General features: G+C 48.8%; 1 protein-coding gene across 1 annotated transcript; it reads left to right on the forward strand.

Moving 5' to 3' along the window:
• The first annotated feature begins 4,943 nt into the window (after positions 1 to 4,943).
• Positions 4,944 to 38,543, forward strand: LOC146205119 (transmembrane protein 64). Its single transcript, XM_084589814.1, has 3 exons — positions 4,944 to 5,737; positions 36,697 to 36,858; positions 36,914 to 38,543. The coding sequence occupies exons 1-3, from the start codon at positions 5,171 to 5,173 to the stop codon at positions 37,094 to 37,096; spliced, it is 912 nt and encodes a 303-aa protein (XP_084445940.1). The 5' UTR covers positions 4,944 to 5,170; the 3' UTR covers positions 37,097 to 38,543.
• Positions 38,544 to 72,089: the final 33,546 nt, after the last annotated feature.

The following is a 72,089-nucleotide window of genomic DNA, read 5'->3' on the forward strand; positions in this document are numbered from 1 at the left end:
AGTCTGTGCCTTAAACATATGTTGTTGCTTTCAGAGCGCTCTACTTCTGCCATTCGTGAAGGTCATCTGAAGTCAAGTCCTTGACCTCAAATGTAGTGCGAGGAGCCGGCGCCGCTCGCTTCTCCTACTGCTTCGCTTCTTCTACTTGGCACATCTGCTGTGTCTCCTTCACACACCTACCAAACTTTATTCGTACCGGCATACACATTGCCAACACAATGCCACACAGCCTTCCAGTCTCCTGCCTACCCTTTACTTCCACCGCCACCACTGCCCATCTGGCTCGCTTCCAGAGACCTCCTTCGTCCAAATGCCCTCGACACTTCCGTGTCGTCTAACCCCGCTGTGGTGTCCTTGAAGTTCGCAGACAGCCATGCAGGAGTCGCGCTCTAGAAGCGATGCTTTGACTGCGTTTCCTTTACGTTCGCAGACAGTCATGGAGGAGTTCAACCACAGCAAACTGTGTCTGGCCATGCTTAATCGAGCTTCCGTTCTGTAAACATAGGTTCAGCTGGGTTGAACACAGCAGTCGACCACCTCAAACTCGCCGTAAGACAGACAGGTACCGCCCGCTTCCTCCAAGACTTCACAGACAATTTGTCCAGATACGTATGGCATGCCTACGACCGCCTGTTGGTTCCAGTGCGATTTAAACCAGGGGAGTGGTCTCATAATTCCCACACTCTCATTATTTGAACTAACCCTCGACATTCGATTCAGCTACGTCAAATGGTTGAACCCCCTCTCTTTTTACACTCTTGTTGTCTTTTACGACTGATTATATAGACGACTCGAACAATCTGCTGGGGAATCAAGGCGCCATATCAACCAGGCACGACTGTGATAGCGACAACCAATCACTCAGTGCTGTAATGCGACAAGTGTTCAGAATTCTGACTCAAATTTACTGGTGTAAGCTTCGGCTGTCATTCCGGAAAGCTGTGCGTTAACAAGATAGGCAGTCAGTCAGATTAAGGACCTTAAGCATTAGCGACCTTTTAGAACGGCCACTTCATTTTCTGCAGCCGCGTGATTTGCGACAGAAGCGTAGAGAAGATTCCCCGTCAAATAAGTTTGCAGCAGGCTCTACACTTCCCGACCAAGGACGTGGGAAAAGCCGCGTCCCAGGTTCATTGAGAGATGTGAACCACTTTAGTGCATCACGAAAGGGCTGCCGTGGGTTATGCTCGATTTTGAGAGCCGTGTAGTGGCTCAGGCCAGCCTGAAAGCCTGTTAGGTGGTTCCGAAAAAACTTCCTGGACACGTTGGTGCATTCATGGCAGCGTTAAAGAACGAGTGGCGCACGCATGAAAAATCAAAACGTGGAAAGTATGAAGACAGAAAGAGCGCACTTTGCGCAGAAAAGTGTGCTCTTTTTGTCTTCATCGTTTTCCTGCAGTACGTTCGTCTTTTATGTGTGTGCAGCTTGTTCTTAACCTGAACGTGAAAACCTTTAACCTACCGGGCCCACAGACTGGGCTCGAGCCATGTGGTATAGTTCTCTGGCTCGGACCGGGCGTGGGACAGGCTTTATTTGGCGTGGTTGGACTAGTCGAGCTCCCCAATCCCGAGCACACGAAATGTTTGGGAAAGTATACAAATATGGCAGCGTTGCTCTCGGTGTCTCACATTTGTTGTGGCTTGCCCCTTGGCTTCACATAGCCGACGTGGAAGCAGACGTTGCGCCTAGTCAAATCACCCACGGGGTGCGCAGCCGCCTCTTGTTTCGCGGCCTTCGGCAGCACCTTTACGATGCCGCGAAGGAACACAGCGGCTAGCCAATACATTTGCATTGCATTTCATTTCAAAAAGAAAAAAAAAAAAACATCGCCGAAGACCGCGGTCATACACCGCAGTCGCCTCTTCTATTCGTTCCCTTCCGGCAGGACAGGCCAGGCCCGGGCCTTCACTCTTTAGGAGCCCTGAACAGACTGGCGATTCAGAGAAGTCTTCAATGAAAAACGGAAAAACGCTACTAAATGAAGTATTTAAGCAGCCCAAGTGTAACATATATATATGCCAAAATGCATCTATTCGAGGGCTCTTTCATGCACGTAAATATTATTTCACATTTTAAGATGGGGGTTTAGTGGAAGGCACTGGGACCAAAGGAGCAGTGGCGACAGCGGTCCGTGGTCAGACAGGTCGGACCCCGAGAACACACGAAGCGATGGCAAGGCCGCTGAATGGGACACTCAGAAGTTCTTCGTCTTCGCAATATTGTTCTTCATCGTTATACACACATAGAAAAAATATGTAACATGAAAAAAAAAAACTTCGTTCACTGTGAACTTTCTTAGATAAAACAAAGTAGATAATACGTTGAAACAGGCGTGATTATAAAGACAAAACTATAATGAAAATGTCGGAACATACAAAATATGGCACAGTGCTTATTTCCTTTTGAAAATAGGGCTTACGTAGCAGAGTTTCTCTGTATGGCGCTCACTTTTTCGGCACCGTGTAATAAACGAGCCGACTCCGAAACGCTTTGGAAGATTTTCTTTTAAAGAATGCAATATCTGGGTAACAAATATTAAAACGCATAGTATAGATATAACTTTAAAAAATAGCATAACCAACTATGGGCATGCGGTGCGTGGTGTGTGTGTATTACTTCGCTGAACGGTAAACAGGATCTGTTTATATATATACATATATATATATATATATATATATATATATATATATATATATATATATATATCTTTAGTATACCAGACAACCCAGAAGCATCGAAAATTTTGAGCTTATAATTTGGTATTATGGTTAGCTCTTTATTTAGGTAACCAGAAAGACCTTAACAACACACTACTTTCTTCCATGAAGGAATTGTGTATGATGGTTACTGCAGACCTGAGTTCCATGCGACTATACTTACTTGAACGGCCTTCCATGCGCCTCGCGCACATCAAATGTTTAGCTTAATACACATAACACGAAGAAAAAATTATCTCTGCAAGGCTTGCTGAAAAAAAACAACACAGAGAGACGAAAAAGGCATATGTATGTATAACTTTATTAGGGAGCCGGCAAACGACGGGTTAAAGCGTCGTGACGCTGGCCAAGCGTCTACCCGGGGTTAAGCCCTACTCTGCACTACCTCATTTGGCTCGTTTGTGGTGGGTTGTGTGGCTTGTGCTTTTCGAGCGCACCCCGGGCCTGCTGGACGGCCCATAGTTGCATGTCCTTGTCTGTATTTTGCACAGCACTTTGAAGTTCCGGCGGGTATGTCCTGGATGCAGCTTCGGTCGGGAACCTGGCACAGTCCCACATGATGTGCCATCAAAAAAGGCATAAAAATGATAATAAAACCTAAAAGTGATTCACAACAGACAAATGTGTTACACTGCCGTTGCCTCTCATCACCGTTGTGATTTTTTTTTTTTTGTTTTGTTTAAGTGTTCGGAAGCAGTGGCCATCTTGCAGTTCCCGGGGCGTTTGTTGCGAATTTGACGTACTCATTTTTTTTTAACTGCACAAAAAAAAGAATACAATGAAGCCTAAATTCCATGAAACTAATATACCATGTTGTGAGACCCATTTTTAATGCGCGCAAGTCTTGATAACGATACCGTTAAATCGCAAGAAACGCTTGTTTTGTGCTAGACCATCTGTTCATAGCACAGTCAGGTTACGTCTTTCAAATTATTATGGTTTATGGTCGTCATGTTTTGCGGAGGATGACTGGATGTTATCTTCATGGTCTACCATCAGAATTGAAAATGTGCTCAGGGTCTCTCTTTTGAGAGCTAAGTGGCCCAACCCGACCCGTGGCTGTGTTGTGGAAAAGCCACCACAAGTACCGGAGCTTTCTTTGTTGTTAAGCCCTAGCATATTTTGTTCGTGTCGACTCATGCGTATAAAATTAGAACAGTGACATGACACAGTGAGCAGGCGTTACTACTCAAGGCCTCATAAGAACCCCATGAAAGGATATTGCAGCCTAAAATTACACAAATAAATATTTCACTGAAATATTATGGCGCTTAAATTTCACGAACGGTACTATATCCTTGTTCTATTATATACGTGTGTTACTTATTGTCAGCGCTAGCGAAGTCTCAGTAGTTCGTTGATAACATATCATGGCATAATGGTCCTCGTTTAGTCACGTTCTAGACCTGATTGTCTAAACTCCTTGCCTTAGGACCACTAGTTGAATTTTCAGACTGGACGTCGCCTGGATCACCACCGCACCGGTAGCCAGAGCTCATGAAGTCGTCTTCGCATTCTTCACTACCGTTGTCGCACTCAAAAAGAAAAAAATACACGCAGTAGAAAGGACGAAATGACGCCGAATCGTAGCGCGTCCTCACGCGAGCTTGGCGCCACTTTCTTGGCATCTGAGACGGCTCCGCTACGAATATTTATTTCTCCTACGCCGCCGCCTGCAAGAATATTTATTCGCCCCCCCCCCCCTCCCACACACACGCACAAAAGAAGTTCTCAGAAATATTCCTGTGCTATAGCAACCATTTCCTATGTATTGCTCAGAAACCGCGGCATTTGCATTAATTGAAAGCGTTTTAGATAACACGACCCAAGGGTATTCGCGAGATGTGCTAAACTCCGAATTTTCCGCGCGAGAGCATGAGACCACAAGTATTCTTTTCATAACATAGTACTCTTTGTTCGGCAGTATTTCGGCTGCATTAGGTAGCGTATGTCTGAGCGCACCACTCGGCTGATTGGTTTACAAGGAGAGTGTAAAGTTAAATACACATTTTAACGACATTCACTCTTTTTGTCGTTTTGTAGTATGCTGCAAACGTCTATTACGCGCCGCGCACTTTTCTTGCAGCAGGCGCTTTGCTTTCGACGTCGTTCACGGAGCACCTCTCTCCAGTTTTAAATATCTCACTGCGCCGAGCGGTGGCGCTGAGACCGCCAGCGATGGAAGAAGAAAGAGAGGGACAAGCAGGAGGCCAGGGCGGGGAGTAACGGGGAAGGAGAAACGGTGAGTGGAGCGGAGTAGGCGGAGCAGGTCAGGTCGCTGTTGTGTTTTGGCGCCGTCGGAGCTAGGTTGTTGTCGACAGCCGTGCACGACGAGGCACGGCATGCGGTAAGTCGCGCGAGAGGACTCAGCTGAACACCGCGGTTGCGAGAGGCTGCTCGTGCAAGCCGGACCAGCACCAGCGGGCGGCCCGCACATGGGACAGTCGAGCCGATGGTTTCCTCCGCTCACGGTCGTCTGCTATCTCTCCGCGGCTGGGCGCCTGACGGAGAGGCCGATGTCCCGCTCATCGCCGAGCATCGGCCGCCACCTCCGGCCGGAGAGAAGCCGGCGTACGATCGGCTGCTCAAGGCCCTGACCACGGTTGTCGTGCTGGCGGCTCTTGTGGTCACCTTGCTTTGGGGCAAGCATTACGTTCGCGAATGCCTCGTTTGGCTCGACAGCCAGGACCGCGAAACAGTGTGCCTATTCTTCGTGCTCATGTACACGCTGGTGGCGTTCCCGCTCACCTGGGGTTATATCCTGCTCAACTTCGCCTGCGGCTACCACTTCGGCCTCGTGCTGGGTGTCGCGGTCACGGCCGGCGCCGCGTCCGTCGGCATCTCGGTGGCGCACACGGTCATGAAGCGCTTCTTCCTCGGCTTCATCATGGCCCGTCTGCTGTCCAGTGAGGTGGTTCGCTCCACTCTGGCACTGCTAGACACCGGCCACGCCTTCAAGGTGGTCATCATCTCTAGGCTCACACCCATCCCGTTCGGCCTGCAGAACGCGATATTCGCGGTGAGTGCCCCCTGTCGTTCGAAACCTGGGCGTGCCTATAGCAAATGACTCCTCACCGGTGCAGGCACACTACTGCGCACAGCAGACCTCGAGAGCAGTAGTATGCTTGCACCAAATGCATGCATTATGTGTATAGGTCCTGTTATTTTAAAAATGCCCGACTTGCGTAAGGTAGCATTTTAAAGAGCTCGAAACCAACGCTCGTGTAATAATATGCACGGTCTCATTTATGAGCTTCTTTTTGATCAATCAATATACAATATCAGTGAAAACTGTGTCGAGGTCTTGCTCGAGCAACCTCTCTCCCGGACGTGACACGCACATTGTTCCCTCTTCCAGCCAAATTTCGTCCCATACTGATATTCCCTCCCTCTTCTTTCCTACTGTACGCGCCATCTGAAAGTTACGACAACGGGTGCGAAACAATGAATACAAAGATCTGGTTAAACGCTCGGCACTTTCATTGCGCTCAAAGCATAAACGAGCAGCAAACCAGCGCCTTACTGCTTGCCCGGAGTTGCCTCTATTATTGAAGGTTGCAGCCCGTGAGGCAGGTTATTTATTGGTCCGGTAATCTCGGGCATCAGCCTCGGCAGCTTGCGCTTGGTGATGTTCACGCCATGGGCATTCCCACTTATCTCCCCTCGCGCCGTGATGATGAGCGTATGATTGAAAAAAAAATGCACTGTGCTAAAAAAAGACGACGACGACGAAGCACTTAAACAATTGGACAAGCGCAGACTCACAACTAAGTTTATTCGAACAAACAGACGATATTCCGCGCAGGTGCATCTGTTTGTTCGAATAAAATTAGTTGTGAGTCTGCGCTTGTCCAGTTCTTTAAGTGTTTCGTCGTCGTCGTCTTTTATTAGCGCAGTGCATTTTTTCAATCATATCTAATTTCGCCCTACTTTCTACCTTACTGCATGATGAACGTAACCAAGCGCCAGTGTGCACTTAGCCGATGTAACTTAGAGAGCACCACTACGTCTCATTGGTAGTTTTGAATTCAGTCATGCACTGCGTACCTTCCCCTTCGACGGCCCATTGGATCTCTCGGCGCCTTACATCTTGCTGCTTGGGGAATGGTCGCAACTCGTGCACTTCTGCCTAGCCATTGTTAGTTATACCTCTCTACGGGGGACTCTTAGACGCCCAGTCTACGCAATACTACCTCTTTTGGCCGGTCATTTACGCTGAGCGTGCTTGCCATGTATACGTAGGGCCACCACTGTTGCATGGCAGTATTGCTTTGTATGCATAACTGCTATACAAAAACCAGTGGTGCAGTTTAGTAAAAGCAGTTTCGAAAGGAATTAATTACTTTAGCTGCAAAATTACTGCATTAGTGTAATTGATTATATTACGAAATTGCCAGACCGGACAAGTAATTAATTGTATTAGATTACCAGAAAAATCAATTACAATTATTCTATTACAGTAATTCGATTACTGCGATGTCTAGCTGAACCATTCTTAACAGGAACACTGTTCAGCGCAAGCATTCTTTCAAAAAGCATAGCCCAAACGCTTTAAGAGCTCTTTAGTTGCCATTTCGGACACGAAACGTAGCCGCGCATTCTCCACTGTGATGTTGGCGCCTCAAGAAAATCATCTGCGCGCGCCAAGTGCCTGCTCTCCCTGACGCTGTGCGCGTGGCCTTTGTAAAGAAAAAAAAATAACATAAGAAGCAGAAACCTGCCCTACCACAAGCAAGTGACGGTTGTACTCATACTAACAAGCGGCTATTTCTCGTGAATGAATTCACGAAGCCGCATCTGCATGCAATACGGGGCCACGCTCTCACTGGCTTCAAAATCTGCGGGTAACATAACTGTCGCTTTATATTTGCCTTTCAAGAATATTGCCGCGAACCATCCAAATCTCGATTTGTTTTCTGCTTTGTGCATCACCAACTACCAAGGCGGACACTGACGTATAAAAACCTTTTCTGACCCATACTGAAATGGAACTACGCTTATAGGAGTTCAGAAATCAACTGCGGACTTGCGCTTATATATACCATCCGCCTGTCCCTCTTAATCGCATCTAAGGAATTTCCTACAGGGATCCCAGCTCACACAGGTATATCCGCTCTTCGCTGAAACAGTATGTCGGCGCACATAACGCAAGCAGCTGGAAGCGGCTTTTTCGGAATGAGGCACCTCTGTAAGGTGCGCCCGAATTAATCCGCCTGTCCCGCACCAGGTAGCATATAGCGGCCCACGATTCTTAGCACGTTTATGGCGGCTCATGCGCAACGTCGCCAGCTTGCACTGTGGGTAATGTCAAGAAGCACTAGGTTTGAGCATAGCGCGTTACCGCTGCCGCCAACAGCGCAGGCAGCGCCGAGGTAGCATGTGCGCATGCGTTGTTTGTGGCTAATGGTATACTTTGGTAACGCTGTGCCAAGACTGTGATGGCGCATTTTACTGGACGTGCGCAAACACACCTCACAGCGTCGCGAAGCGCAGGAAACGCCGAACACCGTTCCTCGGCCTGCCACGTGCCGGTGGCTGTCAGGGCGAACCCATGCGCCCAGCGCAAACGGTCCAGAATGCGGCCGCTGCGAAATTTCCTCTGACGATTTTCCATGCACGACGTCGGCCGCCGCACGAGTATAATATACGCGTGGCCCTTTCTGAGCTGGGCGCGCTTTTTTGTGAGTACCTACATAAAGCGACGTCCCCGTTTTCCTACGTTAACGTCAAAGGCTCGTATCATGTGCTCTTTTCCGATTCTTTAACGCGCGTGACCCAATTCATATTCTGGAAACGAGCACGCGAGGACACCGCTGCCTTCGCTGTGCGCTGTGCCCTTCTGGTTGAGATAGCAAGCCAGCTAGTTGTCTTTGCTGTCTCTAAGCAAAAGCAAGGCGGAAAAAACAAGGCGCATGCTGTAAAGTTGAGTTAAGAATGAATGAAGTTACGACGACACAGTGTAACAAACTTGTGGCGCTTCAATCGGTGCTGTACGAGCGCGACTCAACTCAAGCCCGCGCACGCTTGCATACTGACGTACTGGTATGACACCTGCCTGCTCATGTGGTTGTCCTCGAATGCAACCTTCGCCCTGGTGGACGACGAGCCACGAGTACCGACTTGAGCAGCGGTGGTTGGAATTCTCATATAGGTCAATCTTGTCTTAAATCGTCCATTTAGTCTCAATTCTATCGCTTGGACAAACAAAGCCCCTTTGGGCTTTCGGAGTCCTCCGTTTACAGGCTCCATGCTCGACCGAACCGCGTGCAAGCGGAGAAGTCATGAGTCGAGAAAGCCGCGCAACTACTGTGGGCACGACACTCGCACGTACGGAGGTGGTCCTTTTTGCCCTGTGATGAGGTTCGTCCTCTGCGTCTCCAGTACATTTTCCAGGAGCTCAGGTAAACCTTTAGAAGCATGATTTTCTGTCCCATAGGTATTGACAGATGGCTGAAAAAAAAAAAAGAGAGAAAAAAAAAACAAGATGGTTTGGTTTGGTTTGTGGGGTTTAACATACCAAAGCAACTCAGGCTATGAGAGACGCGGTAGTGGATGACTCCGGAAATTTGGACCACCTGGGGTTCTTCAACGTGCACTGACATCGCACAGCACACGGACGCCTTGCTGGAAGCAAAATGTATTTGTAACGTTCCAAACGAGAGTGCTCGATGTGTCCGGAGCCTCATGCGGCGCACGGAAGAAACACATTTGTTCATTATCCGAAGAAAACAGCTGTTCACCGTTGCACGATGGTCGGTTGCGTCGGCTGACGTTGCCTCAAGGTAACGTCAGGCGACACGTGAAAAGAAAAATACGTGTCACTATCGCGGGTGCAAACAGAAAATCCTCATAATAATGTATGCATACCGAATGAGCGAAGAAGCTCAGCGCATATCGCGTGCATTGCAAGCAGATTATTATTATTTGAAACTTTATTACCGCCGATACAGGAGGCTCCCCTACTCCGCCACCCAGGTACGCAGACCCGAATAGGGGGCTGGGACTCCGCGACTAGAAGCGCGCAAGGATACATTGATTCTTCGCGGCCTCAGCCGCCAGGCGGACGACTTCTTTTTGGGTCTCAAGGGTTTCGCTTTGGAGAAGGGATTCCCAAGCTTCCGTGTCATGAATGTTGGCCACTGCCCCAGGCGAAAAGGGGCATTGTCAGATTATGTGATCTTCCACAGTGTTTACAGTTTTCGTGTTGTCTGTCACCTACTTTTAAATGGTGCCGCCATACCAGGTTGGGGTAATTTCCGGCCTGTAGTCTGCGAAGACTGTTGGCCTCTTCGTTGTTTAGCTCTTTATGTGGAGTGGAGAATGTTTTTCTGTTTAGTTTCTAGTATTCACAGATCTGGTGGTAGGTGTTTAACCTCTCCTCGGGTTCTGGGTTGTCGACCTGCTCGACGTTCGCAATAGAATTCTGTCTGCGGATTTTTTTTTTTTTTTTCTCGCGAACCTCCAGTACGCGCCGCACGTCGCGTGCCACGCATGTGCGTATATGATTACATACACACGCGCGCATCGCACGCCGGCGTGGCGGCGGCCCGGTGCGTCAGTTCAGATAACAAGTGCGCGAAACCGTAGCACGCCACTGAGCGTTGTTCGTCCAAATGTGGGCAGAAGAAGAGCCCACAATGGCGCCAGTTCGCGGATGAACGCAGTCCGACCTTCTGCCGCTGCCCAGCGATCCTGCGAAACAGAAATAGCACCGGGGCACTAATTGACTGCCGCCGACTGCGGGAGTTGTAGTGTTCATTTCGTGTTGCAGTCGGACGAGCCTGCCCCGACTTTGACGGACACATGTAGCGGTTGAGCGCAAAAAGAAATATGACGCTTGTCGAACGAGGGCACGAGGACGGCTTCTTTTTTTTCTCTGCCGTGCTGGCCCACGCGGTGTGCGGAATTTCCGTCCACTTGGCTCTACCGCGGAGCGCCGCAACCTGTTTTCCAGCAAGATCAATCCTCGACCACCTAATCACCAGTGCCTAGTTATTGGGTTTAAATAAATGTCTTTTCCTCCTCCTGGCGCGTTCACGCGTTCATGCAGCCAAGAAGCGTAGCCAAGCTGCAGTCCTAACGGGAACAAGTGCAATGCCTTCTGGTCATTAGTTAGCGCCTACTTGTCTGTTCAGCTGCGGAAGCATTAGTTCTTCGAAACGCGGTTCGTTGCTGTACGACCCGAAAGGTATACACTGCCGGACTCGCTGTTTTGGGAAATGCTATTCCGTATTGGCATCCTATCTCTGCGACTTCTGGGCGCTATCTGCCTTACAAACAATAAACGGCTTTAGATCTGTGCGACACAAATAGCAAACTGGTAAAAGAATACGCATACGGAAAGTACAAGCAATCAGAGCGTTCAGTGTTTTTTTTTTTTTCGCGCTTACCTATTTTGATATGAAGATGCACACCATGGCCGACACAAGTTCTGCTGTCACTCACTCACTCACTCACTCACTCACTCACTCACTCACTCACTCACTCACTCACTCACTCACTCACTCACTCACTCACTCACTCACTCACACACACATACACCCCCAACGTTACAAATTCATTATTGTGAAAACCAATGTTTAGTTATTTGGCTAAATGACATTAATGAGCTAATTAATTAGTTCCGTAACCGAAATAAATTACCTGTTGTGCGCAAAGCGGTTGGCAGCAATATTCAACTAGTTTCTGTATCGACTGGCTGCTTTGACCGACGAGACAAGCATGAGCGAGGTGCCGCAGCACTATTCTCACAAGCTTTATTGGGCGCTCGATTTCGCACAAAGCTGTGGGGCCCATCCTCAAATCGCACACAACTAGGCGTGATACGATACAGTTTTCTTCGCCTGCCTGAATTATTTTACAGTTTAGTGCTCGGCTCGCGACATTGCGGAAGCTGTGAGGAAGAACTAGCCTTCTTAGACTGATTTCTGATTTTAGCCGGTTTTCATTTTATCCAATTGCCCTCACCGTAATTGTCTCGAATAATTACAATCAATATACTGCTGAGATCTGATTATTCGCCCATTACACACACGAACACTATAAGTTATTGCTTTGTTTATTATTATCACGATTATTCCATGAGAATACGCTGTAAGCTGTTGCGATTGTTGCGTAAGCAACTTAGCTGAGTTGGCGGTAAATCCTGCGCTTTCGGAGGTTTGCACCCTCGTCTGCGCGTCGCCAGTATGTGCATGCCGCCAGCAAATGAGTGGCGAAGGCAGCTAGTCTCGCCTCGGCAGCAGCCAAGCGGCCGCTTACGCAACCTGTGCCAACGAACTGCCTCAAGGAAATGGCGTCGCCGCAGAGTGGTTCCGCGCTCTGCACAACTTGATCCGGACTTTTCCGTGCACATGTTTCGCCGCGGCGACCCCGTTTCCGTAGCCGGCTGCATGCATGGTGCCTCCGGCGCGGCTGTGTTCTGGCGCGGCCGCCGGCTGGCTTGTTTTCCTTTCCTCCCAGCGCTAAACACGCGGCGGTTGATTTCGCCAACATCTGAGCGAGGCCCTGCCTGTGCTACCCTTGCCTCTGCGCAACGAGGAGAAAATACCGCTTCTCTACACTCGAACATAGCTGCCTCACTCCGCCGCAATGAAACTTTTGAATTTGTGCTGCCTGCCTGCGTAATCGCAGCGTACGTTGATGGGGCGGAAATTTCCTCCAGTCGGGAATAAAGGTTTCATGGTATATATATATATATATATATATATATATATATATATATATATATATATATATATATATATATATATATATATATATATATTGTGAAGATTTCGATAACAACGTGCGCTGAACGCTTTTGGCGACATTGTTTCTTCATGGCTTACTGTGTCGGTGTCCACGCTATACGTTCCCGACTCTACCGATATTAGTTGGATGGCTGTGTTTATTATTCTAAAAACGCTTCCCAAGTAAAAGCGAGCCAGAGCTCCTTATAACGCAGTGACATCAGAAACACGGGCAACATTGTTGTACAGCCTTCGAATGTACCGATATGGCGGCAGAGAGCCTGAGGCAACGCCTATCGCTCTTCCTGTTTTGACTCGTTCACGAAAAATAGTAGTGTTATGTACCAGGTGCGACGTATGGCTCCCGCTTATATAGCATTTCATTCCAGCCTTGACAAAACACCAGACGCGTGCCTGCTGGCCTCCGCCCCCCCCCCCCCCTTTTTTTTTTTCTTCTACGTACTTTGGCGGGTCGAGTTGCCGCCATTTGCGACGAGGAAGATACCAATCGAACTGAGGCCAAGTGCGATCTTCCAGCGCAACACCGATGCAACGAGCACCCGCGCTGCACCACTCTCGAGAGGACGCCGTCTATCGCCGCAAGCAACGAAATCGTGCTGCGGTTGCACTTCCCGTCCCACACTGCAGACATAAGTTGACCTCAGGCTTTTTTTTATTATTATTATTATTTTGTTCGCACACAGCTCCTCTTCGCTCGTCGGGGCCGGCCTCTTCCGGGTGTCCTCGGGTAGTTCATAGGGTCACCGGAGACCGGTTCCCCGTCGGATCGACCCTCCAAGGCCGCTCCAGTAACCTTTGCGTGTGCCGAGAGGAAGCCGCTTTTTGGGCAAGGTCAATGCTATGCACTGCGTTGCCATCGTTACGCGTCTGCTGGCCCGCCACGGCGTCGGTCGGGCCAGACTCGAGGCGTCGCTGCTAGCACCGGGATGTCATCTGCTCGAGAACATTGTTAAAATGATTGGGTCGTGCAGCTGCCGCGCGACGGCTGAGCGGCCGAGTTTTGGGGTTCGTATATGGTTATGTTACCGGTCTGAAGAGATAACGCTGCCCCGACTAAAAACACGGAAGGCTCCACTTCAGCGACCCTCGGCGCCAGCTTCTTTGACGACGAAAACAAGTTTTTTTCGGCTCACAGTTTGGAGCCTGGGTGTCCGACGAGTCTGAAGCGAGAACAAATTCCCTATGCACTGCGCGCTAACAGGACACAAGATCCGAGTGGACGTGTGTTATTTCACTGAGTCAACATCCAACGCGACGAAAAACCCAGCCGTGTGAGAATGCCGAACGGGTCTGAGTACCCTACAAGACAGAAGAAGCCTCGGCCCGGCGCGGTGATGCAGTCGTTAAGGGCGCTCGTCTGCTGGGTCCAAGGATGCGGGATCGAATCCCGGCCGCCGCGGCCGTTTTCCGATAGATGCGAAAAGCAAAACGCAGGTGTGCTGTGCGATGTCACTGCACCATTAAGAATCCCCGGTGGTAGAAATTTCCGGAGCCTTCCACTACGGCATCTCTTATATAGCGTCAGTCGCTTTGAGACGCTAAACCCTATAAACCAAACCAGAAAAAGCCTAGCCTTCTTTAAAGAAGAAAATGTTTGTGCATATCACAAAAAATACACCCGCTCGTTTCTTGGCCGATGTATAAAATAAAAGCTCGGCTGAGTATATTCTGCATATGATATTTTTTTGCAAATAGTCGTTTCAGATGCCTTTTGAAAACCCCGGCCACTGATAGTTTTTCACATATTGCCGCGAACCACTGTAATCTTTATTCGTTGCTTTTAACGGCGGCCAACACTTTTTATTTTGTTTTATTTTTCACGCTCGATCTCACAGAGAACAGGCTTTATCAATTTCTTTGCCGCGCAAGGTGCGCCGAGAGGTGTCTGGAATGATGACCACTGCGTGTGCTTCTGTTTCCACATTGTTCCATGTTGTTCACCTCACCTTTGACCAGGTTATCGTTTCTTCCCCGTATTTAAATTGTGAGCTGCCGTCATTCGTAGTTCTACCACCATTGCCGCCATCGCCGCAGCCGAGTGACTTAGTTATTTTGCGGGCGCAAGTCAGCCCAATAAAGAGTTGATTTCAGTGCCGCACCTGCGAGTTCGTTTGTCGCCTACGGCATTGTCACCACCACGTGACAATGCCATGGGAGTCGTGACTGGTCGGATTCCATCGGTGTCGCCAAAATCCGGTTTCAGAATGAGAGCACTCTGCATTGCTACTAACCGCGGCCCTGCAGCTGTTCTCGTTAGAGCGGTCTAGCCGAGCAGAGAAGAGCGTAAACGTATGCCGGTTTACCGGAACTCTCCTACGCAGGCCGCGATTTCCCCCACTCCTGTCAATCCGCGTGCGCAGGAGGGGTTCTGCTAATCACACGATTCCATCCTTAACACGAGTTCCGTTTCTCCACTTGAGCATCTAAATTTGTCTTCAGTTATGAAACGAGCGAGACAGAGTTCTGCAAAGGGTAGCTTCCTTATGTGTTACCGGGCACAGCACTGAGACAGTCCAACGCAATGGCGAGAGGAGACAGCCCCGCAGGCGTGCTGACGGGCAGCTTTCTGTCATTCGCAAGTACCGCTTATACGAAAGAAATACTGATGTGGAGGATATCTCTTACCAGTCGACAGATGTTGCAATTTTGATAAAAGGTGACTTCGGTTCCCTTTGAGTAAGACGAAATTTCCACCCGCGTTTAAAGTCGAACGACATTTTTTTTTTTTTTTTTTTGGCCACGTCAACAGTCGATTGGCTATGAATCCGACACGCTTCCACGCGTCTTATACCGCGCTAGGACGCGGTAAGGATGCGCGGAAAAGTTTGAGATAGAAATGAACCCGTATGCTTTCTCGCTTTACCCCACCAAATCGGGGACAGGTGCGCGCTTTTATGACCACGGATACTCGTGCCACTTTTCGTGCTGACCAACAGTTATTCTAACTCGTAGCGCAAACGAAAATCCACAAAAACAGTGTTCAGTTCAACTTCCAGCCATTGAGATCACCAGCGCCGCGCAGAGAGCACGTTTATTGGCACAGGCCGCCATTTTTCTTTTTTTTTTTCGGCCGCTCTTACGAACTTGCGAAGTTCAAAAAGCGTGGCGGATCGGGCTAGTCGGCGCAAGAATGAGATTTTTCTGAGCGTTAAAGCAAGACGGACGAAGAAAGGACAGACGCCAGTTAGCGCTCGTCCTTGTCTGTTCTTTCTTCGTCCGTCTTGCTTTAGCTCTTGGAAAGAAATATCAAGCTGCGAAGTACATCTCAGCTAGAACACCGCTTTCGACCCTGTGCAGGACAGCGAGTAAACGTAAACGCACATTTCGCATTTCACGAACACATTAAAAACGTTTGCACCGTGTTTCCTTTTTTTCACGCACACACACACACGCGCGCGCACGCACGCACGCACGCACGCACATGCGCTTAGTGTTATATTTATTTTTGTTTTGATATTTTTAAACTGTGGATATAGAAATACTGTTTAGTGCATGCTGTTTATGAAGTACTGAGAATTGCTTACGGGCAATGTTAATAAAAATCGACGATTCTGTTTATTTTTAAATTCAAATCCCTCTGAATTTTGGCCGATTTTGAAACGATGTGAAGGAAGAACATACCAATCTAGAGCTACAGACTTTCCCTGAAATTCAAAGAACAGAACCTGCATAATACAGAGAAAAAAGTTTAAATGGTAATGCCTCAATGCATCGTGTTAGAATGCAGGCCCGAAAATTGACTTTTCTGCAGGATGTGCGCCCAGTTTTACATAATTTTAAACAATATAATGCAATACTTCTTGTGTGCGATGTTTACAAAGTACTGAGGATTGTTGATGGAGATTTTAACAAAAATCGAACATGATATGTTTCCTTTTTTTTTTAATTGGAATCAATGTGGTCGACTTAATGTTTCCAAATTTTTTCCAACTTTGAAGCGGCGTGCAGAAAAAGTCTACTGATCTAGAGTTACTAATTTTGCCTGAAATAAAGCACATGACGTGCATAATTAAGAGAGAAGTTTCAATCACAACACACGACGCTCTCCTGGAGCAATCTTGCGATCTTTCCCATAAAAAACTGAGGCAAAAAAAAAAAAAGAACAGTTCCTTATAGCTCTTCTAAACGTAGAAGTTTCGTAAGTTTAATTAATGAAAAACGATGTACAACAACAGTACAGTGTGCAAGCAAAAAATGGCAAAAAAAAAAAAGGGGGGGGGGGCGTTTTTTGCCTCTTCTGAAATACGATTTTCTTTTTCGGTAAAACTACAACATATCTTGCAAAACTAAGGTTCATTTATTTCCTTCTTTGCGTAGACACATCTGCCCATCACATGGAGACTTCGGTTCCCGATAAAAACTGTCCGTAAAGTAAGCCGTGCATAATAACTAATCTTGAAGAAAAATGTTTAAAGCGCACTATTGGGTGAGGTGTACTTTTGTGCGTAGTGGTGGTCAGTGATGTTGAAATTAATAATAATTTGGGAGACTACAAGCCCATTATCCCTGTCGCCACTGTGATTGAAATAATTTGTTGCAACTTGACGCTTTTAGTGGTCTAAACACGCTTTAATGAAGCCTCACATATAAATGGCGGTATACTTATACTAACAACCATTGCTATTTCACCGCACTTCTGCTAAGCAGTAGCGCACTCGCTCGCCAGAAGGCTGCTGAATCTCACTTTGTGATTTGCACAAGTTGCAGAAAGCATTTCATTCCAAAGCCATCAACACTTCTTTAATCCTAACGCCCGCAAAATATTTTCCGCTTTTGTTGGGGGCATTGCGCGCACCGATTAGGGATTCGTCGGGCACTGCATACAAAGCAGTTCATCCGAACCAAAATCGCCCTTTTGAGTCGCGCGGTATTATGAATCCTCCTTGTCCCCATCACACGTGCAAGAGGAAATTGTGCGCACTTGTGAACCAATAGGCAGGACGCATTTCAAGCTTGATGACGGAACAATAAGACAACAACGTCAAGTCCACTGACAGCCGAGAGATTGACTGAAGGCTCTTCCGCCTTGGCCGCCAGCCACTGAAGACAGACGCTGAGCAATACAACGGAGGCAAACAAAGTGAGCCAACGAGCGAAATAAAACATTTAAATGAACGCAGGCACGCACATACTGTAACGAAATCGACCTTGCGACAGCTGCTGTGAGGTTCGTTGGCAGCTGTTTCGCGTGTGTTCGCTCAGCCGATAGTGTGCGCGTACCCGCACTTTACAATGAGTGAAACAAACCACAGACATTGAGCGGCGGAAACAATAAGGAGCATCAGTCCTCGTCCGATGCGTGATCAATAGCTTCGACCTCGCGTCAGCAACTTGCTTTCTCTGCGGCGCCCGTTATATGTAGTGCGTGGCCAACCAAGCAGTTGCTGGAGCTAATCTCGCTATCTCGACGCGTCTATTATCTAAAGCCGTAGTGCGCTTGATTCTCTCTGTGGTTGATAAATGTTAGGTGTCCTTTGCCCCATGCCGCAATTTCACAAGATCGGCTGTTTCCTTCCAATGCCTTCGCAGTCGCGGATGCGCGCGGCAATGGGAGTTTGATTGCGCTTAACGTGTTAAGTTCGCTTGGGGAAGCAGTAGCCCATTCTCGACTCCGATCACATGGTGGTGCTGCGTCGCCAACGAAACTATGGGAGCCGACATGCAGGCTCCCTGTACGAAACAAGTCGGCAATGTTTGTACGGACAGCTTGTTCTGAGCGTTGCTTCGGGCCCTCTCATCGCGGAAGCCACGAGCGCACCTTTGCCAGCAAAGAAAACGGGCTCACGCTTCCTCGCTTCTACCGGTGAGCTCCATCGGAGCCTCCCTCCTGTTGCTCCTGTTATATATCCTCGCTTGAAGCGTGACATCCGTTCTTTTCCATTCGAATGCCTCGAGCAACCGTGATCACCGTAAAGCAAGAACAGATTATGTGCGACGCTGGACGACGCTGGACGACGCTGCGTATTCAAAGCCTCTTTCAACGACCCCCTCCTTCTCATTCTGTCTATCTGCGCATCAGGTTGGCAGGTGACCTTGACAAGGTCGGGGTCGCACTGCTTGCCCTGACCGTGACCGTCGCACCAGCCTCGAAACGAGCCGAGGTCGGGACAGGCAGACGCAGCCTGGCTTTACCAGGAGGCAGAGAGCTCCGCAGGGCGGCGACAAGTGCGTCACGCACGAATGAACAACCGCCGGCTGGCGGCTTGGAATGCGCGACGCGCGAAGAGGAGCCGCGTTAACCGTTAGCTCGCGTATGCTGATGAGTTAGATGGCGGAGCCGCGGCGCACTGCGTCATGAAGCGGCGAAACGCCGGGCGGATGCGACGAAGCGCAGCTGGCTGACATGTGCATTTCAATTCGCGACTGCATTAAAGCCGCCTTTTTGTTTCTAAGTGCACTGTCGCTGGGTCCCTTGAATCCATGTTTGTTCTGATAAAGTCACGGCGTGAGGAATAGCTGTGCGTACACTGCATGCTGCGATCCCTGGTGAGGAGATTTTCAGAAGGCACGATGAGATAGCCAGACAGGGAAGGAGGAAATCACTTTTGCTGGCAGTCAAACATCGACGGCAGAACATGGCTAACTGTAGGTTCTCGCTGGGATCTGCCTATATCAGGTAGTGGGGCTATGCAAATGAAGGGAGGTATATTGTGCTTAGAAGCGACCGGCACATAGTTGGTTGTAAACGCTCCAGAAATATTAGAATCTAGCTGCCTCGGTACCGTGAGAGGGGTTCACGCTTGCTCACTCGCGAATAGTTGTCACCTCTCACCCGCGCGTTCAAAGATTTCTCACTCAGGATTCGAATATGCGAGTGCGAGACGCACTCACGGGTAAGCTTCCTGGCCATTTTACCTAAAGAGTGCAGCGTCCACAAGTATTTGGGTTGCCTATATGTTGTTAAACTTCTTTGGTGCAAGGATGTACTGAACGAAATAAGGGTCATTACAAGTAACAGTACGAAGGAGTTATCAGCGGCGATTTTAAGGGAGGGAGGTCACCCCTTCCCTCAAGTGAGAGGTTTCATATGCTGAACACATTTTTTTTTTTTTTGCAAGACAAAAGAGACCAGAAAAGGGTTAGAGGATGGTTAAGTATCCTTAAGAGTTGATGCAATAGTTTTTTTGTTTTTTTTTGTATGCTAAGTGCTGGACTTATTGAGTTGCTAATTACTAGTACTGAGTACAGTAGGGGCTACGTCGTACTGCTTCTTATATTTTCTAAGTAGTATAGTGCTGCTTAGGAGACTTTGGCGGCCTTACTGTAATAATACCCCCGTCATAAGGGCAAAATTAGTGGCACTTTGACGCAGTTCAGTTGAGAGGTGTGCACGGGCTCGGGCTGCTCTGAAGCCTTGTGCCTCGAGTTCGGGCCAAGCCCGGACCAGGGAATATTTGTCCTGGGGAGTCGGACAGGACGCACCGATCCCAAGTACACGCAATTTTTGCGAAAGCGCGAATATGACCATGATACGCTAGACGTCTCGAATGCACAAAATTGAATGTTTTCCTGCGTCCGACGCGAGAGTTCTCACCCGAAGTCGATCCACATCCAGGCGCACCGCCGTTGTTTCGTTATCCGTTTCGAGATTCGCGCCATGCTGTCGCCTCTAGCGTCTCTGTTGTGGCTGGCTCGTCGCCTCGACACATGCAGCCTCGGTGGAAGCGAGGCATAGCACCAAAGCATCCGCGGTGCTAAAGTTGCCTCGCGATTGCTCAACCCAAGCAGTGTAGTTGCGACGCGCCATGCTGACACGGTGAAAGGCACACGGTGGGCAAGACGAGCTCACCGAGTACTCGGCCACAGTATTGACCCTTTGCTCATAAAAAGCAAGGAAGCTGTGCACACAAAACTTGCTTTTTCAGCTAAGAAGTCATCCCAGCCACAAGTTATCCAGCGCTGCCGGGTTCACGGTCCAGATTCAGATCTAACCGGGCCTTAAGTCTGAGCACAGGGCCGGGCTAGGGCCCCCTCAGTGTCGGGTCGGGCTCGGGTTTAGAATTTCGGCCCGTCAGTTTCCCTGGGAGAATGACACTTTCAGTTATTTTCAGTGCGCGTTGTCACACGGCAAAAAGAAGTGTTAATTTCATAGAGTTAATATACTGACTCTAGAGCGAAAGCTGTGCATTCAGCCCATGGATTGGAGTAGGGAACGCAACAAGGTCTCCGTAATCAAACGATTTTGTGGTTTCAGATGATTTGCACTTGCTAAACATGGCTGATGAACGAGGTTTCAACCTTGAAACGTAGATAGATGGCGGCGTGTAGTGTAGCTGTCGGCTGCTGTAAACAGCGGTAAAATCGTCGCTTCTGGAGCATTCCTGACGGTATGTTGCGTGGCGTACTACTGCAACCTGACAGATGTTGCGCTTTTTCTGTGTTCCATCTGAAGGCCAGCTAGCGCCCCGCGATCATTATCAGCTTCGCGTCTCTTTCGTGCGTCAAGCACACCTAAAAGCAGTCGGAAATCTCCTTTGGCACTAGACGACGAACACAATATATAAAATAAACAGTGACGAGTTCCACGGCAGCTGTGGCCCTGCCTGGCTTATTCTGGATTGTCGGCTCTGCTTACAGCAAATGTCAAAGGGTGCTCGCGTGTCTTCCTACTTTTCACTTTATTTGCCCTGTGTTCTTTCTTAACTGACTGTTCAGAATGTTTCGAGCAGGTGGCGGTGATAAAGCCGTGGCGCTGATCCACTTATCCGGCTATTCCTGTAAGGATACCTGATAATAAAAATGCTCAGTTCGCTTAGCCTCATTTGCCTTGACAGGTTTTCGTTCACAAGGCTTGCATGTTCATAGTTCACGCATAGCTCTCGTTGTGGAAAGTAAAACCTGTCATGAAATTTGCAAATGTAAGTGCAATATGGCGTGTTTACTCACACGTGCGTGAGGTGACATGCCGGATCCTGTAGAAACTTTAGCCTTGCATACAACACACAAGTGTTCCATCGCAATGACTGAGAGCGCCAGCGGCTGTTACAAACGGCTTCGTATTTCAAGTGCTTTGACATTGTATTCCATAGCGCAGCAAGAAGACAAAGGACAGGTGCCTGTTTCTTGTATCCACTAGCCCTCACCCTCGTCCTGTTCAGCTTTGGCCTTACGACTGCATGCTGAAGCCACACTCGAAAAAGGGTCTGCTCGCGAACATGGTTCACAATCGTCCTGCATCCACTCATTATGCCCAAAACAGTGTCTGAAAGGTCACACAAACATATGCTTGAAACGAAAAAAAAATGCATCAAAATTTCGTAAATTTGTTATCGACCGCAGTTTTTAAAACTCCAGCACAAACCTTGGTCGTTTTTTACTTCGATTTTCCCATGCCTAACGACGAGTCAGTATTTGATTACATTGAAATAGCCTTATCAATATACAGCTGCAAATGGCGTAAATAATCTATCTAATAAATTTGGATTTGCTTGCCATTTCCGTATTGAACCTTTGTAAAATTAAAGATGTGCGCCATACAAACCTCTGGGTTAAACGTGCAATAATTCATTTATTACGCAAAACAATCCTTCTAAACTTAAGACGTATGCTTGCAGAAAAGCTTCGCACTACTCAGACGTTTTGGTATTCTTATGCTCCACGCGATAAGCAATGCCAGCCTCTGCTGGCAGAAAGCCATGACCAGGTGGCATGTGAGCTGGCCGAGACGTTCTTTATGAATAAATAAGGGTGAAGATTGTGTAAGCGACCCATCGATGAATATGTATCTGAATGAAGACATGTTTTCAGACTGCACATAGTCTATGATATGACTGTTTGAGGATATGAAAGGTGCGCCGTCTAATTGAGGATGCAGGAACCCTGGAAAGTTGATTCCGATCTCACCATTCTCAGTGAAACGAGAGACCCGAGTTGCCAGCTCCCGTCAAATCGGCCATGTCATGTGGTCACTTAACGTCAGGGAACCCTACGACTATAGTGCCTAGAATATATTCTAGGCACTGTACCTACGACAAATTAAGTACCCGGTCCTGCCATCTATAGCCACCATACCACCATCTGCCAGGGGCATGTCCGTGATTTTCTGTTCACAACAACGACGCCGGGTTTTGTGTTGATGCTATCGCGTTAGGACAACAAAACAGGCAATCACGCGCACTCAAACACACAATTAAGGGTCGTAACGATGCAGCGGACAACAGAACACGTGAAATTAGCAAAAAACATCAAGTCAAATCAAACCTTTATTTCCACCATGTACATTACACAGACCGAGGACAAAGGAAAAAAAAAAAAAAAAAGCTGCCAACAGGCGGCTTGACGAGCCCGTAGCCCCACGTAAGGAGTGGCATTTGGGCAACAGCAATGAAATACACAGTCAAACAACTGAAAACACTTGATTGGTGCAGAACGCTTCGCTCGAACCGCAAATGACGCGAAAACCACGCAACAACGACAGTCTTTCATAAGGAGCCGAATAGTCGCTCCTCGATGGTGTGAAAGTAGCGCGCTCGCCTCGGTTACAGTGTGTTTGGCCACCATTTTTAATTTTTAATTTTTCAGGGGCACCTTGAAATGCTGTTGTGATCCAGCGGATGCGACCCAAACCATTCCGTCACGAGTCACCCTGGAGAACCCTAACCCTGCCCTGACAATTGAAGATCTATACCAGATCCTCTACCTGAACCACCCCTCCCCCCCTCCCCCCCTCCCCCCACACACACTTCTAACTGGTGTACAAAATTGGTCGAGGTCACAAGGTCACGTGGCCTATAGCCGAGCGCTGATTGGTCGACGAAGTGTGTGACGACACGAGACTACGTAGCCTCTCTCGAACAGTCAGGAAATTTAGTGCGACGACAGTTCTAATGTAATTTCATCGATGCATGGTTCAAGTTAAAACTTTTTCCCCAAAACATTCCAGCTTCCTTGGATACCGATTTTAATGATGAGGCAACTGTGGAATATTGCCAAACACTGCGACGGAAATATTGAAGGGAACGGTCCAATCTTCCCATGCCCAGCAAAATTATTCCTTCAAAGTTTGCCCCTGGCTCGCATCGAGCAGAGGACTACCGCAGGAGACCAATGGGGAACGTTTAGCAAGAACGTTAAGAGAAAAAAAAAAAAAAAAAAAAAAAAATAATAATAATAATAATAATAATAATAAAAAATAAAAAAACTAAAAGCTCTAAAGCGCAAATATGTGGATTTAGTGGCTGTTAGGATTAACTTTCAAGCTATGCAAGAAAAATTTCATGAATAACTCGTTGAAAAATGCGCCCGTCCAGAATTTCTGGGTAAGTGCTTCGCCGAGAAAAGTTCCATGAAGCAGGTCCGGAGATTATAACAGGGACAGAAAAGGCGCGGCTGCACTTTCAGCGTACCTGAGCCACGCCGTCGAGGGAAGGAGGTGAAAGATGAGACAAAAAAAGGCCAGGGAAGCTGTACACATGCATTCTGAAGCAGCTACCTTTGGTACTCGATAGATCGGCTTTGTAACAGAAGGGAAATATAGGTGCTGTCTATATTGTAGACATACATCTCTGTCATGAATTCGAGTTAGATAGTAACTTGATTTGAGTTTTGGTTTGGAAACTTGCAGGAGACAATGGCATATATAACAAATATGATCTCATTGCAGGTACTGTAGTGAATCGGAAATATTGGTTTTTCTCTTCCGGCTTCCATTGCGCGACGACAATGCATTAGGTCTTGCTTTTAAGTGCATCTCGTAAAGCTGTTCACGCCGAACATCGCACGTAGAGTCTGGAAGGTGCTCGGAGGTTCATAAGTCGGGGGAGACTATATATACGAGCCGAAGGGCGCCGGGTATCATTCTGGAAGGCGCCTGCCCAGGAGAATAAGATTGGAGTGGAGCGCATTTGGCAAGTACTCGCAAATTACGACTAGCAGCTTACCGGTATCGCTCAAGAGGAAAGTATATAGCAGTTGCACTTTACCTGTACTCACCTATGGGGCTGAAACGTGGAGGCTTACGAAAAGGGTTCTACTTAAGTTGAGGACAACGCAGAGGTCTATGGAACGAAAAATGGTAGGGGCAACATTAAGAGATAGGAAGCGTGCAGAGTGGGTCAGAGAAATAACTCAAGTTACCGACATTCTAGTGGAAATTAAGAAGAAGAAATGGACATGGGCAGGGCATGTAGTGCGAAGAGAGGATAAACGATGGTCGGTAACAAATTGGATTCCAAGGGAAGGAAAGCGTAGTAGGGGGCGGCAGAAAGTTAGGTGGGCGGATGAGGTCAAGAAGTTCGCAGGGGTCAAGTGGATGCAGCTAGCACGGAACTGGGTTAATTGGAAAAATATGAGACAGGCCTTCGCCCTGCAGTGGGTATAGTCAGGCTGATGATGATGCAAGGTGCCCAGACACGCTGTGACCCCCTGGGGTGTGCTGCTCACCCGGCCACCGCTATTTCCATCCACCAACTGGCTATATTAACACGACAACGCGAAAAACCACTGGTTGTGTGACTTCACGAGACCACGTGCAATGTCAAGGCTCCAAGGGGGAATGAATATCGAGCCCGCCGCTACGAGTCGTATACTCTTGGGCAGCATGTTCGCCTTGTTTGAAGCGGGGCTTTCTCTCACACAATGTCGTAGTATATTACCACTGTATGCTAGTGATGTGTGAGAGGCCAAAGAGGCGCAAATATTAGGGATTGAATGAGTACGCGAGCGAGGATCCTCAAGGAAAGCTATAAACAAACGCTGTCGCATCTCAGAGGTAGATATTATAAGACCCCCCCCCCCCCCTTCTATTTTTTTTTTGTCCTATGGCGCTTCTGATGCTGACAGATTAATGACCAAATCTGTTGCGATGGCATTAATTTACCAAAACGCACAGGTGTCATCTGCCGCTGTGGCTTCGGCTACTGTGCGGTGTCAGCAGTGCGCGTTAAAGAATCAACTTATCCACAGCCTTCCACTGTACGGCGTCCCTTATCGCCCATGTATCGCATCTGGTCGTCAGCACGTACGACAGACCCACAGGCTTGCGGCAGGGGCGGTGCGGTGGGAAAGGGCAGACATGGCGACAAATGAATTATTGTTATGAAATTTTCTCTCGCCAGTAAAACGCAACGTAATCATCTCAACGCGCCCACGCAGTTACGCTCACTTGCTGCCCCATGCGCGTGTTGTACTTCGTCTTTGGACGCGCGAACAAGCTCAACTGCCTCGACTAGACTACATCATGCGCGGTCCCGATCCATATAGTTTGCTCAGAGGGTGCGCCGCTGTTCACGCGCGCGGGCCACACACGCGGCGTCTTCCCATAACCGCGGAGGACGAGAGAACTCGACGCAGGCATCGGTGGTTGCTCCATTTTCCGGAGCTTTTGAATGAAACAGCGCGTCACTTCTGCAACGCACCAACCCCTTCGTAAACATTTCGGCGGGTCCTTACATGGGAAGAGTTGCACCAGTTTTGCTAATGGGTAATCCCTGTGCCGCCGCAGTCATGCTGCTAGGTGACGTCGCCTACCACACATTTTTCCCTTCAACGAGTTTTCATCACTGTGCGTTTTGAACTGCTTGATTTACTTTCCCAGCATCCCGCTAAAATGAGAGTCCTGCAGATGAATAGCCTTGCCTGAGTGCAGCGTGGCGTCTTCTATTTAGTCACAGAGGATGCTAAAAGCCTGCAAATACGCTAATTCGTTGGCTATTCGTCCTGAAATATTCTTGGAGGACGAGTACGGTCGTGGCAAGTGGAGCCGCCAAAAAGAGTTGATGGGCATTTTCTCCGTCCACACATCGTCCGATCACCTTCGTGCTCACTTGTCGGTATGCGTCCTCTGAGGTTCCCTTTCCGTTCGGAGCGGCTAAGACCACACCGCTCTGCAACATGAGAGACATAGTTGGCTGAAAACACGTTTATTCCACACTTAAGTCTGCAGTAACCGACGCTTACAGTCCCTCCGCGACAGAAAGTAGTCCGTTGGCAGGGCTTTTATGGTTACTCAGTTAGCAAACTAACCGTCAGGACAGATTAAAAGCGCAATTTGGATGCATTTGGCTAACATGGTGTCGTGAAATTTATAATAAAAATTATTCTGCTACGCCGCGCGTACCATAGCAACTGCTGTTTTTTTTTAATTTGTATCCTACTACTATACAGACGGTGCGGTGCCGCAAGTGGAGAGATAAGAGGTGTCTCACTACAGGAAACAAGCCAGGAGCCTAAACGCGGTCTGATTATACTGATTATACGCCGTGCGGTCCGTAAACTCTAAAAACGCCCGAATCCTCAGAACTGCGGCGACGATTTTGATTGCATGAACCGCATTTAAAGCAAACACGGCTTGTCATACCTGAAGCCCAGAATCAGCACAACAGACGCTCATTGCAAAACAAAGAAGAAAAAGCACTGTGACCATGAAAGCGGCGCGAAATTCGTACCGAATACAAGTCGGGAAGCAAGTTCAGTTAGATTTACGCAGGATTACGGCCACATCGTTCGATGCGGCAGGCTAGCTGCCCAGTCCGCTTCGTGACCTGTCACACTTCGTAACTGCATCGAGCATCCTGAGCCGCTCGTTCTGATGCGCCGCGTGGAGTTTAATCGCCCCAGCTGAAACTGACCAACAGGCGACCGTCTTTAAACGACTCGGCAGAGCTCGGCAGCCGGTATTCTCGGCCAGCCAATGCAGGTCCACATCTAGGCCCTGGTTGGCTGCCATTTACGCTAATGGTTAATAGTTTGCCAAAGAGATTCGGCCAACTAGCGGCGAATGATAGGGATTTAGCACTCAACGCTCGGCAGCCAAACACAGTCCAAAGTAGGGCTGTGATTTGCTTCCCACGAGGTTGGCCAAGCACTTTAAGCCAGCCGCATATCAAAAAATGGGAGGGAATTGGTCGGCACCCAATGCTCGGCAGCCAAACATGGCCCAAAGTAGGGCCGTGGTTGGATGCCGACGAGATTGGCCAGTAGCATGCACGTTTTTTAGCGGATGTATTTGCATATTGTTCTCGCGAAGGCGGCAGAGCGAAGTTAAATAAAAATTATCAGCAGCATGAGCATGCCCTCTTTATTTTCTATTTTTGCCATCGCAAGCTTAAAATTATTGAAATAACTTCTCTCGACTTGCGAGGGTGATTTCTCTGAAATGAGCGCGTCATGTATGATGTGAGGGACATATAAGCGCGCTGAAAGTTGCTGTTAGGTATGTGTGCGCGCAGCGCGATGGTGTCCTGTTTCTCTTTCTTTGGTGCATTGTTTCTTGTATGATTGACATGATGGACCTGGTCGCCATGGAAATACTTATGTTCACTGCTAGACATATGCTTCTGGTATTGAAAACTCAGTTCTGTTTCAAGTTTGCAAAATACTCCGAGGGTCACCATTTTTTTTCACGAAGAACGCGCGTATTTTTTGGCAACGTTACAGACTGCCATTTGAACTGCATACAGACTGCATTGCCAGGGTGGACACTGTCTGCAAAGTTGGCATTTGGCTTTGGCTCAACCTCGGCCCCACTTTGGTAACTGTATGTGTATCTAGGTCGGCCAGGCTGCTTGTGGACTTCGGGTTTACATTGGGCCCGCATGGGGTCTACTACATCGGCAGGTCTAAGGCCAATAACCAATGACGAGCTCGGCCCAGCATCGCTGAACGAGCTTGGGCCAAGGTCGGCCATGCCGTATGCCGACGGTGGGCCAATAGAGGTCCATGTTCCATTTTTCAGTTCAGGTTGACAGAAATGGCAGTGTTCAGTGTAGTTAAACTGAGTAGGACGTGCAAAAGCTTTTGTGCACAGGGTGGGAACAGCTTGCTACGTACAGCGCGAGTGTGTGTCGCAGCTGTATCGTAGAGTTTATACAAGGTATTGATAACCATTCCGCTGCCATTGTAGCGTTGTTTATACTTTGGCTTCAAAGTTCATGCAAGATATATATCTTACGGAGTGTACGCAAAACGCGCATTTCTCCTTGCACCAAAACTTTAAATTGCATACCGATAAGCCCTACTGTTCACACATAGTTGCACTTGTATCGTCTGTTAATTGCCGTCTGCGCGATGTACAGGGTCGTCCACTCTTATTGCGAACAAGCATGCTTTCGAAGCGCCATTTCGTCCGAAGCGGCCGCACATCGAAGAAAAGCGGCGCAGGCTCAAAGCGACCAGAAGGCGCGGCTTCGCATAGTCCTGGACTTTGCTTCAATTCCCGGTCGGATCTGAGGCAGTGGCGCTCTGAAGACAGCACGCTTGTTAGCACTAAGAGTGGACAACCCTGTACCTGAAACCAGTTAGCAGTGTTTCATTACCTGCAAGGATGCGAATTTGTTCTAGCAAGTAAGAACACTGAATAAATTTATTTATTTCTAAGTTTATATATAGCAGGCATGATGCCTTACAGTTACTGAAGGTGACTATGAAACCTGTTATATGATTTTTGTTCCAGAATTCATTTTAGTCGTGTACGTGATGCTCCAACTAAAGGATGTTTGCGAGGAAGCCGCAGTGGTTTCCAGTGTTGACAAGGTGTCTATCCTTGTCTCCTTTTCAGTTTCGTTGTATATTCTATCAAGCTTATGCAATGAGTAGTTACCTGATTGCCATGCATATAGTCTGTATGCACGTATAGCCCCCACTGTACATAAAACACCGTGTATGAAAAGCGGCGATAGCTACGACGTTCCGTACTCCCCACGAGAAACTTCTGGGCTTGATAAGCTCCGAAAATGTTTCCCCTGAGCTAGGCAGAGGCTTCGTATAAGATTCGTGGTTGAACAGCACAAACTGAGCAAGATGTTCACCCTTTTCCCTAGCCAGCTGCACGGTATCATATCCAGGAGGACGTCGCGGTAGCGGGCGCACTAGAACTTCCGCGCACATTTTTAGCTGCATGTTGTACATCGATGTTCACGAGCTGGCCTGGAGACACCCGCGAACGCGCAGGCCATCCCGATATGGCCTACTGGCGACGACCTCTGCAAGGTGCGTCAGCCATGTGGCGCATTTATGCTGCAGTCAAGCTCTTTAACAGCTGCGCATCCTCGCTGTCTGCGTTTGTGAGCTGCTGCTTTATAGCGCCGAAACGTGCTTCCGCCGGCGCCTTCGCTTGTGCAGACGGCGGCTTCCCGGTCTGCGCGCGTTATCTCGTAATCTAGACGTCCGGCTTACATAAGCAGAGCAGCATCCGCTGCGCAACTGGAGCGCGGCGTGCTCGGAGCTGTGGTTAGCAAGGACAAAACGACCACCACCAACATGAACCAACACTCGCCACGATGATGCTGCCAGTCGACACTCAGCTATTTCATTCCACCTTCAGAGGCACCTATCAAAGTTGACTGTTTGGAAACACAAAAGAGAGTGGTAGCGAGGTCAACACATAACCCTCGTGTGCTTGACTGGAGGGCGGTGTTGGGTCCGAGTCCACGAAGTGAGGTGAACAAAAGGTGACTTTATACATTATTTACAGTCATGGTACGAAACAGAACATCGGTAAGGGGGCCGAAAGCAACTGGCTACACGCAACTGTCTTCGCAAAGCGACGGCTAGAGAGATTCCGCCACGTCCCCTCCTGTCAAGCAGCACAGCGCTCGATGGACGCTCATGACGGTCTCTCGTCAAGCGGCAGCGCGCCTTCTTTTATAAGTTGGAGACCGTTGGCACAGTTTGCGGATGCCCAAGAAGTCCAATAGCGAGAGCGCTGGTCTCCCGCTTCGAATCTGCCGCGGCGTGAGGTGGAGAGGAGGATGGGCCGCTACGGCGCCTATGGCAGGCCGAGGCACCACGGAGCATAGAGCTAATCAACAAACTCTAGAGGGAAAGCTGAGCAGGGAAACGTTTCCCACAGGTTTGCCGCCATCATCAAACTCATCGCTGTGGCCAGCAGTTTCTGCTCACTGCGTCAAAAAATAAACAAAGGTTTGAACAAAAGTTTTAAAAACCGCTGCAGATAACACAACTGTATAAAATTTCTATACATTGTTTTCAAGTTTCAAGCATATTATATGATCTTTCAGGCACCTTCTTGGTCGTAAAGGAATGATGTAGAACGATTGGAAACCAAGTTTGCGAGCAGACGTAGCAGATCAGCAGTAAACACACAGGAGCACCCTCTGACCTTCACTTTATGCAGCACTAGCCATCCCGGATAGACCAAGAAATCGTGGAATTCGTCACTGTCTTCTTTTTAATATGCTGTGGTCGTCGTCTTGCACCAAAGCAAATTTCTGACGTGTTTTCAGGTGATCGGGCACAGAGGAGATGCATGTGTGCTCGACGGACGAAATGCATGCGAAGCGCGTAACAATCGCAGGGACAGCCGGCCTTACGATAACAACTCAGAAGAAGCAGGACACTTACGTGATGATACAGTAGGTACGCGACGCAACTTACCACCAGAAATTCTCCAGGCGCGACGATTCTGCCGTTGTTTACAGCACCTACTCCACAGTAGCCGCCGGTTAACTGCACGCCGCCGTCTTCCCACGATCTACGTTGCCAGCTTCAAACCATCTTCATGTGCCAGATTTAGCAAGTAAAAATCATCTGGCAACCATTAAACAGTGTGATGATGGCGGCAATCACGCGGTCACCACTCGAATGCATTGGCTGAACGTGCAGTGTTCCCTCTAGAGTCTTTGTATTAGGTCTATGCCACGGAGTTTGGCAAAACGTGTCCAGACTTGTCCCATGCGGCGCAGAATTGATATAGCACTAAGGCCCGTCAAGGGGCGTCGGGTGCTCGCCGACATCCGCTCGGCTCTTGTCTTCGACCGCTGCAGGATGTGTGTATATATATACGCGCGCGCGCGCGTGTGTGTGTGTGTGCGTGCGTGCGTGCGTGCGTGCGTGCGTGCGTGTGTGCGTGCGTGCGTGCGTGCGTGTGTGTGTGTGTGTGTGTGTGTGTGTGTGTGTGTGTGTGTGTGTGTGTGTGTGTGTGTGTGTGTGTGTGTGTGTGTGTGTGTGTGTGTGTGTGTGTGTGTGTGTGTGTGTGTGTGTGTGTGTGTGTGTGTGTGTGTGTGTGTGTGTGTGTGTGTCCCCTAAGCGCACAAAATTATTTCCCGTGCACATTCGAGAAAATAAAGCAGACACAAGCAGCTATGTATAGGCCTATAGCTCTAACAAGCGTAATCGTAATCTTTCAAACTATAGCACGTAATCAGCTCTAACTTAATCATCTTCGAAGCAATAATATCTTTCTTTTACAAAACTCAGCACGAATTCAGAATTGCTTTTTCATGCGATTGATAGAACTTACGCATGACTTTACCGAATCAGTAAACCATTGTAATCAATATAGGCCTAAATATATGTAGACTTAAGGAAAGAATTAGACACTTTTACATCACACAGTCTGCTAATACATACATTATAGGCCCTCTAAATACCGAACGAATGAATAAATGACACGGCTGGCGGCTTATTTTAATGAACAAAAACAGGGCATAGTGCTGGACGGAGTGGATTCATCGGAAGCACATTGTTTTCAAGGTCGGTCATGGGGTCTCTTCCTATATGGTTCATGTCAACGATTTATGAACACATGTTCAGTGGAATTTATGCGCAAATAACTGCCCTGTTTACCGCAGTTCCATCTAAATTGAAGCAGACTCAGAATTGCTGCAAAAGACCGTATTTTCCCCTTATATCAGGATCGGAAAATGATTTCAAAATCCTAAGATAAGTAACTATATTCTGAGGCGCGATCGAGCGAGTAACTATGGTTTCAGATTACAGATATATTGCAGTTGTGTTTGCTAACAACTTGTCGTGTGATGCTTACGTTTACTACTTATCATCCGAAGTAGCCGTGCGCTTAATTTTTCCCGACAAGACTTCTGGCAAACCCCTCTTGAGCTTAAAGAAACGTTTTATTATTTGACTAATGTCTGTCTACTTTCAGGATGCAATTGTTCTGCTTGGGTCCCTTACGAGACGCAAAACATAAATGAGCTTGAGCGTATGCATAAACGCGAAGCCCAGTTTCTTTCTGGCAAACGTATCGTTTTAAAACGAAGCGGGTTGCCACTCAGTAGGAAATATCACAGTTTGTGTCTTTTCTTAGCAAATATTTCAGGGCACTAAATAGGACATGTACGTTATCTCCATGAAACGTGAAAAATATTGCGGAAAATTTTACTTTCATGTCTTTCTATGGGCTGCGCTCCCGTCGCGTACTCGGGAAGTTTTCACATGCTCTCGGCCTGTCCATCCAATCCCCACCGTTCCCAATCCTTCATTACCCACCCGGAGGCCTGGAAGGCGGCGCTGCTCAGCTGCCATGACCCACAGTCCCAGCGGACCTTGATCGCCAGGGCACGAGCAGCGTCAGGCGCCATTGGGGCTCCGGAATAAGAGCTCCACCTAGATTTGTGAGGTCCTGGGCCAATATGGTCTCGATCCAAACACCTCCTTGTGCAAAGAGTTAATAAATGTTTGTCACCACCACCTCCGTGGGGGCGACCGCCACGAGCACGTTTCGCCTTGGATATGACGTTTTCATAATCCTTTCGAGGGTGTATAATATCGGGGACAAAAGCTGCCTGGACGACAAAAGCAACTTTGGCGTACAACTGCTACGTCGTTTGGTTTCACTAGCTCACGTCACAGTACGCGAGTCCCACATTCACCTCGAAAGGTGTGGTCTCCAGACACCGGCTATAATAAACAGAGCTGTGGGCTTCGACTCCTAATGACGTGTCCTCGAAACTTTTATCCCCGATATTACGTAGTTACGCTTGACTAAGGGACATCATAAGCGCACTGCGGAATCATAAGAATGCTTTGAAAACATGTTTCCATGTATTCCTTAAACCCGACGCGCGCCGCTGTGCGATGTCAGCGCACGTTAAAGCGCTCTCATAGCCTGCAGTCGCTTTGAGACTTTAAACCAAACCAAACATTTAAACGCTCAGTCAGCCGAGCCGCGGAGAGAGCAGCGTCGCTGCATCTTGCATATACGTCATAGACGTTCACTTGGTTTTGCACTGTCACTCGCTGATTTCGTGGTGAGTGCAGCACTGAAGTAAAAATAGCCAGAATGTACACGCTTTATCAACGTGTAGTTAATGTATTCCACAAAAGCACGAAGTCTTTATAACAAAGTTTGGCCTTCAGAACCATCCAAAAGACGAATCATTGTCGTCCGTCAACGTTATGACGAGCATGTGACAAATATTGCCGTCTAAATGCAGAAGGTGATGGGTTGATCTATTCCTTGCTAAAGTCGCACAGTTCATACCGGACTGAAACGTCCTATAAGTAGGCTTGGTTAACGCGAGGTTGATTCGTTGATTTATGGGGTTTAATGTTCTAACGCGACTGAGACTGTGCGAAATGTTGTAGCAGAGGGCTTCGGAAAATTTTCACCAACTGAGGCTCTTAAACGTACTCTGACATCGCACGCAGTACATGGGCGCCTTGTGTTTCGCCCCTATAGAAACGCAGCCGCCAAGGTCGAGACCAAACTACAAAGAAATGACAACTCAGACATTTCAAGTTCCGGCTCCTAGATATCGTCCCGTAAGAATGTATAAGATGTCTATTGTCAGCAAATTCCTGTTGTCTTGAAACGGAGAGGTATCCTAACTAAATTTTGTATCCATAACAGGCGTGCTGGCAGTTGCTGTCGAAACAGACGGAGAAGGAAAAACTTTATTTTACCGAAGAATTCGAAGCACGTAGGCCTCCCGAGTCTCCGCACGACCCCACTCGCGATCTAAACGTTCATGTCATGTTGATCCATGACGGCCCGGCTGATCTTCTGCCTGGCCGGGTCCGCTGACCGCAGTGATGTCTGCCAGTCCTCCCAGGTTCGGGAGAGGCACCTTCTCCTATAGAGTCCGCTTCTTTGATGTCTGAAAAATTTCTCTGAATCCTTTTTAACTATTTATAACCAATGATTCATTGACAAGAACGAAAAGCCACCTCATTATGTTCATAAACTGTTCAGGATGTTCTGAACTTTCTTGCCTACACTGTAAAAAGTTTTGTTGAAAAATACAAAACTTTTCTGGCAGCTGTCCTGCAAGAAATTTTCTGTTCTGCTGTTTTCTGTTTTTTATTTTTTCTGTAATTTTACAGTTTTTCTGTTTGCAACTGATAGAAAATTTTTGTAAATTGACAAAAATTTTCTGTTGTGCGGCGTTTTTGGTTTTTTATTGCTGTTTTTTTCCGTCGCAGTGAAAATAATGATGTTGTATATATATATATATATATTTTTTTTACTCCTCTTTCGTTTCACGTTTTCTGCCTGTAACAACAATAAAATTGCTTAAAGCGCCAATTTCTTCAATGAACACTATTTTAAGGTAAAACCCTTGCCAACTATATCTTACGAATATCTCTGGTGCTGGCAATACTCGATGGCACCCATAAGGTTGGCCTCGCAACAGCCGTTGTCTAGCCACCGAAAAGAGGCAAGTGAAAAATGCGTAACAGATACCACTGTAGCAGGGAGCCAACCAACAACGGACCTCAATGTGGCGCCACTAATTATCTTCTTTCGGGTCGAAATTGTTACGCAGCCGATCATCGGACAGCGTCTTCGGGTTTTTTCATACCATTTCGCTTTCTATTCAGAATTTACCTACTATTCAAGTAAAATCAGTTTGCGGTAGAAAATAGTACAGACGGCAAAAATATATCGAATTGTTTGCTTTCCAATCAAGGTTTCGGTTGGAAAACAGAAAATTGCAGTTCTTTTTCGTGAAAGTATTTCGGTCGATGAAGTAGAACAGGTATTCTCTGTACTGGTACAGAAATTTTTGTTTAAAATGCCTGTAATTTCACACACGTTTTTTACAGTGTAGGTCATACTTATGTGAGCATTGCGTGCATATTTTTAAACTAATGTGCGATTTGGAAAGAGAATGATATTTTAGGGCTTCGGGTCTAACCGTCTGCATCTGAGGTCTGCATCTGTTCCTCTTTTTCGTTCAACAAAAAACGCTTGAGATTTCGGGGCACTTATAGCTTCAAAATTCCCACTCCTCTGAAGCTTCGCAAGGAAATGCTTCGTCTTGCGTAAGTATAGCCCGGTAGCTGTTTTTGTGCAAATATTTAGGGCAGAAAGTGTTGACGTCATATATCCGAAGGCTCATGCAACCATGCAGTTACACTAGAGGGGAGCGCACGCGTGCACAAAGGATGAGGAAACATTTATTTAAGGCTGTCCTGATTTGGGAAAGGGAGTGGGGATGCCTGTTGCGCTGGGTGGAATTCCCCATTCCGGGACACTTTTGGTCATCGCCGCTGCCCGAACTCTCTGAATCAGTGCCACCTTGGCCTCCAGGTCCGAGCTGGCAGGGCCGCTTTCCAGTCCTCCCTAGTTGGCTGACTCATTCTGTCAATATTTGTATTATAACGTAACCTCGGACTGTGCGGTATATGCCAGCATGCTTCCCAATGTTATTTCTTCTTGGACATGCTGATTATGTAGTATTTGTAAAAATCTCAAGGGGTGAAATATCAGCACTGATCACGTTGTGAGCGTGGCAGGTTGCGATCGCATGTTATCCTTGCACGTGAACGGCGGTAGCAGAAGCGGAGAAGTAGGTCAATGGCAACCCCACCGAGGTGCGGTGTGAGGTGGAAACAGCGTTGGGAAAACACGGCCAACTCCCTCGAAAAATCTCTCTCGAAAAAATCTCTTTCAAAGACTTAAAAGCACATTTTATGATCTTGCATTTATTTTCTTAGTGTTTTCTGTTTGCTACTTGCTTCCTGCCCAAGTGATGGCAGTGCATAATGTTTGTTTTCTTGTCGATTTCATTTTTGTATAAGGTATTGCGTAGTTTGCGTAGTGTTTTTGTTATTGTTGATGCGTGGCTTTAATTTTGTATATTGATTAATGTGCTTTGCAGTTTACCACTGTTTTGATAAGATTTTTTTCTCATGCTTCATGTTTATTATGCTTCATGCTTGATGTTAGTCATGATTCAGTGCTTATCAATATGACTTTAGATTTCTTCTGTGGCCTTCTGTTTTTGGCGACGCTGTGAAATGACCAGTGTATAAGGGGGCCTGCGACCTTGTCAAGCTGTCTAACAGCTTTTTCTGCAGGCCTCCTGCATCTTGTGTGTTCTACTTGATGCAAAATAAACATTATTATTATTAACTGGATCGGCGCCGATCCGGGCGGCCGTGGAGGGGAGAACTGGGCGCTCCCCGCGAGACCGGCCTCACTGAACTTGCAAACGGCATATACCTGCTGTGCTTGCATATCGACAGCATCCCACAAAATTCACTTTGCTACAGCAACTGACGTGCACGTAATGGGGCGCAGGTGAGCCAGATGAGCCTGGGCCGGTATGTTACGGCATCTGCGCTGGGCCTGGTGCCGACACAGGTGATCAACGTGTACCTGGGAACCACGGTGCGCTCCATGGAGGAAGTGCTCGACGACGACTCCACCGCTGCTGCCGGATACGCCGTGCTGCTCGCTCAGGTAAACGCCAACTTTCTGGCCGGGCCCAGGCTGACCATCTCGCTGTGTGGTGCAGGTGGTGCTGAGCGTGGTGCTAATGGGCCTCATCGTGCGCAAGGCGCGCCAGGAGCTGCGCGAAGCCGTCCTGTCGACAGGCTGCTCATCGAGGGCCTCCCTGGACACCGCTTTCTGCCCCCATTTCCCGTGGGTGCTCGTCGCTCCGCAGCCCGCGTGGCCGCATCGGCTGCCCGCCGTCTGACTACGCAGCGTCCTGTGTTTTAGAACAACTCTGGCGGCAAGGGTCGCTCACCAAAGGGGTTACACGTACGTGGCATATCTGCAAGTACGAAGAGAGCTTTACGCGAGCAGAGCGTTAGGTGTACGCTGCCGCATGCCTTATGATCACCAGCGAACGGCACTGAAAGAGGTCAAAGACGTGAAAGGTTGCGATGCCAAAGCATTCAGAGGCCACTTCTCGCCGGTGTTTTATAAAGCACAGCAAGCCTCCTAAAACTGAATTACACTGCTTAAAATCGTGCCCACAAACGGTCTGTGGGCGAGTCGCATGTATTAGTACAGTCAAAGGAATCTATGAAGAACGCAACATGGCACGGATATCGGCGTTGACGTAACGAGAAATACATTTTAGACAGAGGCCAGCGGAGTGCGGTCCACGAGTGAGGAGTTGGGTGAACCGCGGATTATATAATTTATATACATCATGGCCAATGACATATGGAGAGAGGAGGGTTTCAACATTAACTGTAATGCTCTATCCTTTAATTTTTCCAGCTTAAAAATTTATTACTTAATGTTTGTTTTGAAAATGCAAACCGCTTGGCATTTGCAGGATGGCGATCTTGTCCTCTGGCCACAGCCACATGTGTAGAAAAAAAGGGGGTAGTACCCTCCTACGTCACAACGGAGCAGCTAATGACTTTTTTATGCACAGTGACGTTTCGTTGAAGCTGTGGCTGTTTTTCTTTGACTAGGCCCCGAGTGACTTGTAGACCCAACACAAACCATTTGCTTCCGAATGTGGCTAGTCATATGCGGAAGCCACTGTCGTGCCACAGCCTCTTCACTCCAAAGAGGTCCGGGCCGGACAGTTCCGTTTATATGTCTTGCACGTGGCCTCATGGTCGCCATTTTGACGAGTCAGACGTGGCTCGTACCGGACTCTTCGAGGTGAGCAGCTTATATGAAAGCTTTCAGCCATACTAGCTCATATGGTCGCTGACGCCGGAGGCACAGTGGCAACAGAGCTGCGCTTAGGAAGATATTCCTATAGCCGTCCACGATCTGAGTAAATGCGCTATCCAACTTGCCGGATAGTCGAGGCTTGAGAGGAATTCTTCGTCGGGTTCATGCGCAAATAACCGCGTATTCCCGATTTCATATGCGGCGTGTACTGCCGGCACCGAGATCCTTCCATGTTCCTGGAGCGCGAATGATCCGGATGGGATATGGTCTGCACATCCACTATAAGGGCAGTCCAGATGCCAGACTACTATTATTTACAAGTGGACCGATGAGGAGAGTATGGCGAATTATGTTTCGCTAGTGCGGGAACGTTTTGATGCCCAAGTGGGATAGAACACTGCATTATGGAAGCCGCTCTTGGAGACACGGCTCTTTTGTTTTGTTCAACACTGCAATAAATATTTGTACATTTTTCGCATGGCACAGTTCCGTGCGTCCACTTTTTTGTGCCTCTTTTTTCATGCTTGCAGAGCAGTCCTTATGCTCAAGCGTTGGAGCGCTGATGCTCCGTTCCTTACCGCTACGTACGTGTGTCAAAATCGGGCCTAAGCATTAAGCCACATTATCCTGTCTGGGAACACAATTACGCGGCGCACAAGAATGGTTGGAGGGGCCAGTTGACAAATCATGAACAAAAAAGTGCGCAAGCGGAACAAAAGCAGAGCAGATCCAAACACAGACTCTGCGTTTGTCTACTGTTGCTGATCCATTTTCTATTATTGTCGAAAAACTCCCAAAATGAAGCTGAACAAAGCCATTCACTAAGTACGCTGCTTTCCTCGGCATATGCCCGTTCATTGTAGTCGTACAGCGTATACGAAGTTGACGCCACTAATGCGCGGCAATGCGCAACTTAGGGCCCACTAGTGTGGATAATTGTGATTTATTTGGTTCAACATAAGGTGGTAAGCATTGTACGTGTGTCTGCAAGTTGATAGAGCAAAGAGGCGGCTTCAAACGGGACATTCAAGACACGACACATTATACGTGTCGCAACTACAAGCAACGCTGCTTTCTACACATGAAAGAAAATAAAGCTACAGATAACAACAAGTAATATTGGTAATATTCCCTGACGCATAACCTGAAGAGTCAAACTGATAAAGTCCTAATCAAATAGCGGGTGGTCAGCCCATCATCATGGTAGGGGTAACATTAAGAGATAGAAAGCGTGCAGAGTGGGTCAGAGAAATAACTCAAGTTACCGACATTCTAGTAGAAATTAAGAAGAAGAAATGGACATGGGCAGGACATGTAGTGCGAAGAGAGGATAACCGATGGTCGCTGAGGGTAACAAACTGGATTCCAAGAGAAGGAAAGCGTAGCAGGGGGCGGCAGAAAGTTAGGTGGGCGGATGAGGTTAAGAAGTTCGCAGGGGTCAAGTGAATGCAGCTAGCACAGAACCGGGTTAAGTGGAGAAATATGGGAGAGGCCTTCGCCCTGCAGTGGGTATAATATCAGGCTGATGATGATGATGATGAGCCCATCATCTCGGACGCGGTGCATTCGGATAAACCACGAAGGGAACCTTGTTCTCATAGCAGATGGTGCTCCACGGGAGAAGAGAACCGATGAGGATCGGGTGAAGGAAGCCGGTCCTGTCACGTCGCCTTAGCTCGAAGTCGGCAGTTTGGAGCTCTGGTACCGGTGACGAGGTCTCTTGTCGGCATCCTAGAGGCGTTGTCAGAAGGCCCGTGTTCTGAAGACGAGGTTCGCGTCGTGATCGACGGAAGCGAGACACTAGCCGGTAGGGACTACGCTTGGTCGGAAGGCCTCACGACGAGCGCCGGAGTCAACCGACGACCATACCAGCGTGTGCGCGTAGAACGTTCCTGCTGTTCCCACAACGCCACTTCTCTTTATATTTCTACTTCCCCATCTTTTGTATCGATTGGGCTGGATGGGTTGTGAGGCTCTCCCTTTTAGAGCGAGCGGACAATAAAAAGTACTAGCTGTGGCGGAGTCAGCCCCGCAATGGCATCAACGCCCCCAGCACCATATACCTTGATAGCATTTTCCAGCTATCAAGGCGACATTTTTGTGTTTTGTTATCTCTACAGCCCCTTCATTCTGATGTAACATTTCACTGTCGATCGCATCGCCTACTTGCGGTTGTCTGAAAGCGAAACCTAGCGTCTGCGGGTCACCTTCTTTCGAAAATAAAATTTGTCAGTTCAGCGCTCCGTCCTGTCTACCTTCGTTCTCTTGTGTTGCGTCCTGTTCCGCGCTGTGTTCCCAAATATGGATTTGAACCAACTAGCCCAACAGCAAGTGTTGCTAGCGTCTGCGGCAACGTGGACCCACAAGGGTGACAGGGTAGAAGCACTGGATAAGTCATAATTACATATTCGATCGTCTCTGTCTCCCGTCCGCACACATAGCAACCGCCTTGTCCTTGCCGTTGATCTGCGCGTGCCATTTTTAAGTCGAAAGCTTTTCTAGGTTTATGGAACAAAATCCCGTGCACGGGATCTGTGCGTCGGATCTGTGCATTGAATCTGCATCGGATCTGTGCGATGATGCGCCACTTGTCAGTCATCCTGATGACGTCACCAGAAAAACAAAAATCCCGTCTCCACCGGGAATCGAACCTTCATCCCTCGGATCCCCAGCCGAGAGTTTTAATAAACTGCGCCACGCCCATGATTTTTTTTCAGCGTGGTATTTATTACACGCGGTTACATGCAGAAGACAGCTATATACATTATTTACAAAGTAATTAGCCTGTAGCCGAACAAATTCAATTGAAATATACTACACCACACAACTAAAACACGTCTTAGCGCAACACTGAAACAGTGGGTAAGAAAAACACACCAATACAAAACACCAGCATCAATATACAACAGCACATAACTAAAACAAGTCTTAACACGACTGCACTATAACTGTGGCAAAGCAAAACAACGCATCAATAATGGGAGCTAGTCCGGTTTATAGTCACTATCTTCATAAGCGTCATTCAGCTGGTGCACCATCTGGCTGAAATGAGTATCTACTAGGGGAAACTATAGAGGCCCAGCGATCCGATCCAACATCCGCGTTTTCCACAGGCTGCGCAGTCCAAGGAGGAAATCATGTCAAAGGGTTCATAGTCATGTTGGGCGGCCATTAGGTAACGCACACTGTGAGAATTCAATACAAAGTCTTTCTTTCTTCGGTGTTCTTTGTAGAACGTCCCAAAATAATATTGCATATTTGCAGGCAATAAAACAGTGTTCGATGGTTTCAGGTGTGTCACATAGCCGACAATTAACATAAAAAACAAACATTTTTTATTGTAGCGAAAGCTACACAGCGCTAGGAAAGCCATCGGCGTGGCCCCGTGTGCCGTATGCTCCGCGGCGCGTCGCGCCGTTGCCTAGCAACTGTCACGTGGTATGGACCGAGAGCTGGGTCAGGAGTTGGAGGAGGAAAGAAGAAAAAGAAGGAAAACAAGAAGTAAAAAAAGAAGGGGAAAAAAGAAAAAAACAAGAACAAGAAGAGAGATAATTCGGAAATTGGTATATAAGCGAACGAGAACAGCGAGTTGATAGGACAGAAAGTTCGTTCGAACGTTGTGACGGCGGCTCATTAAATCCAGGTGTCCGCAGAAAAATTCGTTTCAACACGCACAGTTTTCGCTCTATCACTAGGTTCAAGCCATGCTTAGACCCCCGCAATTATTTGTGAAGCCACGCTTTCACGGGCAGAACTGCAGCATGAAGTTTAAAGAAAAACGTTTTAGTGCAAGGCGTAATCGCCATTTTACGTACTCTTCTCAACGCATACAATACAAATAGATAGAACGATAGAATGGGAGGCGGGAACAGAATAGATATCAATTCTTTGTATAAATTCTTTCGTGAAACAGAGAATAAGTACTCATAAGAAAAGCGACCTGCCAGAAAACGCGCTGAATCGTAAACTTCCCTCATAAAACCAAATAATAAGGGCCGATCGGTAAAATAGGAAGGCACCACTAAGTTGGGAAGAAGGTTCACAAAGTTAGTTTGCAGGGATGCTCTGATAATTGGATGGGTGCTATTGCGGAAGAAGAAACGAGCAACTAACTCTCTGACATGTAGATGTGTCAAACCTAGTCCGTCAACAGAAACAGGCCTGAATAGGTTATCACGCCGCATAGTCTCAAAAATGGAGGACCATATGAATGTCGCAAACGTTCGGTGAAATCCTTGGATGTGCCTCGCGCAATGGAGTACCTTGAAAACAATGTTTTGTCGCCAGAAACATGTTGCAGGCCTGCGCTCGACCAAAAAATTGCCGACGATTACGTTACTTCCTAATGCGAAATTTGAGCGCAGCTCATCAGCTGTTGCAGCTTCTCGATAGATTGAGGCAAAGAATTCGAGCAAGACATGCATGTACAATTAAAGACAACTTTTAGGCATGCGGTTCGCAGTGGCGAAGGACGGTGGCTATGCGTTTCGGCTCGGGTGGTGCACATATCGAGATCCGCCGCCTCCGATCCGGCGCTGATTGCTGCCGCACAGAGGTGGCATCGGAGGAGCGGAGAGCAGTTATCGGGAGGTCGCGGGAGGTAGCGCGTAGGCCCATAGGAACGTTGCGCGGCGGAGAGATATCAGCGACTGACTGAAGCTGCTGGCGCCGCTAGCGAGTCAAATTAATGTGGTTCTGCGTTTCGGCTTGGTATGCTCGCACCGTGATCCGTTGATGCCAAGCCGGCGCTTCGGCAGTCGGAGAACTCCGTCGCCGCCAGGCAGGAAGGGGGGAGTGGGGGGGGGGGGGGGGGGGGTTACACGCAGCGGCGAACGGTGGCGGCAGGAGTGCGCACAGCAATCGGAGACCACACGCGGTTGCCACCACGGAGGAAGAGGGAGGGGGAGGGGACACGCAGCGGTGATCGGTGGCGGCAGGAGCGCGTGCTGCCCCGGCTGCGGAGGACAACGGTGACGACGACGCGAAACGCAGGAACGGGCGCCAAAGAGCTGCGCTCTAAATTTGATAGACGGTGCGGAACAAAAATCTGACCATAGCTTTGAAGAGCCGGGACTCGCTCTTTCAAGTAGGGCCCACTAAACTTGAATGCATGAAGGGGAATCCAAGGCATTTCAGGGGGATACGACACCATTCCATTCCAGCATAATGAGTCGGCATTGATCCCCATGAACCGAACCACAGACCCGTTTTAGAGCTATTCACTTGAGCGCCGAAGACAATGCCAAACAGCTCAATAGTGGTTATAGTTTTGTCGATACTGGCTTGTTGGGCATTTGACCTCAAAGAGTGCAACCTCACCTCAACCTCAATGAAAATTTCCTGACCGCACTCAACCTCAACCTCACGCTTTGAGGTTGAGGTTTGACCAGGTGACCTCACCTCAATTTTTCTGATGCCACCACCGACCTCACTCAACCTCACCTCAAACTCAAACTGTGAGTTTGAGGTTGGTCGCTCGACCTCAAAAAAAAAAGAAAAAAAGAAGAAAAGGTTTTTCACTTGAGAACACTAACTATAAAACGTCATGGCACAAGTCATGTGCGGCGACACGCCAGAATGACGACATAAATTTTAAACAACATTGAATATGATAAGGCTTACTTGTAAAGTAAAAAAATTTAAATGATTATTTGCCAGCGGGGCTACTTATTCATAGCAGGCTGACCTAATAACGGCAGTATAATTGGTCAGTTTCAACTCTTCAAAATTTATTTTATTTTATTATTATTTTTTTGATATGGTGACTATTTACCTAAGTCCCGCTGTAATGTTTATGTGTCCTTGGCGCTGCTGGATGCGAACCCCCGAAGGTCTGCAGTGAAACGTTGCACATATCTGTGACCGTCAAATAGCGTTTCCCCATGACAAGCAAGTCATGATTTCTTGGTGAAGACATTTTCCTGCGATTTGAAATCGAATCAGATGATAAAATCACAAGCAATCAAATGTTTCTTCAGTGTAACGTTTCTGTTACAAAAAAAAAGTAGATCGACAACTTACGTATGGAAGTTGTAGTACCATAACATTCTTTTATCAAATTGACTTCTGACGTGGGACTTATCACAAGAGGCGGACAGAACAAAATGTTGCCATATGCAGAGATGCTTAGTTACGAAAAGGTAAAGCGTGCTTGACTTTTGACAATGTGCTACTTTCGATAATCCTGACGAGTGGGTTGGGCTGTATAGAACAAACGCCCTGACAAATTATTGGAAAGATTACCCTCCTTTCTACTTATAATACCTAACGGCGAATTTGCAGCCCCAAAATATTCCTTTTATCATTGATGTAAGTTAAAGAAATAATACGTTGGATTAGGGATAATTCGCACATTACCTTGAGATGCCGAGAGAAGCTCAAAAGCTGTTTTCCTTGTCCACACAGTTTCTTGTCGCAGTGAATGCATTCCAAGTTTACAGTGCTTTTTGTTTCTTTTGCGTGGCTATTGTAACGGAAATGGCCTTCGATGTCTTTGTCAATTCAACTGCGGGCGCACACATCATCGTCGGTATATTTAGATTTCTTTCGTTATATCTGCCATAACCACACCTGCCATAACCGCAACTATGTCATGCACCCTCGACGCCGAACGCAACAATGCGATAGACCTCGAAGAAGAAGGGCAGACCTCAGCTGGAAAGGGCGGAAACTTCCGTCATAAATTACAACGAGTCGCCGACCACGGTATGGCTGCGTGTCTTCGCTTGAAAAAGACGGCCACGGTAAATGGCGAAGAACACAGCATGTTGTTTAGATGCTGCCTTTTTTTTTCGATTTCGGGCGGCTCACCGACGCCGTTTGGGGGCGACTTCCAAGCAGACGTTCCAGGAACGATTGGTGTCGATGAGAACGAGGGGCTAAGACACCAGCTTCTAGTCGCGACGAGAGAACCACGCCCACTGGGAAAAGGAAGCGCGAACACTTAACCCATGCTACGGGAGTTGTTTCGTTTTTCTTCGACTGCACAATATTCGTCAAGAGAGAAAGACTAGCGGGTGGTGAGCAAGGTGGCAACGCGTCTACACGGAGGAAGAGCAGAGTTTGAACACTGACTAGCGTTTCCCTCCTGCGAAACGATGAGATGCCTGCATGGTCGACAAGCGACAGAAGTCCGCGCAGCCGCCGCGGCGTTCCGAGAAGCGAGAAGGGGCTGTCTTTATATTTCTTTAGACCAACAGGAATACGCCAGTAGGAGGTATAGCGCACAACCAAAAGCCAAAGAAGCAAAAAAAAGAAAAGAATGTTGCGAGAGGAAGAGTCTACGCGAGTGCACAAACGCGAGAAGGGGCACTGGTAAGTGACCACGCAAAACGAAAATAAGAAGTGAGGAAAAATAGGGGTGGTGCAAGTGTACTGAAAAACTAAAGAGAAGAGTAGACGCAGATCTTCACTCGCGCATTCACAAGCTCGAGCACCGCGCACACATCTCGCTCTCTCGCCCACACTGCCACTGTCCTTGTAACTCTCGGCCCCGCTGACAGAAACGCACTTAAAAATACCTAAAACTCGCAAACTCCTAGAGGCGCGCGTATGTGCAGTGGCTTACTTTCCAAGAAATGCCGAGGGGTTCCTGGGTCCGCGCTTTGTCCGCTAGTGAGATCTGGCACCGGCTTCGGAGCCGAAAGAGCAGAAGCCAGCTTACGAACAAAAGGGGCGCCCGCCACTTTGGCTGCAAGCTGTAAAACGGAGGGGAGGCCCTCGATAAACAAACGTGTAAATGAAAAAGGCGCAAGCTCACGTAGGGTATGAGAAAGGAATGACTGCAAGCAGTCGTCAGTCACCTGTCTGTTCTTCAATGATTCCTCGAGAAGGGCACATTAAATTTATCTTTTTATGTAAGGGTTAATTTAATGTCTAGTGACTAATAATGATAATAATAATAATAATAAAAGAGTGGATTGCACTGATACAACTACGATCTACCGTCCTATTGCTTTCTTTCGTTTTAACTCGTACCATACACAATAGCAAAAGCAGATTTTATGTACTAAAATACAGTCTTCCTGGGGTGACTTCTCGTCAAGCCATTTATCTCTCGTCTCTTCTGCATCCTTGTTCTTTCCATATGCCTCTTTGAAACCTCATCTCTCGTGCCATCCTCCCCAAGCAATTCCTTGGTTGCTGGATCTTGCGCTTCCCTCTTTTCTACTATTCTAGCTTTTTTTTCTTTCGAGAAGTCGACATACCCGCGTAGGTCTGGAAACCCTTCGAGTTTGCGCAGACTTTCTTTACTTCCCAAACTCGCTAGGAATGGTGGCGGGATCGTGTTTCACCTACTTTCGAGTTTGCAGCCGTCGTCCAACCCCACTCGTTTGCCGTGCTGCTTTACGCCCCCCCCCCCCCCCTCCTTTTTTTTACGCGTCGAACGCAAACGCACAGACTCAAACTGTTCGTTACGTGCCCGTTGGTAGCCAAAAGAGTGTACACGACAGGCATTATGAAAGGTGTTTTGCCGGCTATTTTATCGCTGTGGGAAACAATAATTTCGACCTCACAAGCCTACCTCACCAAGTTACGACCTCACTCAACCTCAAACTCACGCATGAGGTTGAGGTCTCATTTGCTGACCTCACTCAAAATATTTCAGGTGTTGCCGACCTCACCTCACTCCGTGAGGTTGAGGTCATTTTGAGGTTGAGGTTGACCTCATGAGGTTGCCCACCTCTGTGCAGACAAATGCTAAGTCATCGGCGTACACAAACAATTTGACTTCATTACTAAAGACGACATAACCACGAATAATATTATTTCGCAGTACACTCAAAGTGGCTCGAGGTAGAGGGAAAGGAGTAGCGATGACATAGGACAGCCCTGCTTCACGAATGATCGAATAGGCACAGGCTCTGAGAGGTGAACGTTAACAATCAAACGAGTGGAACAGTTGTAACAATGTTGCACCGCTTTAAGTATGGTTGATCCAACATTTGCATGCTCGAGAAGAGAAAACAGGAACGAATGACGGATATGATCAATGCCTTCGCAAGGTCAAACTGGAGTAGAGCAAGCTGTTCATGAGATCCAGAGCAAGATTAGAGAATTGTACGTGCAATGTGAATGTTACTTTCTATGGAGCAGCCCCTAAAAACACACGCCTAATGAGGGCCAATGAGAACTGCCATCGCATGTTGTAGAGATTTGATATAACTATCCCGAAAATTATGCAGTCCACATTTGCCAACGTGATTGGCTTGTAGCCATCCACTGAGCGCAATATTTCTTTATCCGTGCTCTTTGGAATTAAGACGGTGTTATTCCTAGTAAAGGACTGAAGAAGGACCCCTACATCTAAACTTAAAATGAAAATCTGAAGCAGGACAGGGCTCAAGAAAGATTTAAAAGCTTTGTAAAACTCGCATGTGATGCCATCAGGACCAGTGTTTCGGAGAGAATTGGTCAATTGCTTGTTTTATTTCTTCCAATGTGACAGGGCCATTGATAACAGTATACTCATCATCTTATATAGGAGCTATGAGAGCTGTGAAGTTAGCTAGTAGGTCCGAATTAGGAGTAGTCACTGAACAGCACGTTTTCGTTACTATGTTTCCATTGGAGATAATTTTCAGTATCAGCTTGGAAGTAGCGTGACGATGTTCAAGTAGAGCTCGCCGCGTAGGATTTTCACAGTGCAAAGCACGATTCGTGCGTGATCAAACTCAGGCACACCTGTATCTGGCAGAGTACAGTTTTTGTAGGTCACACTTTACACTAGCAATTTCGTCTAAATATAATTCAGGTACCTCACATTCCAATTCATAGAGGTTGTACAAATTCTTATGCACTGTCCTCTCTTGAAACTTCCTGTAAAAAGACCTAACAGACGCAATTTCAATTGCTGTCGCTCGCACCTCCTGGTTAAAGAGCTCCCAAGCAGCGAAGGATGATATGGCACTTGTAAAACATATTTGCAGTTGTGAGCGTATTCGAACGGCAAACTCCTGGTCATTTACAAGTCAGGTATTTAGCTTCCGAAGCTCCCACAGCGGCCTAAGTTTACAACAGTAGTTCTCCTGAGCCGAGCAACCACCATACAATGATCTGAAAATGAAACCAGTACAGTTTCCCACAACAGTTCACGGGAAACCAGCGGGGAAGAAACATAAATCCTGTCTAGGCGCGCGTGGGACCTCCCATGGATGCGCGTGAATAGTGTAGTTGCATGACATGAGGCCTCAGTATCAATTAGCCCTGCGTCATCTGTAACATGCAACAACACTTCACCACTTCTGTCTCTGTGGGCACTAGGCACGGCACGATCATTCAGGTGACATACACAATTAAAGCCTCCCATTAGAACAACATTCCTATCACAATCTAGAAGGGTAGCTATGCCTTCAAACAAATCGACATGCTCAGCTGCACTATTGGACGCACATATATATCGATTAGTCTCTCATGGCTTCCTGTGAAACAAAAACTCGCAGCTTATTAGCCGCCCTTCAGAGTCGATAACGCCGAATAAGGGAGAGCCTTTCGCAGAAACAAGAAGCAACCCGCCGACAAACCAACCGCATGCTTTACAAGAACATTTTAATCAGACGAAAAGGGCCCTAGTGCCCTCTCTGTCTCAGCTGCTCACTTTCACGCTGTTTCCAGGACGGCGAGAAAATCAAGCTGCCTGCTGCTGAAAAGTCAGTGAAGTTGCACCTGCTTCTGGCGAGATCTAAAGCCTCGCAGATTCAGCGTTGCAAACACCAGCTGTTCAGAGGTCGCCATGGTGACCACACAGTATTAACTAGACTTGCATTTGCCTGTCTGGAGACGACGATGTTGCCTACAGACCGCCACCATGACTGCGGGAACGCGAACGTTGGCTCTTCATGTGTTTCAACTTGCCGCGGCGTCGGCGATGCTTCACGTTTACCGGACCACCATCGTCACTTGAGCCAGTTGCGCAATGCGCCGGGCGTTTTTGAAGAGGCTCTTCAACACGAGGGACGACCTCAATTGCAAGTAGAGTGTACTGACCAGCAAGCTGCTCCTCAGCGTTGACCTCAGGAACTGGAGTAACCGGAGCAATCCCATTAGGAGGATTAGAGCAAGTGAGGCTCCACACCGTGCACCGGATTCGGCGTGCTTAAAGTCAGGGGGGTCTCTGGGGGTCTGTGACCCCCCAGTAACATCTAAGAGGGGTCCGAGACTCCCCGAGCTTGAAAGTACAAGGACTGTATGGATAGAAAGCTGGCAACCACTTTTTGTACTTTTCAATGGTGTAATCAGATTTGTTCTGTATCGTTTCGACAGTTTCGCAGTGAGTATTAATAAGAACCACTAACAAGTTTTTGAAAACCAGCAAAGGAAAAAATAAGGATTTCTCCGCTTTGTATAAAATAATTTACAAAACAGACAACCAGCTGCTTTCTCTCTTTCCCTCTTTATTTCCGTTTCCCCCACTGCTCGAATCAGTGCAGACCCCCCTCCGATGGAGCCAGGCTTTAAGCACTGTCGGCGTCTCACATCGAGGCAGCGTTTCAAGTTCTTCCTCTTTCTCCTCGCTCTCCTTGGAGCCACCCTGGGGAACAACCGATGTGCTAGCTCTGGAAGGCGTGTCCGCAATAGCAACTGAAAGGTCACCAGCCGCGTCAAACACTTTCATGACGTCCATTATGTGCTCTTGTCCGCACACGATGCCGCAGCTTATCCTCATAAGTAACGATGCACTCATCTGCGGTGTGACCGAAGCGCCGACAGTCCTCACAGCGTGGCGTACGGCAGTGCCTACGAATGTGTGGCCAACACGATTGCATCAGAGGCACAACGGTGGTCTACCTGGTATTAGAACAAGGCTCTGTTTTCCACAGTCAGCAGATGTGGAACGTCGCCAACGCCGATTCCTTCACAGAAAGGCACAACATCCCGGTTCAGCGTTCTCAACTCTTCCATTTCCGCCGCTAGCCAGTTTTCTGCCGAAATCGAAGTCAACTTCCCGTACGCCTGGAGGGTCTCACGTATGAAGGCGTCGTCCAAGTGCTTCGGAAGTCACAGAAGCTTTAATTTCACCACTTTTGTCTCTGGGTCCACGACGACAAAGCCACGGTCCTTAAAAACGAGATCACCGCATGCCACAGCTTCTCTTTCGATTGTGCCGATTTGCAGGTGACACTATACAGGGGCTTGTAAAACCATTGCTGAGCGAGTCTGTTTTGCGCGTTGAGTACACGCCGAGAGCAGGCTTGTCCGCTGCGCCGGTTCTGCGCCACTTTGTCTCAGTCTTTGCCATACGCTCACGCACCTTCGCTTTGGTCCAGCAGGTGTCTTTACTAAAGCCAAACGGACGAGTTGGCGAAACATACTGAAGGCAAAACAGCGCAAAAGGCAAACACAGCAGCAGAGGAACCATATAGGATGGCGCTCGTCCTGCCTTTAATGCTTGTTTCACCTTCACCTTCATCGTCACCTTCTCCATCTCAAAAAATACCAATGCATTAGCTGTCTAATCATGCCTCTTTCGCTTGCACTTCACGTGTCTTTCCTCTTTTATTCCTCCCTCATTTCCTTTTGCTCGTGACAATAATGTTCAACACTGCCTTCGCGCCTTGTGTGGGGGCTCTCGTGTGGGGGCTCGGTGTGTGCTGCAGCCCCCCGACACTCGACCGCAACGGAGACGGAAGAGGTGGCCATTGCGCTAGCTCTAATCCACAAACAGGTAAAAATTATTGTTAGTGACTCAAAATCAGCGATTAGAAATTTTGATGCGGGCCGCATTTCGGCCATAGTGGCAAAAATGTTGATCAGAGGCCCACCGCCGGCAGAGCAGGTCGCGCTCATTTGGACAACGACGCAGCAGGGGTTGAGGGGGAAAGAGAAAGCGCACGTATTGGCCCGAGGATTAGCTACTTTCAGGGATCTCAGTGACGTCTCATACGCAACCCCGTACTCCTTGCGCAATGAGGAGCTCCTACAGTTCGATGGCGACGTTAATACATACCAAGATATACTAAATCATTACAAATTAGGCAGATCAGTACTTCCAAAAGCGTGTAAGCAACTCAATAAAAGCGAGCAGGTTATGCGGTGTAAGCTACAAACTGGAGTATTCCCGAACCCCAGCTTTACAGCAAGTGGCACCCGGAAAATTTCAGCCCCAGGTGAAACGTTGCGAGGGCATAGCGGACATGATCCATATCATATGAAAGTGTCCTAGATTTGGAGAACCTGACAGAACATATGAGTTCTGGGAGGCAATGCTACTCAAACAGGACGAAAAAGGACAACGTGAAGCCATCCGTCTCGCCCTGGCCGCTGCTCAGATCCAGATCCCGGTTGACGGCTGAGGGACATCGCTGGGACAGAGCTGCGCCTCGGATCCTCGCCAACCTTTTCACGGGTGCAAATAAATATTTCTCCCTCTCTCTCTGCGCCATGCAGCCTCCCGAAACTGAGCTTCGAGTAAGGAAGTAATCCATACGTACCACACGCAGTCATTCAGCAAGGACTCCGTCGCAAACTGCAGTGCTTCATAGCTCCGTTCTATACCGTGCTCGTGCTCGCGTCTGATCTGTGTTATTTCTGCTTCTCTGACAGCGCCCACTGATAGCGCTGGCTCACACCATTCCTCCTCGGAAACGGCTCGCTGCGCTAAGTCACGTGGTACAGTGAGGTGATTAGGGCATACAACTGAAGGCACATTTGTCTGTTCGAATCCATATCGCCAACTAGCCTAGCAAATGAATGCCAATTAGGCAGTAAATTTTGGTATGACGCCATCCGGAAAGCTGCACGAATAATGGTTGCGTCAGAATTTTGATATGCTAGAGATCAAATCTTGCGCCTTACTAGCAAATGGTGCACCGGCGACAAGAGGGGCCAGGGCCCTGACACAGGAATAGTGGCATTGTATCGTTCGCCGCTTCGATGGTTTGACACGGGCTCACGTACGTCGAAGTTTCTATGGAAACTCGGACTCGAGCGAGCCACGTCGGGATACCCGGTTTTTATTGTCGGTCGTTCCGACATACTGTATGCACCTTCATCCACTTTACGTCTAATTATAATTTTTGTTTCACTTATGACGTCCTGTCACTTGAGTTTTGGTACCACTTCTGGCGACCTGTTCTGCGTTGCGTGAGATATTAAAGCTTTCGCATTGAAATAACTGACATTGCAAGTCGCGACACGTAAGTGGTTTGCGACAGACTACAAAGAAAGTCAGTCTCGCGTTCACTATACCGGCACGTGTTCACTAAGCAGGCGCCAGGACACATGCCTCAGTGAAAGGAGAGCATCATCTCCAGACGAAATGCGAGTGAAGGAACCAGGAAATGGCTGTAAAGGTTACTGGCAAATAAATATCCTCAATTGGTAGAAGGCAGTATTGTTGACTATTCTTCCAAAGCATAACTCCTTTGAACGGAGCCAGCAATTTATTATTTATTTTTAAATATTTGCCCATTGCTCAGCGCGTAGTGGTGTTTTTTTATAACTATTCTATATTAAGGTAGGCGTCACTAGTAAGGTGATGTCATGCTGAGTGACAGGCCATTGGAGATTACGTGATTCACTGCAGCCACTTGGACATACTTCCAGCAGCCGCGAAAGCATTCTGCTCGAATGCTGCGCGAAGCCCTCAAGCGTGCGCCAGCGAGATCAATACCTTGGCACCCATGGTTCTGAATTACAACCGCGCCATCTTTCTGCCATTCGCCGGAGTCATTCGCCGTTTCGCGTCCGCTCAAGGTGAATACGTCTCGCTGTGTCTGTAGCGCCACTGAACGGCGAACCCGGGCATATTTTAGAGCGACAGCTCTGATACTCCAGGTATAGAAACCCACAAAATGCGGACTGCGGAAGGCGGCCTGTAGTTCAGGCCGCCGCTGTATAAGGCGCTTTGGATTAGTGAGCCAGCGGAACCAGCCATCGAGATGCTGCCATGTCCGGGACCTCGGCTGTTCTCCAAATCTCGAGCGCACGAGCTCGGGTGCCAGACTTCATCTTCCAGACTTCAGTGCTGACATCTCCACCTGCGCCACCGACAAAGTAGATGAAGTCTGGCACTCGAGCGCACAATCTCGGGTGCCAGACTTCATCTACTTTGTCGGTGGCGCAGGTGGAGATGTCAGCATGCACTGCCACAAAGCCATATACCGTTGAATAGCTCCTGTCGAGTGCAGTTGCTTTGCACTAATTGTAGGTCTGAGCTAAAATAGAAATTAAAAGTTTATTTACACCACAGCATCGCCATATATCCAAGGAGGTGAAACTTCCGGCCACGAATTACAGACGCTAGCGCCAAGATCCCCTTCAGGTACGTTCGTAGCAAGAGGGGGTGCACTTAAGCCCGGTTCACGCTGCGGGAACACAAAAGCGGCGTGGACAAAACATGTCCGCTCGTCAAGCCGGAGGCTTGTTTCCGAAGGCACTTGTTTCCAAGCAACTTGTCACACTGCACAAGCAGCTGAGAAACAAGGCAGGTTGCCGGGGAGTTAAGCCGGTGTGACAGACTTGGGCAACGAAAACTAAATGCAAACCGCGGTCGTCGGCAGTGTTTGGCTTGTTCGCTGGCCGAGCGAGAATCCCAGTGACGACACACCACCCCCGCCACTTAACCGTGATTGATCGTTTTTTAATGGTTTTCGTGCTCGCAAACTGCACTTAGAAAAAAAGCTCCCCATCATCGCTTTGTTCACTCCCGTGGTACAGCGTCTTGAATGCAGTCCGGCAGTGGGCCACTACTGAAACCAGCTATGGTGTAACCGCCCTGGTTCCTTTCTTATCTCCGACCCGTTCTTGCGTGCAAGACCCCTCCTTGCGGGGGCCGTCGTGGCTCCCCTCCTCTTTTGTGCGCCGGATTCCGGAGTCGCCCGCGGCTACGCTGGAGAGGCAGCAGATGAGCATCGCCGAAGTTGTTTTTTCAGTGTGACAAGGAGTTCGCCAAGGGTTCCTACAGATTTTTTCGTTCCGTGTAGCCGGGCGACAAAAAAAAAAAATTGGGCGTTTGTTGTGATGCACCTCCGTTCGCGAACCGAGTGGTTAAGCTGGTCATGAGGCTCGCGAACGGCAGTGCATTAAAACGCCGTATTTGTTTTTCTTGTTAGTCAGGTGGCAGCCACGATAAAACATGCTAAATATTACGGCCTAGCGCACACGGCCGCCTGTGATATCTAAGCTACCTAGCCCTTTCGCACATAAAGAAAAAAAAACGACAAAATACATCGCCATCAGGCCCCGGCACAACTAAAGCAAACACGCACCGAAGAAATCCTCATTGCAGGTATCACTGGTGCGTTACAGGCTGGGTGCAAACTCCAGTAGGTACTTTTCATCATGCATATTTCCTTTAGATGCATACATACCTGTAGTATCTGCGTTTTTGCCGCTCGGAGCATAGACACTCTTGCACGACGCACAGTATTTTTTCTACCTAATTACAGGCACGCCTTCGTGCTCGCCAAAGCATTCGGATTTTGTTCCTTCGGTGTACGCAATCAGATGCACTTCGTTAGGGAGCTTGATAATCGTCGTCTTCGTCCAACCGTTTGCAACGGCACGGAAACCGCCCGGCACAAATGAGTCTCTTGGAGGGCTCATGCTCGCTCTGGACGTAGAACAGCGTTGGTTCCTGACCGAGATGCGCATCCGATATGTAGAAGATGCACATGTGTCACCAAGCCGTTGATTCCGCAGAAATCGCGGCGCAGGCAGAAAGGTTGTGGATCCTTTCACAACAAAATGGTCATTCTCTCTGCGCCGAGTACCTTATCACCACTGCGACCACATTCGTTCTGACTCGATCCTGAAGGCAGAAACTGGCTACAGCGCTGAATCATCCATTGCCAGAAAAATGCCGCGCGTTTCCTGCAGGTGTGCACTCCGGTCGGGACAATGCCCTTTTCAGGGGGTGTGTATAAGTGCCTCTCTGTCGAGCTTCGTAGATGAAATCCTATAGCTGCCCGCTTGTAGATGACGCGAGGAGGAAGCGACGCCCATTGCACCATGCCGGCGCCGCGGTGACCGCATTGTGCTCGGTAACTCAAGACACCTCGCGCATATGCGCCGCTCGTACGTCACAGGAGACGATTCCACCTAGCTCTGCAGCATCAACACACCCCTGGCTGCTTAGCCCTTTGAGATCCTCTCTCTCTCTCTGCCTCCGCGCTCTCCTGTCTACCGAGAATCTGCACGCTGAGAGCGTCTCATTCTGTCACGTCGAACACGGCCCGCTCTACACGCTCTCACAATACGAAGATAGTATATGCGTGCGTTATGAGTGTATTGTGAAAACGCTAACATTCCCCCATACTGCGTGAACATGATATACTGCAATCACTGTCACTACTTTCCGCCCCGAGGCCAAAAAAGGGGGAAAGCTTTCGCTTTCTACCTGCGTTGGCGTGGCCATTTCGTATGGTGCACCTTCGCGTCGTCTGCTACACTGCCGTCCAATGTGTTTCTCGCCCGCTCCCGCATGATGGCGCCACATCCTTCCGCAAAAGGCGGAAAAGCGCGCTCGCGTGCGTCCGTGCCCGGGAGCGTATTGACAAACCATATCCCGCAGGAGCACTCGAGCAGACGACGCTCTGACGCACAAGCACGTGACACGACGTCACTTCCTTTAAGTTGTTTTTTGCTTGTTTTTATTTTTTTTTTTATGCCAAAGGAAGATGGCGGCGCACACGCTCGCGCCGTTGCAATTCTAGAACACTATACCGTTGCTTCGCCGACGCTGGCGTTGGGGCGTTGGTTAACCAGACAAACGGGTATCCTTCTACCATGGCTTAGTGGTAGTGCCTGTGGCTTAAGGGGTGCTGCGGCCGCAGTTTTGAGGCTTTATAAATGCAGTGGCCCAAGCCGTGCCATTTGGATGCTGGATACTGTGATGTTTGCAGTTCGAAACAAGTGTCTTGGCCGTCATCTCGAAGTCTGTTGTTTGACTCTGACAGCAAGCGATTTTGTGAAGCCACGACTGCTGAACTTTTGCTGCCTAAACATGCTGGATGTGAAAGTGTGTCGATTCCAAGAAAGCTGCGCAGCGCCGTTGGAGCTCGCCTTGGAGCCACTAACCGTTGAAAGTGCCTTGGTTAGTAGCACTGCAATATTTAGATAAGCACCGCTGGAATATGGGGGGTAAAAAGGGGGGAAAAAAAGAGATAAAAAAAAACTTGGTTACGTGGTGTATTTGTGCAACATTTGCTGTGATGCTGCATCGCTGCTCGGGGGTCTTCGCTAAGGATGCTAAAGCTACTGGCCTACCCAAGGGCAAATGTAGACTACTATCGATGCTAAATTACATCTCAAAGGCCGTCTCTCATTTTATGCTACCTTGTGAGCAGCTGTTTTCACTCAGGATTGTTTTTTTTTTCTGTCTTTTTCCAGTTTCCGGCATTTAAATACGGAGATGTTTCATATGGCAACATGCTGGAACAGCGAAGCCAGTTTTCTGAAATTAGCGGTAATAATCCTTGAAATGAAAACATGCTCTCGTTTTGTGAACGCACGCATGATTACGGCGCCCTGGTCATAGCGGCAACCGCCCTTTTCTGAAGCCCATAATCTGGCGACGTCAAACTATTGATTCTGAAAGTAGTGGGATATTAGGTGAACTCGATAACCAAGTACTCACGCTTCTGTGGCTAAAAACAGCGCTGACACGAGACGAAGCAGAGGGGACACGACGCTGTTTCGTCTGCTTCGTCTCGTGTTAGCGCTGTTTTTAGCCACAGATCATGCACCAACCAGCCAGAATTTCCACCCTCTTAAAGTACTCACGCTTGTTTGAGAGCACTGTGTTGAATAGGCATTTGTTGAGCGCAATAGCTAACTTAACTGCACCTGTGGCTGTGGCAGTGGCATAGCATGCTGTGTAATTTGTTTTTTGTAACTCTTTATGTATGTGATTGGTATTCTGCTCAAGTGTCATGGCAAGAAGAAACAACAGTGTTTATTTTTGAAGTTGTGGGCACCCCATGCTTACGCAGAATGGTGCAGTTCAATATTGAGTCAAATAAATAAGTGCTGGTTTTCACAACAACTGTTTATTCCTTGTGTACATCTCAAAGTGACCTTGGCTAACTTGAATTCCAAACTATCTTACAGCCGCTTCAAAAGCTTCTGAATTAGGTGACATGTTGTACATGCACCATTATGCCTACCAATCTTTTTGAAGAAGGAATCATTGCTACAAAATTAAAGGATTAAGCTCACAAATTATAGCAACACTTGAAGAGGGGAGAACCAGAGTATTTTGACATCACTCCCTTATGGTTTGCACACTGGTCAGCTAGCAATCCAGCATTTCAAAGAAACGCTTGTTAATGTCATCATCATGTGCCACAAGTGTGTTTATAGTAAATTAGGTACTACAAGGACTTGTGGCTATAGTAAATTAGGTACTACAAGGCTACCCCGATGAAAGTCGTCTAGGAGATAGTATGAAACAACCAGTTTTAGGCATTTAAATTTGAGGGACCTGAGTTCGATCCCAGCCATAGTGACCATGTTTTGATAGAGAAAAATGTAAGGCACCCACTTACTGTGGGATGTCAATGCATGTTAAAAAAAATCATTGGTCAAAAATGAGCCGGAGACCTACACTACAGAATCCTGCAAAGCCTAAGTCAATTTGGGACACTATACTAAACAAAACTGAAATACACTGCTTCTAAATTTAGGTGAAACAATGCCTTTGCTGTTTAGTAAATGCACGGCAAGCAATACATTGTAAACCATTTATGCAGAAGCAGTTTGTTTTACTGGCAAATGCCTTCAACTTTTTGGCAGGAAAAAGTGGCAGATGTGACTTCAGTTCTACAAATGACACTGGGCAGCCATGCAGCCATCAAAGAACCTACTTTGAATTGCAAATAGCCACATTTGTGTTTGCAAGGAGGCCCAAAGCACAGTGAATAAGCAAGATAGCGATGAAAATAATTCAACGAAAAGAAAGGTGGAGAGTTCAGCCAGCAGCAGTATGACCCTAGCGTGCTGCTCCACACTAGAGAAGGGAGAAAAGGGAAATAAAAGGAAAATGAGGATACAAATGGTTGATGACAATGTTGTAGTGCAGTGAATTGGTTCGAGTTATAGAGAAGACCACGCACACAGTGGATTGCACTTGTCTCGCATAGTCTACATATAACACATGAAGTGCATATTCTCCACATGCACCAGTTGTCATTGCACACACTTTCACTCTCATATTCTGGTCCAAATGCATACACAGGCTCGCCACGCACTGATTCTGAAAAAGCTCAAACTAGACAGAAACATGATTGGTCGCACTGTAAGCAGCTGTATAGCATGCGAAGCGCAGCACTAACAATTTGTGGTGTGTCACATATGGAATGGTTTGACTGTTAAATTGGCAGGGTACCATGCCATCAACTAATGTCTAAAAGCTGAGATGATGGCTTTGGTTGGAAGTAATCTAAGCCCTTGGCGATGCAAGTACACAAACGTAATCCAAATGCATTGTTCTTGAATGGCTGCTTTCCAAATTGTTGATATTCAAATTAAAGTAGTGTGGTGCTGTATGTTTTTCTGAAAAAAATCTTGCTGTGCAGCTAACTTCATTGCAACATCTGATTGAAGCTGGAACACCTGCAGCAGTACCACACAGCAAGACAAAAGTGTCCACGCAGATTGCAGAACTTTTGTAGACATGGAAAATAATAAAGTATGATTCATACTTATAAAACCTTTGCCCTTGTCTTCATTTTGATAGTGCGGCCCTAGGCAGCTGCTGCACCAAGATTTTCATAGGTCAACAGGCCCACCAGAACCAATGCACACAACCGACCTTCTGCAGGGAGACCCAGCCGCTACCGATTCCAGTGGCTATGGGGAATGTGTTTATAAACCAGTACTACTGGAACTAGTAGGATCCCCACAAGAAACCAGTAGGAAATTTTTACCTTGGATAAACAATTATCTTCTTTGGCACTTTTCAGCAATTGCTCTGATCCCTAAAAAGATGTTGGCTACACATCTACAGAATATCATTTAATATCTCATCAAGAGATGTGTGGGCATATGTGGGTATTCGGTACATGTCCACTTTCTACTCTCTTCAACGTGGACATTATAATGTATACTATAATGATATATTATTAACATTTGCGGCAGATATTCACTAGATGTTCACTCAGTATAAGTTCTTTGGCTAAGATTTTTTTTTTCTGTAAACTGATTTTACGAACGTTTACAAGGGAAAGTTATCAGATTGACGGCATGTGACTAGCACTTTGTGTCATCATTTCTACAATTAGTCATTTAGCTTCGAGGTGATGACTTCCTTCAAAAGCCTCTTCTCTCGCGCTTGCCAGCTAACTGCATTGGTCTGCATGGAAACTATCGCCTAATATATTGCGCTCGTGTACTTTCGACTCCAGTGTATAAGCGAGAAATGTAGCTCCACTTTTTGTTAAATTGACTGAAATTCAACCCACATATAGCACTAGCCGAGTATAAATGATTTGACAATGATTGAAATATACTGCTATGAGCAATACTGGCTGATCGGCAAAGTACGTATCTTTCTCCATCCTTTTGAACCTTTTGCACAATCCAAGACTTGTTGGTTTCGACGCTGTAGGCTTCCAGCCATTCGTTGACGGCTGCCTCGTTTGTCAGGTTCGCGCGATACACTGATCCGAGCCCTTTTGACGCGAGCTCATCTTTTACGAGCTCGAGCGGCTCTGGGAGCTCGTCCATCATCTCTAGTTATCCGCAATCGACACACAAGTTCGCCAAGCACAAAATCACCCTGGTTAGCGCAGCGCGCAACGGATGAGCCAAGTGCACGTGCGTACAACCCAGAAGCACCGGACGAAATGCGTGGAGCTATGCGGATGGGGAGAAGTGCAAACTTCGGGGTGTAGCCGAGCCGAGCGACGATTCCAGAAAATACCAGAACAAGAACAGCCGCGCAAGTGACCACTGGACTGAAATTTACGTAACACGTGACCGGTAACCGACCGACGTTTACAGAACACCAGAGCAAAAAGCCCGCGCAGTGGTCACTGGACCGAAATTAACGTGATCGCGTGACCGAACTTTTAGCCGACGGCAATTCGCGTTATTTTTACGTGAACTTCAGTCGACAGCCGTGCGAAAATACGGGCGCTGCGCGAAAACGACACCGAAACATGAGTACCTTTGACAAACACCAGCGGGAAAAAAACGTAAATGCGAGCCCTGCATGAAACGAAACTGAAACCATGTGTAGTCTCGTCACAAGGCGCTAGGGAGAAACAGCGTCGCTGCTACTCGCGGAAGTGACGTTGTGTCACGTGCTTGCGCGTCAGAGCGTCGTCTGCTCGAGTGCTCCTACGGGATATGGTTTGTCAATACGCGCCCGGGAGAACGCTCTACCCACAGATTTTCTACTGCACCGCACTATTCCTGCTGCGGCATGACCAGCTTGCAGCAGGAACGGTAAGAAAAACCAACCACGAGCATAGTGCTTTCACGGTCGCACGCGCTTGCGAGCAAGCGTATCCGATCGCAGCAAGAAATCGCACAGAGAACAGATGTCATTTCTCTTTTTTATTAAATGTTTGCATGTGAAATAGTGAAAAATACGATGGTGTATCGTACACAGGCAGCCACTATACATGGTTAAAAGCGTACAATACTTTTCTTCGCTGACATCGACCCCTTGCATGTCTATGCAAAAGGACCCAGTTTGCCGGCAATCCGTGCAGCACTGGTTGTGTCAGCATTTCCACAGTTGATATGAATGAAATTAAATCATTGATACACATTCATTTCACGCCTTCCATACTAGCAAAGCAATGCAGGAAAATAGGGTAAATGCTTGTGTTCTAGTTACCTAGTGGTTGGCATCTGATGCAAGTAATCACATGTTGCAGTGCTATACATAACCAAAATGAATGAATAAAAATTTAAATTACCCAAGAACCATCGGCTTCGAAACGCCCTTACGCCACTCCAGGACACATGAAGGTAGCATGTTCAACGACACCAACGATTGCGGTTGTCGCCGACTGTAATAAGCCAGCATTATCAGCAGAAGCGACGTGTAAGGCCGCATTGAAAAGCGACTCGCACGTGGAGTCAAGCTGGCGGTGTTACGTTTCTCCACCGAGAAGTGAGACAGCTGACGCGGCCACCGCATAGCAACAGGCAGAACCGCGAGCGGATCGGCCATTTCGACGCCGTTCATCGGCCGCGCAACGCTTCCTCCCGCGGGCAAGACTCGACGTGTTCCTGCCACGCGCCAAATGTGTGTGCGTGCGTGTGTGTGGGCAAACGCCAGCCAAGCCTGGAGCTCGTGAGAGAGGGAGCCGTCCTCGCCCGTCTGCAGGAGGTGGAGGAGATGAGGTCGGACCATCTGCGATTGAGTCATTCGTCGTGAACCAACATGTTTGGCTCTCCCTTTCTTGTGAGGGTTTACCCTTTCCCTGTGAAGTGGAAAAACTATAAAAAGCAGCGGCCAACTCCGCTGAGACAGAGACTACTTTGACGCGCCGTCGGCACGACGCTAGACACCAGCTGTGTGAGAGTGTCTGTAATCTCTCCGGGTCAGCTTCACTGCCCGTTTCTTCCTGATGTTACAGTAAAGGTTGTTTCGTTAAAAGACGCCTCGTCTTTGCTGGCACCTTTGATGCCGTCCGCCGTCCACGGAGCCGCCAGGCCAACGCCACCGAGGGGTGCACACCCCAATCCTAACAATTGGTGAACAGCGGTGGGACGACGACGACCAAGCCGTAACCGTGGTTGGAGGGACGAGCCAGGCGATACCATCGTCCAACAACTGGTGAACAGCGGAAAGCGGAGAGACGAGGACGACCAAGCAGTGACCGTGGTCGGTGAAACGAGCCAGGCCTGACCGAGGTGCAACATCTGGTGGGAAGAGCGGAGATGTCCGAGGCGTGACCCGTGAATCAAAGCAGCTCAGCGGAAAGTCGGGAGCAGTGCAACGAGCCCTGTGTGATGACTGGTTGCCTGCAGCGGAACGACTGCGTTGGATTCTTGGCTGCGAGGTTTGGTGAGTGCGGGACTTTCTTCTACTGAGTTTTGCCAGGCTTTTGTTAAGTAGAGAACAGAGCTGGTAATTGTGTTGTCGTTGTTGCTGGGTTAATTGCAGCAAGGCAATAGTGGGCAGTAGAGAAGGCAGCATTCGGAACAGCCATGAATTTGGATTTGAAGTCGTTGCGCAAACCGAAATTGCTGGAGCTTGCGGAGGAGTTGGGTCTGAATTTGTCAGACAAACTCAGAAAACCAGAAGTGTTAAAGGCTATTCTTGCGTTGGAAGCTGAAGATGACGAGCTTTTGGAATGCCTTGAGATCATTGACGAACGTCAAGAGGAACGTGAACGTAGAAAGCGTCACGAGAAAGAGGAACGTCAAGAGAAAGAGGAACGTGAACGTGGAGAACGTCACGAGAAAGAGATGCGTGAACGTAGGGAACGTTTCGAGAAAGAGGACGCCCGCGTAAGGAAACTGATGCAGCTGGAGATATCAGCACATAGAATGAGCGTGGAAAGGATTAAAGCTTGCAATGCCATTCAGTGTAACGGTTCAATACCGCGAGATGGTCCGCCACCGTTCCTCATTGCCGAGGATGTGGCCGAGTATTTGGCAGACTTCGAGAATGTCTGCAGAAGTAAACGTTTCGAGCGAGATAGTTGGGCGCAGAAGTTGGTAGCTCTTCTCTCCGCTGAAGCGTCGGAAGAAATCAAGCGATTGGTTGGCGACCGCTTGAAAAATTACGATGAACTAAAAGAGTCATTGCTGATACGATATCAGATAACGCCTCAGGATCTTCGGAAGAGATATGAGAGCGAGAAACATTGTAACGAGGCATACTTTGATTTGGCCTATCAGTTGAAAGCCGCTGTAAGCGAATGGCTAAACAGTGCGGAAGTTCCGGAGCAAATCGAATTTGCACCGGAGTGTGAGAAACAGCTTGGGGAAACGGCCGAGCAACGTGACCGCAGTAGCGAGCCGACCGAGCCTCTAACAGAGGGGTATCGTGTTACCTTGGTCGAGCCACTAGCTGAGAAGGTTAGCGCCAGCTCCAACGGCGAGAAGTCCGAAGTGACGCCGTTAAGCGAGGTGAAGTGCATGCCGACCCAAGTAGCTGCAGGAGATACAGTTCCATCAAATGAGAGTGGGGAACTGGCAATAACTGAACCGCCTCTCGAGTCGAAAGCAGAAGGTTGTGTAGAGCGCGACGGAGCTGGAAACGATCTAGGAGAGGAGAAACTTTCAGTCTCCGAAATCGACTGTGTTGTAGAGCAGGGCGCGCAGAAAAGCGAATTGCCAATCAGGGAAGCTGCGCAACCCGCGAGTTGTGATCAGCCAGGGCAGACCGACGAGGAGTGCGCGTCCGCTGTAGAGAGCGAGACTTGCGAAGGCGACAGCGAGCGACCAGAGCAGAGTCAGAATCGTTCGTGCCCTGATACCAAGCTAGGTTGTATTCGCGAAAGCAACCCCAGTGCGAACGCGGACGTAGCACATATGACCCTCACGCAATCCGAAGCGCCCCAGCTGTCGAAGGAGCTTGATCGTGCCCCGGTTAGCTCTGAGCGAGGCGACGCACTGAGTGGCGAGCCGCCAGAGCAAATGCCTAGAAGGGGGGATTGACGCGACTGGCGTGAGCAGTTGTTGTTCGGACTTGTCTGAAGGTGAGTCATGCGCTGCTGGCCTCGATGCAGACGCGGCACCGCACTTTGACTGCTTTGACCAATTCGATGACACCGGTGTCCTACTAGCTCCGGTTACCGCTAGCTTGCTAGAGCTCGCGCTGAAAGAAAGTAGCACTAGAGTATTCAAGTGCTGCCACCGTAAAACGCGGAAAGGCAGGCGCGAGAAAGATTGCTGCCATCGTAAGGAGAGCAAACTCAAACGATTGCAGAAAGAAAGCAGAAGGCTAGTATTCCAGTGCTGCCGACGAAAAACGCGGAAGGGCAGGCGCGAGAAAGATTGCTGCCATCTTAAGGAGAGCAAACGCAAACGATTGCAAAAAGAAAGCAGAAAGCCTGTGTTCCAGTGCTGCCGCAGAAAAAAGCGGAAAGGCAGGCGCGAGAAAGAATGGAACAAGTTGAAGTTATCGCGAAAAAGAAAGCGACTATCCCAAAGGCACAAATGCGCCCGTGCCCAGAAAATGCGTGACTGGTGCGCAACACGTAAGGAGAGGGATAGGTTGTTCCGAAATGTGAGTGATTCATGCTCATGTGTTTCTTCGCACAGAAACAGGAAGGTAAGGTTGTTCCGTGAAACGGACAGCCGAAGCTTTAGTGAAAAAGGTGATCTCAACGGTAACGCCGATGGCTTAAGTCGGAGCCGCTAACGTGAGAAGAAGCCTTTATTCACTAGTTGGTGTTTTTCTTCCTGGCATAGGATTTTGAACCATTGCATTGTATTATCTTTGTTTGAGAATGATGTCTTTGAAAGCGCAATTTTCAAATTTGTGGACGCGTTCCAAGTGCTGCTGAGCTGCCCTTTAATATAGAAGGGGGCATAAGAGGGAAATAGTCTGGCAAAACTTAGTGAAGTTTGTGCCGTGCTTGCTGGCTGACCGGTTGAGTTTTTAGCGTGGTTGTGATGCTGTAGGTTGTCAGAAATCTCTCCTGAAGACAAATTGCAGAGTGCCTTGGAAACCCGGACTTGCCAAGGACTTCTTCAGGCTGACTGGCTCAAGAGAAACAGAGTCGGACGACCCTGGTTAGCAGCAACATCCCGATCCCTCCGGACAGCGGATGCAGTCCCCTGCCCTTCGGGATCTCCCTTCCCCGGCGGGGCAGTCTGTTACGTTTCTCCACCGAGAAGTGAGACAGCTGACGCGGCCACCGCATAGCAACAGGCAGAACCGCGAGCGGATCGGCCATTTCGACGCCGTTCATCGGCCGCGCAACGCTTCCTCCCGCGGGCAAGACTCGACGTGTTCCTGCCACGCGCCAAATGTGTGTGCGTGCGTGTGTGTGGGCAAACGCCGGCCAAGCCTGGAGCTCGTGAGAGAGGGAGCCGTCCTCGCCCGTCTGCAGGAGGTGGAGGAGATGAGGTCGGACCATCTGCGATTGAGTCATTCGTCGTGAACCAACATGTTTGGCTCTCCCTTTCTTGTGAGGGTTTACCCTTTCCCTGTGAAGTGGAAAAACTATAAAAAGCAGCGGCCAACTCCGCTGAGACAGAGACTACTTTGACGCGCCGTCGGCACGACGCTAGACACCAGCTGTGTGAGAGTGTCTGTAATCTCTCCGGGTCAGCTTCACTGCCCGTTTCTTCCTGATGTTACAGTAAAGGTTGTTTCGTTAAAAGACGCCTCGTCTTTGCTGGCACCTTTGATGCCGTCCGCCGTCCTCGGAGCCGCCAGGCCAACGCTACCAAGAGGCCGCGCGCCGCAGCGGTACGCTACCCCGGCACTCGCGACCCCCAAATGTAACAGCGGTCGAACCCCCCACGCGCCGAGGCCAAGGAGCGAGCGTTTCTTTCACAAAGGCGCCAGCTGCAGGTCGCGTCGCAAACATGCTGAGGAGGGGAGGCAAAGACAGGCGCCGTGTGAGAGGGTTTGGGGACCAGCGAGTGGAAAGAGTGTGTGTTTTGAATGTTGTATTTTTATTTGAAGTAGTTAAGGACCTGGGTCAGAGATTATTCCCAACCCACTGGGGTTGTGGCATGTTTTTAAATAATTTGATTGGCTGCTTCATTTTCGGGGCGGATCACCTAAGGTGACCGCCCTTGGGTCTTTGTTGATGTCTGGTATCAAAAAGCGGTCCTCGGACCATGTTCGACAGTCAAGATTGAGGCTCCGTGCTTAGCACGTATTTACGGTCCCTAGGCTTTTACCGAAATGCTCGGTAGAAAAGTAGGGGCTTGTAGAGTGACTTCTCTGTGTGAGAGTCTATTTTGTTTTAAGTTGCAGTTGTCTGTGTGACTCTTGTTACTGTAACTTACAGTTTGCCAATGTAAACTATTTTGCTTCTGTAAATATATATCTCCTCCTGACCATCATCAGATCATCGTCTTCTGCTTCTGTACCTGCCGAAGACAGCATAAAAACATCACTGGCGCAGCACGACAGGGTTCGGCAACCAGCGACCACGAGCATCACCCAGAGCACCCAGGCCCTGGGAACCCACTAGGCAACAAGCGTCCGCACGTCCAGCCAGAAGCAGCAAGGTGATCCAGGCCCCGAACCAGAGGCAGCGTTCTGGGGAAGGACTCCGACGAGGCTGCGGCACCAAGGAACGGAGGCCCCAACTGGCGACACCAGCACGGGTAAGCGGGATTTCTTGCGCTTTGTTGAAGTGGCTATAGCTCAAGTGTAAAGTGGCGTATGGTTTTAACACGGAGCATGATAGCGAGCGTAGGCGAGAGAGAGACAGGGGGAGATATAACAGATGACAGCGAGCAGTCGCAGCAAGCGACAACTCAGCCTGTAGCAGCAGCGCTACGTGAAGTAGCGGAGATGTCGGTATCCGATGCGGTTGCAATTCGCCGCATGGAACTAGATTTTGAGCTGGAAGAATTGAAAATTCTTTCACAGGAACGCCTAGAGTTACAGAAACCTGGGCTAGATCCAGCGGTCGCAATGGCGATAGCGGGAAGCGGGCAGACGTCTGTAAGGTCAGATATTGATGATCAGCGTCGAATGGGGCCCGATCCAGTCTCCCAATGCGCTAAAGTCCTTAAGGGACTGAAGCTGCCGTGTGACGCGGACGTGCCGTTATGGTTCGAGGAAGTCGAGAGAATTTTCACGACGTACAAGGCGCCAAACGAAAGCCGCGTTCACTTAATCATGCCAGCACTAGCTGAGCGTGTCAAGTACCTTCTCCGTAACCTCGGGGACCATGAGTGTGGCAGCTACGAGTCGGTAAAAACAGCCGTTTTAAAGGAGCTGAAGCTTAACCCCTCAGAATACCTCGAACGCTTTGAGCACGCGACGAAACGCCGCGATGAAACTTGGGCGCAGTTCACCTCGCGCACTAAGACGTACTTTCAGTACTACCTTCGGTCACTGGACGTAGAAACCAAAGACGACCTGGTATCATTGATCATCGCAGATCGCATGAAGGGTAGCTTGAGCCCTGAGGGCTTAGAGTATGTGCGTCTTCGTGAGGAGGAGAGGTGGCTAAAACCGGATGAAATATCCGATGTTCTCCAAATGTTCGAACAAGCTAAGGGCAAGAGGCGCGCAGCGAAACAAATTGTTGTGTATGCGGAAAAACCGAAGGGACCCCCGCAAGCGGCGAACAATGATAGCAAACGGCCAATTCAGTGTTATAAGTGCCGCGCATCTGGCCACCGAGCCAAGGAATGCCTTCGCGCTTCACAAAACGTGCAGAAGAAGGAGAAACGCGCTCGAGCTCAAAAAGTAGCTGTAGCCAACGTAGAGGCATGCGAAACACCGGCGTCAGTAACCTCCCAGACAACCCTAGTAGCAGAGATGAAAACGCCCCAGTCATTCGACGAGGTACTCAAATCGAAGCTACAGCAGGTGGAGATTGAGTGCGCAGCGATACTGGCGATAGCTATAATTGATACCGGTAGCGAGATAACCGTGGTTAGGGAAGGCCTCGTGCCAAGTATATGTCGGGAGCCATCCGGCTCGATAAAGCTAGTTTCGGCTTTTGGGGAGACGGTTAACGCAAAACTGGTCACTCTTGCGGTAAGCATCAGGCGGCCCACCGCACACATAGCAGGGTCCGAGGCAGTAGACATTGTATGCGCGCTTTCTGATAAGCTGGCGGAGGGAGTGGATTGTTTGCTCGCCAGGGAGGATTGGGAACTGCTTTCGGAGATAGACAGTCGTTACGAGGCACTTGTTATGAATAAGGCCTGCCCTCTGTCTGAAGCAGTTAACGCGTCTGTCACCATGGCGGAGCAGAGCGCAAAGCTGAGCTCTACATCACACGAGGAGCAAGCGGCAGGGCCTGAGGCAGACAAACTAATGATTGGTGAGCAGGGTGTGGAGACAGAACAGCTCTGTGAAGTAGATCTGGAAGAAAGCGAGAAGGAAGATGTAATCTCGATCCAGGATGACGCGGACGCAGCCCTAAAACAGCGCCAGGTATTCAGATCCGACCAAGTATCAGACGAAACCTTAAAGAAAGCGTGGGCTGACGCAAAGGCAGGGAGGGCAGGCATGTTTGTTTCAGACGGCTTGTTGTATCACTGGGACTCGATCTCCGGTAGCAAAGTGAAGCAGCTTGTGCTCCCCCTTAGCAGGCGTGAAGAGGTACTCTGCCTTGCGCATGAGTCCCTTTGGGGAGGCCATTTGGGGCCACGGAAGACAAAGACCAGAATTAAGTACAGCTTTTTCTGGCCAGGCTTAGAAGGGGACGTAACGCGACACTGCAGGACATGTCACGGCTGTCAAGTCCGCTCAGACAGGCGAATTAAAGATAGGGTTCCCATCACACCTCTCACCAGACCCGACCATCCGTTTAAATGTCGATATAATCGGGCCGCTCGATGTTCCGTCGAGCAGGGGTCATAGGTACGCTCTCTGCCTCGTTGACTTGTGCACGCGGTGGCCGGAGGTAGTCTGTTTGCGATCCCTAACCGCTAGGGCAACATGCGACGCCTAGCTTACGATTTTCAGCCGCACAGGCATACCTGAGGTAGTCTGTTCAGATCAGGGAACGAACTTCACGGCGCAGCTGACGTGTGAGATGTTAGCAAGACTGGGATGCGCACCGCGTTTTTCGACTCCTGAGCATCCGGAGAGCAACGGGACAGTGGAAAGGTGGAACCGCGTTTTGAAGAACATATTGTTCCATGTTATTGAGAAAGATCCCAAGAACTGGGATAGACTGGTCCCGTTCGTTCTCTGGGCGTACAGGGAAGTCCCCCATGACAGGCGTGGCGCCGTTCCGGTTCTTATTCGGTAGAAACCCTATCGGACCACTGGCAATTCTGCAGCGAACATGGACAGGCCAGCAACCCCTCCCGAACACACTCAGGGAAGAACCCGCGAAGTATTTGCGACAGCTACGCGAGCAGCTAGAAGTAGCAGCAGAAGTAGCGGGTTTGACGTCGAGCGCACGTCAGGGAAGTTACGCGCAGGCGTATAACAGGCGCGCACGGAGCAAAACGCTTGTCGTCGGAGACCAGGTATTGCTCTTTGACACAGACCCTGGCAGTAAAATGGCCCCCAAATGGCTCGGTCCATTCGTCGTAACCGCGCAAGAGAGGCAGAACACGTACAGAATCGACAAGGGAAAAAAGGCTACAGCGATAGTGCATGCGAACAGGCTACGACCCTACTACGCACGTGTCAGCCATGTCGGAGTAGTTTTCGAGGAAGACGAGGAGTTTGGTGAAATCGAGTACACCCCTCGGTCTGTGCCTGAGAGATGTGGTGGTTGTCTGATAGATGCGGAGAAACTCGCACACCTACCTACTCAGGACCGCCTCGAGATCTAGGAGGTGTTTGCCGCTTACGCTGATTTGTTCAGCGAAACGCCGGGAGTCGCACGAGTTGGGGCACATAAGATAGAGCTGCACGAAGGCCACCAGCTCAAACGCACTTTCCCATATCGCGTGCCGGAGTTATTAAGGAGTGAGGTGAGCCGCCAGGTAAACGAGTTGCTAGACCTCGGGCTGGTGTATCCGGTGGAAAGCGAGTGCGCCCATCCCGTTGTATGCGTGGGTAAGAAGGATGGATCGGTGCGCATGTGTGTTGACTATCGCGCTTTAAACGCAGCGACGCGCACGGATGCCTTTCCAATGTCACCCCCTAAAGAGCTCATCATGAGGGTGGGCCGCGCTAGGTATATCACTCTTATCGACTTGCGACGCGGATACTGGCAGGTGCCGGTAGCTCCGGAGAGCCAACATCTGACCGCCTTCGTAACTCACGAGGGACAATATGCTTGGCGCGTCATGCCGTTCGGGCTAAAGAACGCCGCGGCAACCTTTCAGCGGATAATGAACACCCTCCTCTCGAAACATCAGGCTTATGCGGCCGCATACCTCGATGACATCGCCATTTTCTCTTCCTCGTGGACTGAACACTTGCGGCACTTAGAAATAATTTTTGATTTGTTGCGCGACGCCAAGCTTAAAGTGAGCCGGAAAAAGTGTCAGGTCGCACAGGCCCACATTAAGTACCTAGGACACATAGTGGGAGGCGGAACCCATGGGCCCGACCCAGAAAAGATATCGGCCATTCGTGGGCTCGTGCCCCCCGCAACAAAGAGACAGCTACGGAGTCTGCTAGGCTTATGTGGTTACTACCGCGATTAAGTTGAAGGATACGCCGAGGTGGCCGCACCACTCACATCTTTGACGAGGCGAGGTGTACCTAACACGATTCCGTGGAGCCAGGAAGCGCAAAACGCACTTGACAGGCTCAAGTCAGCTCTGTGCGAAGCTGCATCGCTGAACACCCCCGACATTAAAAGGCCATATTGGCTGTTCACCGACGCGTCCGACGTTGCAGCGGGGGCTTGTTTGGCGCAGATGGGAGACGAGGGACAGGAAAGGCCGATAGCATTTGCCAGCCACCGATTCACGCCAACGCAGACCCGCTGGTCTACGATCGAGCGGGAAGCATTCGCCATTATCTGGGCACTAAAGAAATTTGATCATTGGGTGTACGGGGCAGAAATTAACGTGGTGTCTGACCACAACCCCCTCTCCTATCTCACTACTAGTACGCCTCATGGGGCAAAACTCGCGCGATGGGCGCTGGCCCTACAGCGCTACAATGTGACGGTGACCCACAGGAAAGGGTCAAGCAATGGTAACGCCGACGCGTTAACCAGTGTCCCCAATGTGACTTGGGGCGTAGAGCAAGCACACGCTTGAGCCATGGCCTTTCGGCGACGCGTGAATGTTCCCGCGTACCCGGTGCAATGTGTGATGTGAACGGTGGAGTGCGCGTGAACTTGGCGTGAGGACATCCAATTGCTCGCGCGCGGGACTTTCACGAACACTGTCCGGTCCGCCGATGCGAATGTGTGATTTGTTTTGTGTTATACCCATCTTGTGTCGCGAGATTCATTTGGTGTTCCATTCACGTGCGAAGTGTCTTACATGTTTTGTTTTCTTCGCGGGTTGTTGCGGCCTTTGTTGTATTAGGCTGAAATGACCGGATTCCAAGCTCATTTACCCTCTTAGGAGGGACATGTAAGGCCGCATTGAAAAGCGACTCGCACGTGGAGTCAAGCTGGCGGTCGAACCCCCCACGCGCCGAGGCCAAGGAGCGAGCGCTGTTGTTGTTTTTTTCTCCTTTTCTCCCCTTTTCTTGGGCGCGGGCTCGCGGGGCGCGCGGGAGGCCTGGTTTGTTTTGTCCTTTCGCCCCGAGGCGTCGCCAAGAAGCGAACGACAGACGCATCCAATTATCAGCCGGGAACAAGAGTGGCACGCTTCTGCGAACCACTTTACGGCTAGCTCTTCCAGCGATCGCCCGCCGTGGCGCCAAGCATGGGTGCAGGGAGACGCCGTTAATGAAGCTTTTTGCACTGCCACAAGCGCTCACTAAATGTCCTGCAGAAGGCGACAATAGGCGCGACCCTCGGCCCTCCCAAGTAGGCAATCAGCCCAGCGATCTCCCGCTGTGTCGCGAAACATCGGGGCAGAGAGACCCCGATAATGAAGCCGTTTTGCCCTGCCCCAAGCGCTCACTAAACGCCCTGTAGAAGGCGACAATAGACGCGGCACTTAGCCCCCACGCAGCGGCTCATCGGGTGCGAGCAACGGCGACTGTACACTGCTCTGGGACAGTGCCGCCCCCCCCCTTTTTCCTCGAACGGGACGGCTGGATGGCCTAGTCTCCAGAGCTCCCGTGGCGTTTCTTTCACAAAGGCGCCAGCTGCAAGGTCGCGTCGCAAACACGCTGAGGAGGCAAGGCAAAGACAGGCGCCGTGTGAGAGGGTTTGGGGACCAGCGAGTGGAAAGAGTCAGTGTTTTTAATGTTGTATTTTTATTTGAAGTAGTTAAGGACCTGGGTCCGAGATTATTCCCAACCCACTGGGGTTGTGGCATGTTTTTAAATAATTTGATTGGCTGCTTCATTTTTGGGGCGGATCACTTATGGTGACCGCCCTTGGGTCTTTGTTGATGTCTGGTATCAAAAAGCGGTCCTCGGACCATGTTAGACAGTCAAGATTGAGGCTCCG

Source organism: Amblyomma maculatum, chromosome 1 (assembly GCF_055883805.1).
Source record: "Amblyomma maculatum isolate TAMU_Amacu chromosome 1, ASM5588380v1, whole genome shotgun sequence".
Taxonomy (NCBI): domain Eukaryota; kingdom Metazoa; phylum Arthropoda; class Arachnida; order Ixodida; family Ixodidae; genus Amblyomma; species Amblyomma maculatum.

Coding starts and splice junctions, on each gene's coding strand:
- LOC146205119 (XM_084589814.1), top strand. CDS start 5,171: ATGGTTTCCTCCGCTCACGGTCGTCTGCTATCTCTCCGCGGCTGGGCG. Junction 5,738..36,696: donor TGCAGAACGCGATATTCGCG/GTGAGTGCCCCC, acceptor AATGGGGCGCAG/GTGAGCCAGATGAGCCTGGG. Junction 36,859..36,913: donor ACGCCGTGCTGCTCGCTCAG/GTAAACGCCAAC, acceptor TGTGTGGTGCAG/GTGGTGCTGAGCGTGGTGCT.